At 39.2% G+C, this 72,089-nt stretch overlaps 1 protein-coding gene across 1 annotated transcript; it reads right to left on the reverse strand.

Moving 5' to 3' along the window:
* Window positions 1-1,623: 1,623 nt before the first annotated feature.
* On the reverse strand, window positions 1,624-36,096 carry LOC117428880 (uridine diphosphate glucose pyrophosphatase NUDT14-like). Its single transcript, XM_058991966.1, has 5 exons — window positions 35,913-36,096; window positions 18,700-18,743; window positions 11,643-11,707; window positions 10,033-10,288; window positions 1,624-3,944 (listed from the first exon to the last, which is right to left on the reverse strand). The coding sequence occupies exons 1-5, from the start codon at window positions 35,994-35,996 to the stop codon at window positions 3,695-3,697; spliced, it is 699 nt and encodes a 232-aa protein (XP_058847949.1). The 5' UTR covers window positions 35,997-36,096; the 3' UTR covers window positions 1,624-3,694.
* Between the last annotated feature and the right edge of the window lie 35,993 nt (window positions 36,097-72,089).

A 72,089-nucleotide genomic window follows, 5' to 3' on the forward strand; every position in this document is an offset into this window, starting at 1 on the left:
GCAGGCCGAATGTTGTGGAGGTATGTTTTAATCCTGCTATTCTGAAGTTGAAGGTTGTGCATGTATTACGCACTGAATTTGAATTGTACATGTTTCTACAACCTTAGTTCCATAATAAAGTGTTTCTTTAACATTGCAAACCCCTGATATTAATAAAATGAAGTACATTTTTAAATATAAAAATAAATGTATAAAATTCATCATGTAATTTAAAATAAACTGTTTTTTTTAAATATATTTTAAGGTATTTGTGTCTTTACGACTCCATCTACTAAACCTTTAAATATTGTTTTTGCGTTACCAGAGCTGTAACCAAATGGTTGTGTCTTGTGTATATTAGCTTAATTAGCCAGGCTGGCATTTTGTTTGTCTGTGTTTTTGTTTTCTTTTTACTTAAGGTTCATTGTTATTTTTTTTTTTTACAATGCCCACTACAAAGATTAAAGCGAGGAACCATTTATTTATTTATTTATATTTTACCTCCAGGTCGCAATTCCATGTGTAGTTTTTGGATTCATTACACAAACCACTGCCACAAACCTGCTGACTCTTTCTTTTGACGAACGTGCCACTGGCAAAAACAGGATTCTGTTAAGCATCTCCAGCCGCAAAGCTGTAGATTACTGTTGCTATAGAGAGGAGTGGATAATTATCTTTGGTTAGTTAATGCCTGTTTTCTTTTTCCCTGTTTTTGAATGAACCAAAGATATGTCTAATGATTACCACAAGGCGTAAGCAGCAGCATACAAATATCACCTTGGTGACTTGATGTATCTGATCAAACTCATCAGTCAAGGGACAAACTGAAAGATTTTTTTTCCCCCAAACCTTTATCTATGAGCTGTGAGGCAGATCTGACAAATTAGTGTTTTATTTGTGTACAGAAGACACTGTTCCCAGCTGCTGGGTGAGATTCGGGTTATGGTTTTGTCTTTTGTTTACGAAACTCAATCAGCTGAGGTCCAGTTACAGAACATGGCCTAACATGCACAACTAAAGTGAAGGATATGGGGATCAAATTCAGATAGCTGTAACTATTTCTTAAGAGTGCTTGCATTTCTGTTAAAGATTAAGTAGCTTCAAATGACATTTCCTTCATTTTTATTTCCACGGTTCCCTTGCTGTTTAAAGGTGTTTGCTACTACTCAACTGCTACTACTCAACTGCTAATGCTACTGAATTTTTTGAGAAGCCTTGGGTAAGTTACTTGGACTTTTGAGTTAATAAGCTCTAGTTGCCTGCAATATATCCCCTTCGGTCACAATGTTTTAATGACATTTTTAGACATTTGTAAATAGTTTGTGCGAACTCCATGGAGTTCGAGAAGTTGCCCTGCCAAAACTTTGAAAAAAAAAACAACATATTAATTATAAAATAGATACATAGACAGTTAACTTTATATACATTTAGAACAGATTTTGCAAGTCAGACCATGGATGAGATACATTATGTTGTTTTGGGTTGACTAAAGATCAGGTTCAACAATACCTATTAAGTTATTTTGCCTGAATATTATTTTGTCTATTTAACAAAGAATAGAAGACCTTTCACTTTGGCCATGGCAAGTCTATTTGTGAAAAGGATGAAACCACATTCTTTAAAACAGGTAAACAGACACCTGGATTAACCCTTTTGGGAATTGAACACTTTTATTTACAGATTTACTACAGATGTAATTCACCTAAATGTAGAGCTCATGCAATCACAGTTTAATGATACCCTTTTCTACAAGGCAAAAGGTATGATATGACCAAATAATTACTAAGAGAATTAGAAAATACAATATAGAAAAAATAACACAACAAACAATTGCAAAAAAAAGTTGCTTTACATAATGTCTACTTAAAATAGTTTAAAACAAATTCAAGTGCAAATGTAAACCGTTTTAATGGGGTCCTCTTTTTTTCCAATACTGGCATACAACCTCAATATAAAAACAAGTTATGCAGGTACATTTAACAGAGGCTACAACCAACTGACTGGCCTTTCTGCCTAAATTACTAGATGTCTTTACTTTAAGTGTACAGGTTTTATCTTTACACTGCAAACATACCCTCTCAACAGCCAAGGAAAATCACATGACTACCACAACTCCATTTTTTACAACTTTTTTTTTTTTAGCATAAAAGCAGCTTTGCTGATGTGACCTTCGTACGTGAAAGAACCTGCAACTCCTTGGTTGACATTTGGTGTGAAACATCCATCTGTTTGGATTGAAGGGTGGACTTTACCCTTTGTTTCTGCCCCACTAAATCCAATACACTTATGTCTTTTTATGGCGATACAGGGCCCTATTTTCAAGTGAAGGCAAATGATATTGACTACCCCAGCTTACACCTTAGTTTGTACTTGCTAGTTTTATTCCCCTCTGTGCCTTTGACTTTTGTGTTTCCTCTTAATTGGTGATACAGTATGTAGGAAAATATGAATGTGACCATGTACACCAACTGGACTGTATAAGAGAGTATCTTTGTACTTAACCCGTGAGTGGAAAATAACAATATTTTGCTGACCTACCTATGCTCTTAGTTTTAGTCCATAGAAACTCTTTTTATAAATATCATCGTGTACTGTAACGAAACCTCATTGACCCCCCTAAGAGTACAGCTGCTGCTGCAATGGAAAAATCATATTTGTTTGTGGTGTTAGCTGGATGTTCTTAACCTTATTTATTTCCTTTTCAGCAGTTTGTAGTGTAGATTTAGCGAAGAACACTTAGCGAATTATTTTCCTTAAGACACAATGTTGACGACAGGTCAATAAAGCCTGATCTTTAAAGGGTTAAACTCATGGAACTATGTCATATTAACACATCAATGTCAAGATCTAATGCAGGTGCTCTTAAAGTCGCTCTTGCTGCCCGTAGCGGTTACAGGTATCATGTGGTGTGCAGTAGTGTCAGCGTACCCTTATCCCTATTACAAATAAGCAAGATTCTTTAATAAACAAGGTCGTGTAAGCAAGTGATCCGTAGCCATGATATTCAGCCTTTTATGTTCCATCTAAACGGGATGGCAGGTATCCGAATGGCTCGGGCCACGCATTTCTATCTCTTTAGTCATCCCTTGTATTTTTTTGGTGTGTCTTGCTCATGTTGATTGTTTCTAGCAGTGCACCGTTTAGCTCTTTCAACCATTAAAAGCCATGGTCTCAATATATAAACTGTGAAGATCTAAAGCTAGCTCATTTGATAACGCTGCTACGTGCTGATTTTTGTTTTCATCTCTAAGCTTCAAGTAATTTCTGCTAGATGGCAGAACCTGAGTTGGCTGGGAGTGCTTGAAGGGATCTGTAAAAGGGACCCCTCCCACTAACAACGTCACACCTGATAGCAGCAGACGTGCTTCCAATAAAAAGAGCTTACCGTGCTTATTAAAGTACAAACAAAAAGACAACAAGTATTCCACTTACTGACTGATCTCACGTTGCAAAAATCCAGAAAGCAAATACAATAATGCAAATTATACTTGCGGCAACCCTTGTTTTATTTATTTATTTGTATTATTATTATTTTTTTATTTAATTGATATCAGTCTTATAGGTTCAGGAATGTGTATTTTTTCTCATTAAATGCATCGCCTTGTATATTAGTGTTGTGGGGGGGTCACACGTAACATATATAAAAACACTAAGAATATCTAGACTATTATTTCCAAAATACTAGTCACATCACTATTCACTCTTTCAGCAGCTTTTACACGTTTGTTGAAATTTTGTACTTAGGTGCCATGTTGCTATGGAACCACATAAAGCTGAAGAGGACCCCCATGGTTTTGGGGAGGCTTTCATCAAATGCAAAGTTCATGGATTCCTGTAAAGGGACTTTCACCACTTCGATGAGCTCTCCTTCCTGGGGTTCACCGCCACCTTCCCCAACACAGTTATCATCGGAAACCTCGGCATAGAACATGGTCTGCTTGGATCCAGTGACTCCGACCCCAGACCTAAAAACATTAACATGAACAGGATTAACTCCTTCTAAAAAATAAAGAAACCTTCAGTACCATACACAGGGCTAGAGATTCTCAAAGCTATTTAATACACCAAATTGTCATTAACAAAGGAAAAATGCACCCAAAGTTACTAAACCAGAAATAAATAAAACAAAAAGCTAAACAGGCTCAAGTTGTTTTTTATTCGTTTTAGAATTCTAATAGGTGACAAATCACCCCCAAAAAAGTTTTAAACCCTACCGTCTCTGATTTACACCAAACTTGGTTCTTAGGGTTGTTTCAGGCAAACACGCTCAAATTTACATTTTTAGACTGGCAAGTATAAAAAATACATTTGAAAGAAAACAAAAGGAAGTTACACCTTAACAATGTTTTTGAACCCCCCCCCCAAAAAAAAATACTCAAAAAATGACCAAGAAAAGGCCAAGGTCTCAGCTTCGTCTGTGCAAAATTTCAGGAAGGTAATATTTTTTTGCTTTGAAAAAATCTAAACCTAACCTGTACGTATTGGATGAGTATGATTGAAAATGTCTGAGGAATTTGGGAACTTTTATATCCAATTTATGCACCCTGGTGGGAAATCACAGTAGTACTGCTGGCCAGAGAAGGATGACACATGCTGGGTATCCCATGTCAACATTCTCTGCAGTGTTATTTGCCCTTGTGTCACTTCGTCTTCCCCCAGAGGCTACACCTTTCAGAATCAAGATCTCAAAAAGACTAAAAGGTGCTGACTTTTTTTCCCCCACTGATGATGTGTTATTCATTTACTCATGTCATCTGATTCAAATGAAATGTGTGTTACTTGAAGATTATTCAGGTTTCTTAGAAATGGGGGAAAGCAAACAAAAATATTACCTTCGTGAAATTGTGCACAGACGAAGCCGAGACATTGACCTTTTTATTGTAAATTTACCTGAAACAACCCCAAGAACCAAGTTTGGTGTGTATCGGAGATGGTAGGGGTTAACCAGCTGGATGATTTGTCACAGAATGACCCAGGTGTTTTTTTTATTTTTTTACCATGTGCGAATAAAGATCTGGAGTACATAGCTATGAGTCTATAGCCCATTGGGTGTTACACAAAACATGACCCTCATGAGAAGTCAGAGGAGATATGAGCAGGTCCAAGTGTTTTGTGGATTGATTTGGTCTGGAACTACTGTACTGTTAGGCTAAAGTTCATCTGCTGTGCCTTTTATTTTATTTTATTTTCTGTGAAATTTTCAATAGAAAATGAGAAGGTTGCTCTCCCTATTACACTTAAACAACACTGAAAAGAAATAATATTTGGTAAAATTACATTTTAAATAGAGAAAATGATTGAGAGCTTGGTTCAACATAAAAAACATTCCTTAAACAGTCCTTACATTTTTTTGTGAAAAACTATATGGTTATATGGTTAACAATTAATGGTTAACCATCACTGGTATTTTATTGAATATTATTGCAGTGCTATCTTACATTCATTGGTTCACTGGATACCATTGGAATATTTTCACAAAGGCTGGCACACGATGGTGAAACATTTCCAAGAGTATTACTAAATCCTGCCAAAAAACCAGCTGTCCATTTCAGTAGAAGAAAAAGAAAAATATTCTTTACCTGGGTCGACCACAATGGAAAGATAAATGAACAAATAAAGTCAACCAGACTGTACAGCCAGTAAAGAATTCAGATTCCAAACTTAGACAAAAACATTCAATAGAGAATAGCTGAAAAGATATTAAAATAATTACTTGTTTTTAAAGTAGAAGACAATCTTTTTTTCATGTCTGAACACATAGAAAATATGTGAGGTACCAATTAAACACACACCTTATTGCATTCATATCATTTTTTATTTTTTATTTCAACACTTGGGCAGTCTTAAAGGTGTTTGGCACTGGATGTTGAAAGGGAATCGTGTCAGTAACCCACTCCCTCGGTTATTATACATTTGGCCTGAAAAAATGCAAAAGTTTACTGCAAAGGCCTGTGCCTGCCTGCCTAAGAAGTGCTTAAGTGCAAACATTGAGCATAACTCGTGGACTGTGCCTCTGCTATGACTCGTATGGGCATAGGGGCCAGTTAATGATGCGCACTGTGATGAAGGCTGCTCATCATCAAGCAGCATGCCATTCCGAAATCCTGGCTGTGAAATGAGTTTCCAGCTCATGATGTTTACACACATGGCTTGTTTTTAGCTCATGTAAACCAATGGGTGTAACTCAACCTATTGTGTCAATGACCTATTTTGTTGGAAAGCCCTTATAACATCAAATGATACTAACATTATTTGTCTGCCACATGGAAAAATTTGGCATTTTCTCCCAATGTAGGAGTTACACTTTTTTTTTTCTTTACCTGCATACAACACACTGCATGGCACCATTTGGTTTATGTATCATTAACCACAAATATAGGAAACTCCTCTCAAGAATTTGGGACCAGTTTAGGAAAAAATGCATATTTTAATGGAAAAAGAAAACACGCAAACATACTTGAAAGGATAAAATCACCCTTATTTAATAGCGTAGATCAGGGGTGCACAATTCCGGTCCTGGAGGGCCGGTGTCCCTCCTGGCTTTTGTTCCAACCTTGCCCTAAATTACTTAATTGGACCAATTATTATCAATTATTGGTCTAATTAAGTAATTTAGAACACAGTTGGAACAAAAGCCAGGAGGGATCCGGCCCTCCAGGACCGGAATTGTGCACCCCTGGCGTAGATCAATCTTCTCATGTTTTAAAAACAATTAAAAAGAGATCTATGGTAATTAGGCAACATATGAAGAAAACCTTAGTTCATTAAATTATTATATCTCACTGTATGAAATAAGATAAACTTGCCATCACTGCTGCGCTGATTGAAAATGTACAGCATCGCGGTATGCAGTTGTTTATAGAAAAGTGAAGCGTGCTTGAAAGATCCATCTCACTGATACGATTGTGGGTGTCTTATTAAGGATGGCTTCTGATAACAGGGATGTGGTGTGTTTGGTTTCAGGATACAAACTGATGGCAATCATTACTATAAATGGAAGAAGACACATCAAGACCATTCGAATTGCCATGGTGAGATGTTTAACTGTTAAGTGACACTGTATTTAACAGACAGCAGACAGCCAATATCTCAATATGGCCGTGATGTTACATGTACATCGGGGGTCTAGGTCAAGGCCATCTGCGAACTGTTTGTATAATCCTGCAAATATGAAGTATGTATCTCAAACCGGTTCTGAAATAGTAGGTTTTGAATGACTGTGGCTAATTGTTATTGTACAAAACCATTTATTGACAACCATGCAGCGATCGCCAAAAGTTTTGCATCATCTCGAATTTTAGTATTGAGACATAATTAAAAAGAAAAAATATACTGTATATATATATAAGATTTTTCAATTTTTTTTGTCAGTTTTTCATTAAGTATATGGAAAAAAATTGTTAATTCTAGGGTGACGCAAAATCTTTGGCCATAGTTGTAGAGTACAGTTGTAAACCAATATTTCAAAGTTTTCAGCTCCCTCTGACTACCAAAGCCACATGATATCTTAGTAAGGTGAGATTCATTAAAACGTTCCGAGCTGTTTGGAGTTGACTGTCAGGTTCAAATCCCTGTCTAACTTTACAGAATGTTTACACATACTAAAAAAGAAACTTTAAAAGGGTTAAGGTTTTGTGCATAGAGCCCAATATCTCAATTGTTTCAACTGTTTTCAGACGGTTCTCACCTGCATAGTGCAACCATGTGATACTCAGCACAGACAGCGAATATACCATAATTTGAATGACAAAAGGCCATTTATTTATTCTGTTACCAGCTCTGGAATAGCTAATATTTCATTGTTTAAAATGCTAGCAATTTTTTTTTTTAAAACTGCTATCGAATATTAATATCAATAAAAATGAATTTCTGGATAACAGCTCTACACATTACAGCTAAGGGCAGTGAATATATAACATTATAAATGTTAAACTGAGGAGGACATTTATCTGTGAACTCCAAATTCGGGGACAGCTGAGCAGTCAGCTAGCTGACACTGTTTATACATCATGGCAGTTACACCTGAATTGCACAGTATTTGTATCACATTCTTTGAAATACCTTGTGGGTAAACCATAGCCAACAAAATGAGCATTTTAATCTGTCTTATTCCAGTGCAACACAAAGGTGCTGTATTTATTAAACTACACTTCCACCCAGATACATAATTACACCAACAGACTCCAGTCTGAATTTTTAAGTTGTGAGCAGGCCTATAATTGTGCAATTTCTCATAAATCAATCCATCGTAATATTTGATAATACATGACAGCACTTTCTTGGAATGGTGTTTTATTACTAATCCATGTTTTGCCTTTACTGATCATGTCCTGTGTATTTAAGACTTTACAACCTCAATTGCTGACTTTCTTCCATTTATGGAGTGGTACTGTTCTTAATTTACAAGCAGCAAGCTTTTTGTGGCAGATTGCAGGTCTGATATCAACCATCCAAGGACATCTTTTTTATTATCAAACAGGTATTAACTGTGACGTGGGGATTAGTGTAGCTGAGTTTCAGAGTATCGTTAAATAAAAAGCTGGCAAGGGGCTCCATGACTAAGTGCAAATTGGAATAAAAACAGGAGTTCCAGTCATGCAGCTGTGCCTAGGAGTGCACCGATATGAGAAGCAATGATCGTGTTTGCACATACAGAGCACTTGAACTGCAACTGATAAGCAGAAAAGGAAATGCCATCATTTTTCATTCCATTGCACCATGTCTACATAAGGCAAAAGCAGGTGCAGGGAAATTAAAGTAATATCAATTGAAGGAGGTCATTGTATTATAGCACCTAGCAGCAGGTGCACCAGCAGGTGTTGATGACTAATTACATACTTTTATGATTTTAGAGCTTTTCACAACTGTGATATGCTGATAAGCATGTAGTTTAATGCTTTTGAAATTGAGACCAATACTTCTGGAGAGATTTACGGCATTCAGTTCTCGTATTTACTAACCAGTGAAGGAATGCTTCTGGGAGAGCGTATAACTTTTGGGGGTAACTGTCTCAAGTAAATTATGGATGTTTCCCCACCAAATAAGCAAAAGTGTAAACGCACGTGTGTTGGTTAGGGTTTGGAGTTGTTCTAATAGAGCATGGGTTACACTCAATTGATCCAAACATAACGAATAGAAATACCTCCATTGAGATAATTCAAGTTTAAGTACCAAGGTTATGAAAAATCAAGCTTCTAACAGTGCATGCGAGTGTCTTCAGTGCCCTTCTGTCTGTAAAAACACGTAACATTGCCAGAGAGGGTCCTATTTAGTGATATGCCGCAGTTTATATCTATGAATAGAGCCCTATGTCTTTAATCTTAAAAGAAGCTGACATCGTTAACCCAAACCATTACTTTAAGTGCAGTACAGAAGCCAGGACCAGAACCAGGAGACAGACTTAGGACAGAGGGGAGGAGAACATCCTGAGTGTATGGAGTGGGCTGCCCACTCATGTTGTTGAGGCAGAATCACTTGGATCCTTCAAGACCCAACTTGACAAAGTTCTGAGATCAATCAGCTACTAGGAACCGGGTGAACTTAGGTGGGCTGAATGGCCTCCTTTTCTTCGTAAATCTTCTTATGTGTGTTGCGTTTGGTGCCTGATATTGCAGAGCTTACATTGGTCTCAATGGCACCACTTACCACACAATGGGCTTTATATTTTCCGGGTCCTTTAAATCGGCAGTACATGAAAAGCTGCTTAAATACCTTTATTATGGAATTCCACTGAAGACAGCCATCATTAATATTTGCTTGCGGACATTGAAAGCCACCATATAAACAATATTTTATCATCTAAAAAAATAAACCGGGAGTTGTTTCACAAATACAGCATGCAATAGTTGATAATAAAACAAGATTAAAAAATGACTGATAATTCTGCCCATCCAAGATGGCTAGATAAATTCTCCCCCACATGTCAATATAACTATTCAAAGTGTTATCAGCTATAAAACATGGGGCAGTTGGAGATGTACAAATCCAAACATGGTGTACATAGTATACAAGAATATTACGGTTAAAAGTCTAAATAAATACGGCATCCCTCACCTGTAGGATGTTATTTTTCTGAGCTTCGATACTGGCACGTCATAGCCGCATTCTTCTAGAATCTCCTGCCTGGCTATTTCTTCCAGTGAGAGATCTGGTTTGTCTACTAATCCAGCACAGAGTTCATAAGTGACTCCAGCAGCTGCAGTCGGTGGGTCCCCATGGTTCTCCTCACTCTCCTCCTTTTCCTCTCCTTCTTTTACCTTGTCTTCAGGACTCTGAGGGGTGTGTTTCTCCCACTCACACATGTACACAGCTTTAAAGAGAAGAGGTTTGAAATACAAAGGATTTAAAATATTCAAGAGATATATCTTGAAACACCCTCCAAAGGCAATGTTGCTTTTTACAGATCAATATACAACACCCCCTCCTCCCCCCCTCCAACTGTCACAAATCTAACTATAAATAAGCACAGTGATTGATCAACACTATCACCAGGGTGAGACCAAGCAACAACTGTGCTTGAACAGGTTATTGTTTAAGTATTACATCATTGCTTTAACTATTTAAGGCTTTTGCTGGCCACGTTTTGTTGCTATAGAACATTTCCAGTTTGAACGGAGGGACTTCCTTCCATTATGAACTCAGTAACACATACTCTCCTGGCTCCCGTGCAGGACAATGCCTCTAAAGGCTACCATTACTAAACTATATGAGAAACCAGTAGGGAGGCCCTAGCTACAGGACAGGCCAGCACAAAGAAAAAGGGACGTTTGTACCTGATTCTTGTAATTTAATATTTCAGCACTGGCTCCCACACCCTCACACACACAAGAGGGAACTGGGTGTGTTTTCCTCAGTTTTATCACTGGATTGTTTAATCTAACTAAGGGGAGGGCAGGCATTTTTTGTTGTAATGTAGCTGTGTGCAATACTAAAGGATTTTTGAAAGTTTTAAACAACAAACTCCCTCACAATTGTAAAAATGGGCTTGACCCTTGACTAAATAAGGCTAAGCTTGAGATTAGAGAAAGCAGCAGCTTCGGCGAACAATGATGATATTGCTAAGTAAAAAATCTGCTTAAGATGCTACAATGAAGAGCAGATTAGGGACTTCTTGGGACTATTGCTATTTTTGTATATGTGCAAAAAGAGAGAGGTGGGTAGAAACAGCCTCTGTATCCTGTTTGTAGTCAGTCATTTTTAAACAAATAAAATCTGAGAAAAATCACAGATGAAATTTAAACTATACAAAACATGCACCCTATCTCTCATTGAATTTAGAGCCTTTATTTACTAGGAGGTTTTTCAAGATGACAAAAGACAATTCATAGATTAACAGAGAATTTAAAATACATGGATGACTTCATACCTCTGATCTCAGCCAATAGTTTTATGAACGCTTTTGTTTGAAATGTCTAATTCAACCATGACTGAGACATGCCTGTTCATTAAATGTGTGCAATTTACATTTTGTTCTTAAAACCTCCAACCAAACTCCTACAGCAAATCATTCTCTTTTTTTAAAGGCTGCGGAATTAAGTAGAGGAACAGCATCATGTAACTGGTGTTTCCCACTATTGCCTGCCTGCCTGCCTTTCTGCTGCATTCTTCTAATGGGTAAAACCTCTAAACACAATGGGTATAAAAAGTCAGATAATGCTGATTACCTGGACGAAACTGCTTGACCAGGATAAAGCAATGGGAAGTGGTATTGAAGATCAGGACCGAGACACTGGAAAAGACCGGACAGGACAATGCATGAGTCAGAAGAAAAGCACACAAGCCATTTCTTCAATCTGTTTTCAAAAGACTCCCTTGCCTTACCTTTGCTGCTTGGTGGTAAAGTGTCTTTGCAGCATTTTAATTTGGGCGAGACTGCTTTCTGTTCAGAGACTGCTTTCTGTTCAGTGGACGAGACCTATTGGGATAATGGCTAGATCTGTTGATTGTTTAGTCATGTTAACATGTTCATGGTCCTTGGTCATTCCACTTTTTGAGGGTTAAGAAATGCAAAGTTTTTTTTTTTTTTTTTTTGAGTTTCAATAACGCTCTAGATTCTAAGTTCAAATTCAAACGTAGGCGCGTCTGCATTTCCGTAGAGAGCTGGAATGGAGTGCTGCAGGAACTGAAACTGGCTGCAACTTGATTGGCTTCAAACTTTAATCAAGGCCTGTGTTTGGGCTCCAGCGATGCATAATGTATATTTTTATGATATGGCGAGCATCTAAGCAGTTGCTGCACCTCATTGTGAACCATGTCTTGGTTCTGTATGAGCTGCTGTTCTGAATGTGTGAGATTTCATAAGTTAGAACTGGGCATTTTTGGCTCTATTGGTGAAACCTACACCGTAGTAATGTAGTGAAAATCCTCCACAGTAATGTACTGGAACAGCACTGGGGAGAAATTGGTAATTCAGTGTGCCTCATAAAAGCAAATTACATTTGAATAAATGATGTTTATGACTAAAGTTCAGGAGGAAGGTCAGACACCAATCTCTGCGTCACCAAATGGAATCATTCAATTTACACATTAGCTCATTAAGATTGTTAGCACTATAAATACCCTCTTCACTTACCTCTCAGTTGTGTTTCGATTTCATCGTAACCCATCACCTCCCCATTTCCACCTCTTTTAAAAATGTAGGTTTTATCTATGGGGGGCCTCAGCCTCGTCCAGTCGGCCAGGCAGCGAGCCCTCAAACCAAGCTAGGTTTGATTCCTAATGAATGTGCACATATAACATACTTCTGTGTAATGTTGCATACTCTGCATTATTCCCAATAAATATTTGTACTAAAACATGCTGTGATTGGTGTATGTCCCGAACTACTGAAATGATTAAAAGAAACAAATAGCAGTTCTTACTTCAAAAACATCACATTACATTTATTTATTTATTGAAATTTGTTTAACAGGAAAACTAGAACCGGAATATCTTGTTTACAAGAAGGTGTTTCAGTTTGCTTTCAGAGTTGTGTACTGGTCTTTCTGCTGGGGGACATGAATTCAAATCCCTCCGATGATGATGCTAAGGAACAAACAAACACACATAAAACCCCTAACTAATTTCAAAACTCTGCAAAGAGACCCAGTAACCACCGCAGCCCCTAGCAAACCCAACACTAAGGACAATGTAACAGCCTGACGACTGGGCAAATGAGAAACCAAAATGTGGTTGCTATGCAACCGAATACTCCAATGCAACAACTTTTTGGAAGAAAAATGTATAAAAATAGCTGACCTAATAACCAGGATCCATACCAATTAATGTATGGTGTGTGATTAAGAAATGCAGATACTTTACATTATACCTATTTAATTACAGTGATGAATCCTAGAATGATTGTAAAGCATAATGTACTGCTCTTTCATTAACCACTTAAATGCATACATGTTGTTTGTTCTCACACCCTCTGACATGTAAATACCTTGTTCCAGGGATGTAAAGAGCTGACTTAAACCAGCTAAAAACCACAACCCATCCATTTTCAAACCAGACAGTGTTAATTAGGCAGCAACCTTTGATATTTCCCAAACAGGACTCTGTAACTTACAAAGAGTATGGCAATCCGCCTAAATTAATACCTGAGCAGTTTGGGATCTCCATTACCCTCTTTGAGGACATTTTAAAGAGCTTTTGAAGTGTTTTAAAGGCAACCTTAACGCAGCCCTCCTATTAATAATGGTTGGGCGAAGCGCTGTCCATTATTGAGAGACAGAGGAAGCACAAAACAAAACCACTCTGGGAGTCTGAGTGAACAGGAACAAGAGATAAGGCCGGTCAGGCTGCAGATGATTGGATATCTAAGGGGGGATTTAGATTGTTTTTGTTTTCCAGGCTCTGGAGGGAATTCCTTTAAAAATGTCCATTGAAGAGAGTCGTTATAATAGGATTTCATTACAATCGGACAGGTAGCATGCACAACGCTGCACATATTCAAAGCCTTTTTTTTTTAGTCAGCAGTGCTTCATTTGTAATTAGTGCAAGCTTTTGCAAAGTTACTGTAGCTTGGGCGTTCGCTTCTATTAAACAGCATGTCTTCTAACTGGGGAAAATTTTTAAATGTAATAATATATTTTTATTAAAAGCCGGTGAAGCCCAATGGTTGAACTTTGCAAGGCAGGTTTTGTGAAGAGCTTTGAAGACATGTCTTTTCCTGACTGTCACAATTCACAGGAACAGTCGATTTCTTCCCTACAGCTCCATCAAACAGATCTGGCCCCTGCATGGATGAGTAACAATATCTGGACAGAGCAATACAGCATAAGCATATACAGTGTATAGCAGCTATAAATCCTTCAGTGTATGTACATTTTAATATGCGATCAAGGTGTGGGCATTTGATTTATGAGTTTCGGTTTATAGCATACCAATATCAAAACATAAACAAAAATCATACGGCAAAGAAAGTAAAAAGACAGAAATGGAAGGAAAAAATAAGACACAATAAACACACAGACAGGTAGAGACAGATAAACAAACTGAGCTGAAGAGTGTAACAGGGGCAGTATATTCTTGTAGTTAGACTAAGGGACTTGAAGCCAAGATACCCAGGGTTTGCTCTCAGTGTGACATTGTACAAGTAATTAGCCACTGACCGAGTGTGACCATGCATGAGTAATATTATGTTTTTGTGCACCACTCAATCACTCAATTAAAAAGAACAAAAATAAGAAGTCACTGGAAAAGTAATATTGCTTCTCAGCTGGGCATCTCTGTGGAAAGTACTATATTCTTAAATAAAACCAAAAAAATCTAAATCAAAAATGGTCACTGACATGGGATGTAGGAAGTTCATTTCAAACGTCTCCTGTTTAACTTGTGGATGCAGTGAAAACACTGCCTTGTGTTTTTCAAGTTAACTGGCATGACATCGTGCCCCAATTTAGGGGCAGGTGACTGCAGCATTGGCAGGGTTGAAACTGCTAAGGAAGCAGGAAGCCCAGCCTAGTACACAAGCCCATACTTTCCCATGGTGAAAGAAAGATCTTGGTGGAACAAGCTGCAGATTATTAACAAGTTAAGTTTCATGTTGTGCTATAATTAAAATGTCACCATGCTGGGTGGGAGCCTGTTATCTTTGGGCTGTGATTTTGAATCCAGTTTGTGGTTTGAATCCAGCTGAACTGCTTCCTCACTCCTAGCAGAGCTCAGTGGGGCACATTGAAAAGACAATGTGGGTAGCTGTTATTGTGCCATGGACTGTTCTCTGTCTCAAGATAATGATGCTTTATAGTGTAGTTTGGGGAAGGGCCTACAACTATGTCCTCTTAATTTACTCTCCCAGTTCCTACCTCCCAATTCCTAACCAAACTGTTCTCCTGGCCTGATGAAACTGATCGTATATTTTTGTTTCGATGCATCCAAACTTCGTGATGAGGACAATGGTACTCACCAAGCCTCAATCCAGTCCTGAACACCCCCTGCCATGAAGTGGTGGTTTTGTTATATCTACGATATAGAGCTCTGAGCCACGTTTGACTCAGTGAAAGGCTAGAGAATTAGCTCAGATAGATAGATTTTTCAGTTCTCACCACCTACCATCCAACAACTTTGCAGTCAGTCTCCCACAGATTACCCAGATGTACTGGATCACCAGCCCTCTCCTCTCACCTTCCCTTCCCTAAGGTGCAGGGTTAACAGGCAGATCATGCTTTGTGAATTGGTTAGAGTCCCAAAATGACTTTTGGCAAATTCACAGTGCAACTCACATCGGAGAGTTTTTTTTCCGTTAACTTCGCCATTAACTTTGCGATAAAGGCAGTCCTTGCGATACGGTAAAGTAGAAAACAAATGGTTGTTGGCTTTACGGATGCTGGCTTGGAACAACCCATCCCCCCTGGACCCACCCACATGATTACACTCACACCCGCATGCACTGACAATACTAGGGATGTTTGTTCTTCTCTGAAACAAAGCACTAACCCCCCACCCAAACCGAAACCCTTAGACTGTCTACAAGTTTTAACACCCACTCAGTTGACTGTCAAAAAAAGCAAAAACAATATTTAGGAATGAACTATAGTTTTTAGGATACTGGGGGTAAAAACGACTTTCTTGACGCATTGTTTCAAAGCGTGGTCCACAGGTACGGCAGAGGAGATATTCCTTGTCTGTGTTTTGTAATACTTGATAGGGTGTTCATCCCCCCTGGAATGCTCTTATACAAAAACACCCCGAAGTGCCTTCACTTTGTTATTTCCTTTTCATTGTATATAAAATCTGAACTGGAACGGACAGTACAAAACCACCCGTCACGGGTTAAAAAAACAAAAAAAACAAAAACAGACTTCCTTTTGAAAAAAAAAAAAAAAGCATTTGATTTGATTTGATTTAATAAAAAAACGTTTTGGTATTTTTGTCATTAAAAAAGGCAGCGCTATCTGTAACGTGTTTTTTCATGCCTCATGTTTTTTAATGACGCATAATTTGTTTATTATGTGTAAATAACTTTTACCAGACCGTTTAAACAAATAAACATAGTACGTGTTACTGCAATAGAAAAAAAGTGAAAGGAAACTGTCTGTTTCGTTATTTACCTCTGTTTCTCACTGAAGGATTCCAAGCAAATGATCCACCAGTATGTGCAATGCTTGGATAGCTGGAACAGATTTCAAGTCATGTTCCATTTGACATTAATGCCAGGATCTTTAGTTTTTTTTTTTCATACTATAGTGTCTTTATCTAAAGTGATATGTCCTTAATGGCTCTTTACCATATATTGTGAACTTCTTCAGACATAACATTAAACTGTTAGAAATATATGTAATGAAATTCAAGTGATGTACAGTTCATTGACAATTGATCACAGATTTATAAAATGTAAGAAATGTGTTTGGTGCCCTATATAGGCAACAACTTCCAGTTCGCAGAGCACACATAAAACTACCAATGAGAAAGAGAATCGATTGCAGCACAGATGAGGGAGCGTGCCCATGGGAAACACAGATGAGGAGTGATCTGTTTGCTTTATGGGGTGCACAGTGTGGAAAATACGGTCAGTAGAGCTGACGTCGGAAGTGATCTGACCCCAACTCCACTGGGAAAACAGCATTCGCACAACCAACTCAGAACATGCGTTAAACCAAAGTACATATAATTAACCCTACTGAGAATGATGTTGTTATTGCAATCTTGCCAAAGTCAAAGCCCCTACTTTATACACTTCCCTAACTGAATTAAATTATCCTTCCGATGAAAAAAGGACAAAGATTTAAACAAAACAAATAAAAAACAAACACATTTTCTGAAGTATAAAACTACTGTACTAAGAATAAGCTGAATTAAGCCATTGTTAATAGCAGTTGTGCACCATGGTTCAGCAGACAAACAGAAAAGGAGTCCAGTTTTATTTCCCTCACCCCTTGTCTATGTGAAGCAGCATGGGAGCTAAGAGAGAGAGAGGGGGGGGGGGGGGACAGGCAGAAAGAAAATGCAGGTAAAAGGGAAATGTGAGCCAGAACGGTCCAGATCGTTTTCATGTGAATAGCAGATACAGCACAGGCAAGGTTTTTTTCAATGGTTTCTTAGACCGGTTTCTCAGAAATGGCGCTTGAAATGCTGCGAGCCTGGAGAAGACAGCACTAAGAAGAAGGGCTTTCCCTTCAGAATCTACAGCTGGGTACAGTTGCTCAACAGCAAAGGCCGTTGCAGGCCAAACCTGTGTGGGCTTCTTTTTGTTCAGCCATCAAAGTCTACTATAATAATCTGAGGCTGTACTGACAGGATGTCAAGAGTTGTTCTTTCAGGTTGCTAACTGGTGATGACAAAAAATGTCGACAAGGGTTAAAGGTTAAGTTCTGATCACCAAAATTAAACGCACGGAGTCCGATTTATCAAGGTCTTTTTGCCAAATTAGATTTATTTATTTATTTATTTTTTAAAGAAAACCTGTTTATTTTAACTGTATATATTTCTTTTTTTCCAGTGCATTAGTTATTTCTCATCCTGAGCAAGAACTAGAGTCCCTCTTGGTATTGAGAAAGCATGGGGTACACCCTGAACAGGAAAACGCCTTGATATTGCATTGCTCCTTCAGAGCCAGTCTTAAATACACCTTGTGGAAAGATTTAGTGTACCACCCAGCCAATAACAAGCAGTATATACTGAAGCTGCAGTTACAATCTAATACTGCATGCAAAAATATGAATAGAGTTTCAAGTTTACTGAACCTGACTGACAATAACTGCAGCCACTTCCCTATTGATATTGTGTGTTAAGGTTTTTTTTTGTTTTTTTTTAAATTATAAACCTCACTGATCATGCAAGCCATTCAGGTTAGATGGCTCTAAGAAAACAGGGCTTTAGAGTCCTGGAACTGTAACTGCAGGTCTGTCTGTCATATAGTATTAATACCCTCCACAGCTGCAGAGATAGTCATGAGTCCCATTGCATATCAGTTTAATCCATTCCCGGTTTTACAATGAGTTTAATAAGACACACCTGAGCTAGTTACCTATGCACTCTGGGTAATCCAGCTCTTAATAAAACCTAGAATGGATGACACTGCTATGCAATAGGAGTCTTATTTCCATCCCTGAGTTACCATTTCCTGCTAGACAACTGCCTTTGAGTAAGGATGTCAGCTGTACTTGTGATCAATTATCTAACAATATATGCTGGCTAGGCTGGATATTAATACCAAATATAATGACTACCGCCTATAAATGCAATGCTTGATCAGAAAGGGGACATCAGCAACTCCCTTCACACATCTGTTCTTACCTGTCGTGTGTTCTCATAAAATCCCAGGACTTCTTGGTTCCATTCTGTAAACAAAAGAAAGTATTTTAGTTTAATGAGTGGAAGGGTGTTGATTGTTAGCTGTTTAGTGGTGACATAAATGACATCAGTGTTATGCTTGATTATGGTATTATTTATCCACAATCTTTGCCTCATTTTAAACTTTTCAGTTTCAGCCCACATGGGAACAAACATATATTTGTAATATATTTGTAATATATGGTATTCAGTATATGGGTCATGTATTTAAATGTATAGCTTTACAATACATATAATGCACCTACAGTGCATTTCACATATATTTTATACAGCTTGAAAATCTATTATTCATGTTCTTCTTTTCAAATGGGGACAGGATATGATACGTTTTGTGTAGAACTCGTCAGAGCTGATTAGGGCCATATCTGGACATGAATACAATTAGGATGTTGTCAAGAGGTTTCCTGTTCCTGCACAGCACATTAGGACACAGTCTCAAAGCAGGCCGCTACTCAATTACACGTATCTCCTGGGACTCTTTGCAAATGAGTCACAACTTGCCTGAGGCATCACCTGCTGCAACTCCCTGCCTCGGGGGATCTGCACTTCCGAAATATTTCGCATCCGACAAGTCTAATCAAAGGCACGAATTTCAACACATAGTGAAGTGCACATTTTTCTTCTGCATTTTTAAACCCACATAACCATTTAGTGCATATTTAAACAGATCACCACAGCTTCAAAAGGGCAAAGGAGAGAGTACAGTGTTTTAGGTTTGAGGTTTTAGAAAACACTGAGAAGTTAGCCCAGAAGGCAACAGAATATGTTTTTGTAATATTTATTCCCACACAAAAATGCAAGTGTTTTGTTTAAACATGTAAAGGTAATTTGCATTGTGACATTACCAGAAGGGCTTTTCTTGAACTTTCACCTAATGCTTCCTTTGCATTGTTAATGTTGAATTGCTGAGGTAATACATACATCTACTATAAGGATCGGGCCACTCGTCAGACATGCAGTACATTGTAAAGGTGTGCTTACAAAGGTGTGTTACAATCCATACCGTGCATCTTATTTGCACTAGTAATATTATAACAGGTCCCCTAAGGCAACGCTATAGATGAGCAGTTAAATAACCGTGAACTGCTAAATAATCCCTCCTTGTGTTGTAATTCAAACTAGCTGCAACCACACCATGTCACCTGCAATAAAGAAAACGTACCAGGATGCAGCAATTCATGTACAGCTGTGTAGTTAAAAAACAGCTTATCAGCACAATTACAGGGGAACAGTTATAATGTTAATAAAGATTTTAAAGAAGCAGTACTTTAAATGTAATTTTTTCTTTCAAATTACTGTAGACTGATTCTACAATGAGCAATATAGGCACATTTGCAACATTACATCTGAACCACCCACTGCCTTATCAATATCTCTCACTCTACAGAATGAGTCTGCCTGTGTGTATTACACAGTCTTAGAATATGCCTATTCTGTAAGCACAAGAACTAACATGTGTGGATACATTTCCTTTATTTGCATTTACTGTAAAAATTTTACCTGATCACTCACTTATCTAAAGACAATAACGCAGTAATTATCAACACACAGTACAGCCTATCTGCACCTGCTTAGATAAATATTTAAACAAACACACACAGCATTCCAGCACACTATTTTGTTGAAATACAAAAAATAAGATCTGATTCTGAGTGGCAGTCTGTTCTTTGCGACTACATGAAATGTAATCTAAGGTAAGATTAATCCAGGTTTTCTTTGGCTGGGGTTCGTTCTGTTTGTTTTGTGACTAACACTAGAGTTGGTAATTATTAATTGTACTGTAAACAGTTGCCAACGGTCTCTATAGTAGTTAGGGACCTACTGAGAGAGGGTCAACAAGCGTGTTCTTCCCCCCCTTCCACCGCCAAGCAGCGATTGCCCCCTCAGGCTGAGCCACACTGTTTTAATGCAAGCACAATCGCAAATAACAACTTGTATTTAAAAAGGAAAAAGAGAATACAAAGGGTCTTGAGAACTGGAGAAGTGGTTCTCCAGATAAATGATGAAATGTAAGAGTGACAGCTCGTTACCTTTGTGTCTGCAGCCTGTTACACCATGTCTCTCCACATGATGCTTCTGCGTAGCTTATCAATTTACACAGCTTGATGAACAAGATGGGCCGAATGGCCTCTTCTCGTTTGTAAACTTTCTTATGTTCTTATCAGGCTTTCAATAGCAACAATAGAAGTAGCCAACGCTCTTCTGCATAAGACATGAGACATACTTGTACCAGCCCTAAAAATCAACATATTACTGTAAATGTATTAAAATCAATTTCCAACTAGGATTCAAGCATTCAACTACAGTTATAAAGCTACACCCAAATATATAAAGTACATGCTTTGAGCTGACATCATAATTTATACATTTATTTAATAGTGCCACTGAAAAAGTGTCAGGATACCTCCAAGAACAGCCCCATCGATCAACAGCATTTCACTCAATTGAGAGGCCCATACTGTACAGTACACTGTGTGCTAGCAGAGAAGGTAAATATCCATCAATGCAGAAACATCATGTCATCTTGTAAGTAATTTAAACAGCAGCTATGGGAGTTGTATGTGTCTAGCTATCAAAACACCACTGAGCAGCATAACAGCGCTTCATAATAGCAGGAACCTGTTATATCCTGTTATAATCACAGTCTGTCAGAAATGGCAAAGGTATGTTTTCTCAAAAGTGTGGACTTTTGAAGTACTTTCACTGATGTAGGAAAACCGAAAGAAATGGAGGATGAGAAATCCCTGCTTTTTTTTTTTTTCTCCTCACATGGCGGACGCGATTGGAACAGAATTCTCACGTCAATAGAAGGAATTTGAAGTGGCACACAAGGGAAATGACCAAGGCTTTTGCACATCATGGTTCAGTTTTTCTTTTTCCTCAAGCACCCGCGCTCACTGGAGACATGACCTCTACTTTCTTAGGTTACCTCTGCTGTTTTATCCTTTGTGCCTTCGACAGCTCTTCTTAACTCAAACTTCCTGAGCACTGCGTCGGCCGTGATTAACTTCAAAGCCTGGGTCCTGCTCACACACATCACTCTCCTCTGGCAGAAACCAGGCTCTCAAAATGTCCAATAAAATGCAACCTTTTCATTGTTAACATATCCTTCTATCATTAAACTAATTGAAGCCAATCAATTTGAAGTGACAAAACTTTTTTTTTTTCTCTATCTTGGGATGGAAAAAAAGCAGCTACTGTTTTAACACTATCTTCACAAATATGTACAGTTTGACCACCTTGAACAAAATACAAAACAGCTACTAATATTGTAGAAATGCCAGTAATTTCAGTAACTGCCTAAATTAATAATTTACCTGCTAAAACATTTTAAAATCTTTGATTTACTTAATAAAGACCTGTACATCATATAGTATAACATGGTAAACACACACACGAGAAACTAGTTATGTACTGAAACTAGTTGATATACAGTTTACTGTAAACTGACCACACTGTGCAGTTTCTTCATGGTGCCACTCCTACACTTGACACAAGTCAGCAAACCTGTATTTGCTTTAATAGATAGCCTAAAAATACATTTCAACATTTGCAGGTACAGTACAATGAAATCTGTGGTCTGTTAAATACAACATTTTTCTCAATCAATTTAACATTTTAAATGGAATACATATAGTGGCTTTGGTTTCCAGGTGAGTGCATTTAAAAGCTTCCATGAATTCAGTGCGTAACTTTGTTTTTCAGCTATGTTAATTAAAAACGAAGCCTTCGTCTCAACATAACAAAAGCTTTACCTTTAAAAAGCCTGTGACTGCATTTCATCACTTCATGACCTTGCATGCATTTGATCTGTTGTAACCACAAAGAACAGGGTTGTTATTACAGTATTGATGTATGATGGTTTGCCGTGCACAATAGTGTTTAACTGGGCACAGACGTAGTAAACTAGTTGGATGGCAACTCAACTTTACAAATCTTTTTTTTTTTTTTAAGATGCAGTTTACTCTCGAATTCTACTTGTTGAATTCAATGTGGACACAATGGGCTGTAATCATAAAGCATTAGTGTGCCAGGAAGTGTATTGCTGTTAAACACACAGAAATCCTTTATGAACACTTTATAAAATACAAAAGGAAACTCAGTTATGATACAAAGAGAATTCAAGTCTATAAAATGTTTGCGGCAGTAATTTCATTATGGCTGCATTCTCCTCCAGTGATTTCCCTAGGAGACAATAGTTTAGCTTACCTGAATAGCGCTGCCATTCTTTCACTGCTACAGTATATAGCTCTATAAAATACCAGGGCTTTGATAGTATTGTTGTGGTGTTTGTAAATTATCTATCTGCTCTGCTCTGTAAACTGAAACTGTACAACGATTGTCTGAGTTTGTTATAAAGACCTTGGGTCATGTTTGCCTTTAGTTATATCTGCAAGAGAGCTAGCGTGTCTGTTTTTAGCTCAAAATACTGGTTGCTTTGGAGGGAAGCTGTGTTGAAAGGTATTATCTGTGTACTATGTGTTCAAAGGTCCCCTCTCAACTGTAAGGAGGTGGTAAAGCAAACATGAATGAGCACACAACTGCGAAGAAATACTAAAACCAATTACGCTGTCTGGCAGCCTCCGTATCAAAGTAAGTGTCTGTATTGAATAAAGATGACTTTAACCAGCTCCTACATGCCTGCAGACAGTGGCCTAAAGGGGATTTCTTCAATCAGCATTATTATTATTATTATTATTATTTGTTTTAAACAAGTTTATTTCATATACCCCTGCCAAATCAGTTTTTTTTTTATTCTACATACACATAGCTAACCTTTCCAGAGCAACAAGGGTTTAATGCCATACTTCAAATAAAATGAAAACACGCGGTTTGTATCCAGAGAGAACCATGAAAACGTACACAGGTAAAAACATTCACAAAAAAGAGGGCTGTTTCCTGTCTCGATATTTCTTAATTTCTTAATTTAATTGACAGCAACTTTGAAGGGAACGCTACTGTAATGAAGGCTTGAAGTGTGATAAGAAAGCCTTGCACCGCACTCCTTGGTGGAAAGTGTCATTGATTGGTGTGCATGCGTGCAAGTTTGGGGGGTGGGCTGGGAATTGGAATAGTGGGTTAGTACTTTACTTGAGAAAAAAAAAAAAAAACTATTTGCACTTTTGTTCTTTTTCCTTCCCCCTTAGAAACTTCACTCCCCCTACGTCAGCAAGAAATGATCTCAAAAGCACTTCTCTGTACTGTTCCAAAGAAAAGCACAGATTTAACCTTTCCAGGTATGAGATTGCTGTAAGCAAAAGAAAAAAAAATTATCTGCAGTTTAGTAACAGCAGAGTCAGCAAAAGCTGTCAATGAGAGCTGCTTTGTGGAACTGTCAGCAGTTGATTGAAAGGATATCAAAACTAATAGGCTGCACTGCTTGGTAAAGAAATGAAACACCTACAATGGTCTTTCTAAAACTTTGCTTCAGGGACAACACACCCCAACCTTTCCGTGAAGGGCTCGCTAAGCCTGTGATTCATCAATGAGGCTGAATGAGATCAAAAACTGAAAGAGATCTACTGTGCTCTGCACAGAATGAATGCATCATTTTTATATGCATTACCCACATGTTATTTTCTGAGGGTGGCGATTTCTTCGCCTAATCGTATTGCTTAACTGTAACATGCATGGCCTTGTTCAGTGCAATGAACAGCATTTGAGGTAGGTGGTTTCGGAAAAACAAACTGGCATGTGAAAGTGTTGGAAGTGGATGCCAGGAACAACAGAGGAAATCTACAGCAAGCCTGTTGTTGACCACAACTGTTACTATGAGAAAGACAGGATCATTTAGACTACTAGCGTGTGGATACAGTAAAAAAAAAAAAAAAAAAATACTGTATGTACCACTAAACCCAAGTATTTCTTTCAGTTTGAAAAAAGAAATGATTGAAATTTACTTTAGAAAATGAAGCTATACAATTCAAACAAGTCTCAACTAAACTATAAACTGTCCTTCCCCTTATACTAGTTTACCATAGTAAAAGCATGGCAAAGCCTTGGTGAGCATTATAAAGACCAGCGAGGTATGGTAAAGCATATTAATAAACATGGCAAACCAGTGTAAACTATAGTAAATGCATTAATAAAGTTAAACCTGTTCACTACATTTTCCTACCAGCAACATTATTGTAGTTCTTGGCTTGTTTTTATACTCTGACTTGAATACAAACACTCTGAAGACAGGCTATGTTACCTTCAGCACAGGAAGTGCACAGACACCAGGAGGTAACAGTAAATGTGTTTTTAAAAAACAAAAATTAAAATGAAACAATTAAAAAAATCATTCGATTTTCAACTCAAAGAAAAGGTGGCCACTCATGAGGCTGTTCACACTATTAAGTATGTTTTAAATCATGGGTTATTCATCCTTTAAGGAGTTTGAAAGGCTTTTCATCATTACTGTTTTGAAATAACACATAAACATATCATTACCACTAAATGTTGGAGCAGTGATCTTGGTTTCTCAAGCAATGCTAATGTAACTGTATGATTTGGAGTTCTGAAGCAGTCTTTAAAAAGCTCGGGCCGATCAGTTTCTTCATGGTCATCCTGCCTCAGAATAACCTGGAAATGCATCATTAATCAATCCCTGAACTTTATCGGTCTGTGATTTGTGAAACTGGGGTCCCAGTGGACTGAAGAAGATCCCACAGCCCTTGTTAGTGGAGCAAAAGGGAAAACAATCCAGATAAATGTCTTCCCTGAATCTTCACTTTCCCATCTCAAGATAGGGATACAGTCCTTGGGGAAATAACTCATACTCAAAGTATCTCCATTACATAAACCTGGGACCTGGGACACAATAGGACAAACATACAGACAGCAGAGCAGTTCACAATGCAATACAACTTTTTTTTACAACAACATTACAGAACTATACCAAACATCTTCAAAGTAAATGGCCTTTTGTCAATACTGAGCGTGTCACTCTCAACTCATATAATATACAAGTTTACCCTGGCAAATGATCGTGCTTCTGCAATGCATTAGGCATGTTTTAGCATGGTTAGTCATACATGTCTTTACCATGCTTTCACAATGGCTTACTACACTTTGCTATGCCTGTGTGTGTAGTATCTGTTACTGGCCTGACGTCACCACTCTCAGCTGTCCTCTCACAGGGCCATTCTGATTACACAATTTCACAAAGTAATGCATTTTTTTCTGTACAAATGATGCAATTTTATTCAAATTAAAAATGCAATATTCTGTTCCAAGTCTATTCTTACTACTTTTATTAATAAAAAAATTAAAACACTGAGATACATTTTCCGTCTAAGTGAGTTTCTCAAGAGTTTTTACCCATTGTTCTATTTCTACTGAAATGATCAGTCGCTGATAACGACATATAATAGACCTACATTTCCCTGCATTGAAAAAGGAAAGAGGCAATGCAGATCGCTCTGGTTATTTTATTCGATTACATAATTTTAATAACAAAGGCAGTGATTTTGAATGGTATGTTCTTTAAGAATCACCTCTCCTCCTGTTTCTCCCCTAGAGGTTTCAATTTAATGGTAGCTTGAACTCATCTCTAGGAGTGACCACAGATGGTCGGGGCTCTCATTAGCAAGGCCACTTGCTGGGTCAAAGTGAATAGCCTGCTGGGACATTGAGAAACACTGCGTATACAGATTAGTATACAGATTATAAAGAGCAGGACATTGAAGTAAATGTGCTCCTGAGCCTAAAGTGCAATAAAGACCTAAAAAAAAAACAACCCTGTTCTGAGGTGCTTAAAGTCTAATTATCATCTAGTATCTGCTTCACGCTTTAACAGACAGGGTAAGCAGCTGTGAAAATACATTCTCTGTCATGCTGTCATTTACAATCAGTTATTAATGCCCAGTAAGCAATATTTAATATATTGATTGGTTAATACAAAGATAATGCACACTCGTTTCGATGTACATACTTTACAGAAGGTATTTTCATATGCCCTTTTTATGAATAAAATATGTTCATGCTTTCTGTTTAATTGCAAGCTCTCAGAACAAAAAGACTATACATTTCATGCATCAATACCGTTTTCGGATGAACTCTTGCAGTTCACTGTGGTTTTATACTTTTGTTGTGCGTTTCAGTTACACATTAAATAACGCAATAGAAAAATACGGTTGAGGTTACAGAAAGGTTTATTTTGTTTTCTGTCTCCAAATTCCTGCACAGATAAAAACTTCACTGCATATAACATAAGCTTTATCATAACAGTGTCCAGATATATTTCAAACTTTTAAATAATAATAAAATAAAAACCTTCAGACTGCACAACAAGATAGCAGAAATAGAAAAAATGGAAAAGAAAATCTCTTAGACAGCACGTCAATTATCAGCAATTACCAAAAAAAAAAAAAAATGCAGAATTTATTCAGTTTTATGAAAAATGGATGAAAAATTTACAAATTACTGTCAGGTATTTGTCAAAATTCCCAAATATCACCCCTTGCATAAAACATATGGCATATAGTTCTATTTGTTTTATTTTTGTAATGTATCATGAGTACAGTCTTTGTTTGTCTTGTTTATAAGAAGTTAGTATGTTGTGTGTGTGTAGGTAGGTAGGTAGGTGTCCCTTATTATACAAGAAATCATTTTGCACAGTTTGAGCAGCTTTGTTTTGCAATCCTCTCGCCCAAACTGCACAAGATGACGTCTCTTAATGGAAATGTGTAAGAGGATCCTCGAATGAAAACACAAAAGAAAGGCAGCTATCTCCTCATCCCTTGTTAGGCCCTGGTCTCCATAACACAACATGTGGTGGTCATGGAGAAGCACATGCAGCTGCATGGACAGCTGTCAACTGAGGTCTGCATTCTCATACATCAATGACCACAATAAAAAACTGCACAAGTGGAATGGGACTACCGAAGCACGAACAACGTTGTCCATTTTAGGTTATGGGATAATGCTGACATTATATTAAACATTATTCTTATCTAATGGAGGTTTTAGACTTTTTCTACATTTAAGTTATGGTTTCCCCCTAACAAAGTTAAAGTGCATCCGTATTAAATATCCGCAGTGGATGACCAGCTACGCATCAGTTCCTAAGGATGGAGGGTTTAGTACATTTCCTTCCACTGTGTGTTAAATTAGACCATGAACTTGAAATAGAGCAGGAAATTGATGCTAGCTCACATCCTTCCATGTCTTTGACTACAAACTGAAGGCCTTTGATTTGCGTTGGGAGGACATCTATCTTTAACTTAAAGACCTAAGACTTTAAATCAGTCTGTGAGTACAAGTAACTAGCTAGGAAAGTGCTCTTCATTGTTCAGTATAATCAGTATACAGCCAGCAGTGACATTTAGAATGCCTGCAAAGACACAACACTTGCAATAAAGAATATAACTAAAATGATTATAGAGCATAATGGCTGTATGTATTTGACCAAATGATGTAGCAGATTGGTACGAATTTGTACTTTTATCTTTTAATACAGACAATCCCAAACTGTATTTGTCTTTCAAAAGACCATCTGGCTATAAAAGGACTTAATTTCTGTAGGTGTACATAAAAAAAAACTTTATTGGTGACCCACGAAAAAAAAGCTACACAGTGCATTAGAACACCCTGGGCTTGTCCTGTCACCACTGCTTATTTTCTATCTATCTTCAATCATCCTTCAGTATCAGGTTTATAGATCACTCAACAATCAAAATATTATGACATGCCAAAAATATAATCCGATTTCTCAGTCTGCAGAACTGGGAGATAAGGGTGATCTTGTGGAAACAACTACTACACCTTTCTCTGGAAAGATTACTAGTTTTGTTTTGTTCCAATGCTTTGTGAAAGAACATGGTAAAAAGGACAATGTAGGGCACTGACGAAAGCCTGTTTGCTAATACTTTTTTTGTTTTTCTATACTGGTCCAAGGAGATCCTCGTTTCCCGGGGATCCTCTCCTCCCCAGCCCCACCCCCCTACAGTAAATCAGAATGCTGGGAGACACTAATGTAGCACTTTTTCCAGCTCACAAACTTCTGTCCTTCAGCTAATTTCCTCAACTGTCCCACACTCCTATTATCTTCAGGCCATTAGGCTAGGGCAGAGTACAACTCTACCCAACGACTCTGTAAACAGCCTTGCAAGTTAGTGTATGAATGGAAGTATAAGTTTAGCCTGTACATTTATACAGCACAGCTGCTTAAGCTCCATTATTGTGATACAAGTAGTTATTATTAAGAAATACAAGTTCTGGTTTAACTATAAACCTATAAACAGTGGCCTTTGGCCTTTTAAAGACCTGAATTAGTTTAGAATGAGATGTTGTCAGTGTGGTGCCTTTATGTATGTCCCATTATTTATTAAGCATTTTTCTACCAAATCAATATTTAATAAATACTTAAAAAATCTATTGTGTGGAATTTTAAGAACTATGACACACTTGAAAACAGTTTTAGAAGCAAACATTTAACTAACTCATTACTGATGATATAAATGATTTATGAGCGTTAGAAAATGCATTGTTGAAACATTCTCCATAATTCACAAGACTACAGGGAAATGACATATAGATATAGGACACGCATGGACAACAATCAATTGTGAATTCACTGAGAGAAAAAAAGGAGAGCCGCTTTAGAAGCATTTGGAAAATATTAAACATTCTCTGTGCTGTCTCACGGGGATAAGCAAATCTAAAAAAAATGTGTAGATGCAAAAAAATATTTATTCAGAATCTGGGTGGCCTATATCATTATGGATGGTTCATTATTGTTTTCTGAATTATGTATTTTCCTAATCCTGTAAATCCTTCTGTATCCCTTCTGGGAAATCCTTGCTTCACACCCACTGGGTGTGGCTGCAATTGAGTTGCTACAGAATGCTCTACTACTACAGGCAGCCATTGGCTGCCACTGCCAGGTCCTAATCTGCAGCCACTAGTCGTCTTTGTGGTGCAGAATCGCTGCTGAACTCTGTATTTCTCTCTCGGTCACGAAGGGTTGCATCTATTACCCTATGCTTGAGAAGGGGAGACCCCCTGCCGGTACAGATCACACCCAGTAACCTTCAGTGCCTCCAATAAGCCTGGACCGACAGACAAGAGATGAGCTTCAAAGTCACGACCTTCCGATGCCAAGGGTCAACACACAACTGAACCAAGGAACCCGGGGCAGCTGATCCCTTTTTTGAAATGCGTTGACCACCTGTCTATTGCACTTGTGGTATTAAATCTAGCTGAGCCATTCAGCCTTTAGTCGTTGATAGATTTGCAAAAAGAATAATTTCATGTGCATTAGGCTATATGTCAGCATTATCTCCCCTAAAAGAAATACAGAGGAAAATCGAATGATGGCCACCCACTCCATTCTACCACGTGCCACATGCTACAAGAAAAAAAAAAAAAAACTTTTCACACAGGATTCCTGTCCCCTCCGAGCAAGCTATTGACTTTGTAAATCAAAGTTTCATGGGAAGCACATTCTGCCCACCTTTGTGAACATCTTGCTCTTTCGCCTCTAATGTATTCATCACCTCTCATCACATCTGTCCCAGCAAATCCCATTTCCTGTCCTATTCATGAGGCTCGACAACCTGGTGCTTCAGTGATTGCTGCCACACTTTTCCCATGGCCTCCTCACCTCTGATCCCCCTCTAAGTTCTCAGCTCCCATTGTTTCTCATCTGTTCTCCCCTGCTGCAAACTGCTGTCAGTTGCTTGCTTACCCCTAATCTCCCCCCTTGCCTTTGATATTGCATCTAATCCAGCAGCCTGTCAACTGGAGCATCGGCCCATGTCCTTCCCAGCTGCTCCAGCACAAGCTCTGAATGGCGGCTGCTTCACATGAGAAATTTAAAGGATTTGGCCGCGGCAAGCTCGTCTCACGAATCAACTCATTAATTATGTCTTGATCCATGAATCGTGGGGATTCACTTTGATGATTAGCTGTGTAACAAATGCAAACTATTTTTAGCAGGAGTAACACCACATACTGTAGAACGAAATAGTGATAAATAATGACCTAGATGTACTGTTATATTTCAAACAACTTGACGATTTTGATGTTTCTCAGCTATTAGTACTATTTCTAAAAATCCTATCACATTTTCTACCATCTACTGCTTGTTACGACTTTAACTACATATACTAGGTGTTTTATACCCTTTAAAACCAGAGGTAAAGCACAATGGTTATTACTTTAACAAATAACAACTTTAGCAAGCTACAGTATAATGATGCTGTTGTGATCAATGGTGTTAACCAATTACCTTATCAGAAATAAACAATTATGTACATTTTATCACCTATGGCAACAGAGGAGCAATTGGACTGTTTTCTGTTTCTTGATTAAATAACACAATCAGTACTTGTACAGCAAGTACTTGATTTCGATTGCTTTTGCACGGCACATTCACAGACATTTCGGACCACAAACATGCAGGTTCGGTTACTTTAAGGAAACAAACATGTGCTATTTAGTAGCCTTTCAAAAGGGCACATTGTGAACAAAAACAAAGCATCCCCTGTGGTACAAAGGTGCAAAGACGCGCTGCACCACTCAGCACCCTTACAGACATATCCAACATCCGTTTTCCTTGTTTTGTCACAAAGCGGATTTCATATGTAAAAGGGGGGAAAAAAAACTAAGAAAGCTGCCATTTACTGTATCCAGTTTTCATCTTCAACACACATTATGACAGGTTGCAGTCTTTGAGATATCAGTATAACCTAGGCTATTCATGAAAGCACCCCTTACAGGGTGTACTTATATAAAGAAAATGGTAAAGATAAAGAAAATAGAGATTTTAAGAGCTTTGAACAATCCAGGTAAATCCACTTTTATTTGATTAGTTTGATTTATAGCATGCAGTATGAGGCGAATCACCAACATATTTTTGATGGAAGAGGTAAGTAAACAGTATGTGTGCCGCACCCCCGTCAAAGCCCTCAAAATGAGTGTAGGTGGAAGAAATGCACAAATGCCTTTTATCATTCAGTTACAACTGGGGCATTCCTTGGCCGATGAAAAGACAAAGACTGAACATGTACTGTAATGTTTTCTTTTCAAACACTGCTCTGAACTGGAAAACCTATATTTCATATGTATCATTCATCAAATTACCGACAATAACTGTTTAAATGACACTTCTATTCAGACACGTTTCTTTAAGCAACTGCTGAAAAAACCGCAATTGACGTACTGTGAAACGCGTAAAAAAAAAAAATACATAATTACGTTTGTGAGCATCTAAAAACGTCAAGCCCTCTGGATAGACAGACCAGTGAATGTCTCACTAAGTAAAGTCAACACAGTAATTATCAAAGCAATGGTAATACGCAGCTTTACACAGTACCTGGCTTTGTGTAAGTAAAACGTTCACAAAGGCAGAAGTTAAGTCTCTAGGTGGTTCAATTTAAAAATTCCAAACAATGATTCACATTTTTTTTTTGCTCAGCCCTTCAATTCATATATAAAACAGGACCTAGTAGTATAGTAAGTGGAATTCCTTTGGCTAGTGAACAATCAACTTTAAAGACCATTAAGAGTGTTTACTGAGTTAGGCTATGCATAATAACTGTTTGTTGTCTTTAAGATTGTTTGCATTTGTAGGATGGTTTACAATGAAGTTAACCTGTCGGGACAGGAGTTGTTGTAGCTCATTCAGAAACGTATATTTCTATAATACAGTTAGGCCTATTTGATCATTTCTCATTTGTAACCAAACCCTCAATATCTGAAGGTAGCTCCACAAGAGGCCTAACAGACTAAGCTGCTATCCATGCCTGGATTGTGAAGTTTCCCTGCGTGGCAGAGCAGGAGCCCTGCACATGAAGAAGGGGTTTTTTTTGTGTAAATGTTTAGTGCAAATAGTGTGTATTTATTGTAATTAATGAATTCAGTACCTGACGCTCCTGGGAGAGCCTGCCTGCTGTGTGTGATTGCCAGGTGTGGAATCCTAATCAGCAGGTAGGTGTGTTCCAGTGGCGTCAGGTCCTTCATTCAATATTTACAATAACCACATTTTTACATAATACTATTAACCGTATAGACACACAAAACACACTCTTCATGTGCATGGCTTCTGCCCTGCCACAGCCTGCAAGACATTTTCCCAGGTCACAAATAGCTTGGCATCCATGAAATCTACAAAGCCCAAAGACGTTTGCTTTTAATCCCATGTGGCACACGGCAGTAAAGGATAAAGGCATCAAACTTTGTGCTGGGAGCATTGCCTGATAAGTCTTCTTTTTTTGTTCACCAGGGCGGATCATGTAATTAATTGATGTACTGGTTCATAGGCAGGTGCTGCCTTCTCAATATGAACATACCGAATTCAATCTGAATTATTTTTACAGACTTTTTACTTTCAAAAGGTCCAAACAAAGTGAATCAGTTTTAAGGTTGGGAGGAGTGTGCATCACCTCTCACACCTCATGCTGATTTGGTCAGACTAGGTGCACTGCTTAGACAGGAGGTGAAGGACACCTGTTTATTTTTTGTTTGGTTTTTGATTTTCTTCTTCTGATGCAGGCTAGAAGCAGCACTTCAGGGTAATTCGGAACTCGCTCCTTTAGTCAACATGGCTTTGTGTGCCTCCACCAGAGGTGTTTCTGGCTGACAGGGCATGGATCACTGCTAACAGATTCTCTGCCCTGATGAAAGTGAATACACTGCTTAGACACAGCTGCAACACTGATCAGGGAACACTGCCTGCAGTGTTAACAGCGGTAGATGTCACCACTTTGGAAGTCTTTCAGTACCAAAGATTCTACGATAATGTTTCAGTATAATGCTGGCTTACACAAGCCGTGATGGTGCTCACCACGACAGGGAAACCAGCAAGAAGAAAGTGAGTAAATATCGAAGGCTGCAAAAACAAAACTTTGCACCCTTGTTAATGTGGAGCTGTCCTACAGTTATTTGGCATCCTTTGTTCTGTAGTTAATTCAGGCCTACACAACGTATTCTTTTCTCCTGGGATATTTTTCTATTTTAACGTGTTTCATAGTGTAACGTCTTGCTGTAAAATAAAGGCACACACACAGGGGCCACGCCCCCCTGCCCCTGCCTGCGTTCTGAGCAATATAATGGGTTTTATTACTATTTGAAAACGAACGAATAAATTATGAGTGAATATCCGAGCATGAAAATCCTGTGTTCTTCCCAGCACTACTAAATATGTTATTCATTTCAACACAATAAATTCTGTATAAGGGAAAAATGCATTGAATATAATTATTATCTGGAGCAGCACCTTATAAGAGACATTGTATAAGATGTGGTATTAATATATTGCATAGCAGTTTGATCCATTCCTGGTTTTACTATGAGTTTAATAAGACACACCTCAGCTTGTGACCTATATACTGTGGCTAATAAAGCTGCTATGCAATAAGTGTCTATATATAATTCAAAGCATTCTAAAACAATAGTAAATAACCTTAAACAACTGACACGCTTCTATGTTAATGACCTTCCAATGGATTTACTGTATCAGCACTTTTTTTTTGTTTTAATGACTACTGATAACACATTATACAATGTGTTGATTGATTTTGTACTGTAGCAATGCTTCAGAATGCAACTGATAGTGCCTTGTGGAAGTTTTGACACTTTTTGACAAATCTATTAAAATACATAAAAATATGTATAAATCAATTATAATTATACATGGACAACACTGTTCCTTTCCTATCTAGTGTGATGCTTCCAATTCCAGCTGAAGGAAAGGGTCAGGAATGTACACTGTAATTAATGCCACCATTGTTTAGGAAAATGAAGAGGAGCAAGCTTTACTGGTAAAGCATGTTCTTGTGCAGAGTTGTCATCAATGCAGTACCTAAAACAAATACTGTCCTGACAACTATTTATAACAATAAAAGTATGCACTTCTTAGGTATTACAGTATTTAACATATTGTACTAGCGATTGATTGATAGGTTTGAAAAACCTTTGGCATGTTTTTTTTTTTTTTTTTTTAAATAGATGTGACATATCTCAGAATTAATTTACTGTAGGTGTGCCTTAGTATAATAATAATAATAATAATAATAATAATAATAATAATAATAATACACATTTAACAGTGAATTATGTCTCAGTAGTTCTCATTAGATAAATCAAGACAGGAGTTTAGCTGCTATGTTATAAGCAAGACTCTTCCAATTTCTCTGCAGTCTAATTGCGAGGCTTACTTATGAGGAAGGATTTTTAGAAACCACTGCTACAGACAGATGTTTGTTATTCTAATCTACTCCCATGCTGAACTCCAGAACCTGTTCAGCTAAAGCCCCATTTGCAAGCTTTATGCAGTGTGTGCATATAGGCATCACGAGATCATCAGTAAAGCAGCAATCCCATCTTTAAGAAAACTCAAAAATTAAAGTGCTGCATCTGGTTGTTTTTTTTAAGTGCACTTGATTCAGTTGTCCCTATTTTTTGGTACAAAATAAAACAATCCAGCCACAGAAATGGTTTGCAGCCTGGATGAAGAAGGATGCAGAATAAATGCTGTACAACAGGCTGTAAAAGAATATGGGGTACCAATTTACTGTGTACAGCAACATTATATATATATATATATATATATATATATATATATATATATATATATATATATATATATATATATATACATATTTCGGAATTTTAGATATATAAATGAATCGACGCGACTTTCTGTTTTCAGAATTGTATGCCTCCTTAATCGATTCAATACCCATATACAAGTCAAAAGACTCACTTTAATTTACAATCAATCAATCAATCAATCAATAAATAAATAAATAAATAAAAAGTGTACCGTGTGTTGAATCTTTAGAATGTATATAATCAAAGGAATCCAATGTTTTGGATTTAAATAGCTGAGTCCCAGCTTCATTGGCAATACAATATAGATTGTGTAAATATGTTTGGTAGCCCCGAAATGTACTGTAGTCTGTAGGCTGTGTGTACATTTATCTATGAACCAGCATTCGGACATCCTGCTGCCAGCGAGTCACGTTACAGTAAGGGGGAGCCTGTGTTAAAATAAGCAGTGATGGTTTAGATGAACGACGTTACATTCATTTTGATCATTATGAATGCAATCATGGGTAGTTTCTAATTAGGCATTAACGGGGGTTGGGTTCATAACGATGCTCGGTTCACACAGATGATTCACGGACAATGACTGGTTCACTTCAAGTGAGCTTATATCGACTCACCTGGCTGTAGTGGACCCTGAACGGTTTCAGGTAATTGGAGCTGCTGCAAGGAACAACCTGGATGTTACTAATCTGATCCATCATTTGTAAAGGTTTGTGCACAACCGGTATTTCTGACAAATAACAGCAGGTGAAAGGGAAACAGGAAGAGAGCGCATCTATGGGTCACCATACGGGACAAAATAGAAATCGCAAACCGTCTATCCATACTATTAGTCACCGATGTAAAAGAATATCTGCTTCGCGCATTTGGAACTTGCTTTGTTAAAGCAAACCACCTTCTCGTTTTCTTATCTGGTTCCCAAAATATTTCCTTTGACGGTTTGTTCTGTATGATATAAATAAAGCACCTTTACAATTATTATAAAGTTGTTGGTACAAGGAAAACATGCCATCCTGTATGTTTCCTTTATATGGGTACATGATGGTATACAGTTTAATAAAATTTAAGCACCATAAATACATTATTATGAATAGGCCTGCTATTATTATTATTATTATTATTATTATTATTATTATTAGTAGTAGTAGTAGTAGTAGTAGTAGTAGTAGTAGTATTAATAATAATAATAATAATAATAATAATAATAATAATAATAATAATAATACATCTCTACATACTGCACTTCAGAATTAACATATATAATGTGTTATAAAGGTATATTTAATATTATACATAGTACACAAATTAAACAAATAACACATCAATATTGTGCTTGCTTCTTTTTCATTAAGGTTTAAACACTGGAGTATTACAGTCGAGAATTGTCTACAGATGTGTATTGGGATGTACTACACAAAAAAAGTTGGAAGTTTGCATTTGCCACTCACAATAGTTGTTTACCTATGACATCACTTTAGAGGTGCAGACATTCTGGGGATCTGAACAGCAAACAGAAGAACTGTAGCTTTCATACACAAACACTCTTACTGTGGAAGTACGTTCAAAAACAGAAGGCCACCTCACTGATAAGAGTGACGTTGTCAATTACAATATTTATTATAATTTAGTGTGGTCTGAAATCTGAAATCTTGAAAAAGCAGAACGGAGGTGGTGACAGATGATGTGTGTATGAAACGAACACATCCAAAAGACTGGAAGAAGAACAGTAAGTGTTAATTGGAAACAGGAGAGCTCTCCCTGGGCCTTGCCTCCTAATCCAAAGGGCTGGCACCTGATGTTTTCCTTATCCAGAACATGAAGAAGTTATCAGTAAGACATGTCTCTGGAGGAAGGATTCAGGGCAGGAAGCAATAAAAAGGCACTTGAAGCGCCATGTGGTAGCACGCTCCTATGTGAATAGATTTGGCAATTCATTCTCTAAACGTGTTTGTTGTTGGTGCATCATGCAGAAGAGGAAAAGGCAGAAAGTTTGGATTTGCTTTTGCCTTTAAGATGCACGGCTCCTTTATAACCATTAGACACCCGGGGCACTGTGGGCTATGCACACCCATTAGAACAAATATAAAACAATGTTAAAATCCATAATGTACACTTCAAATGAAAGTTCGTCAGCCTGAAAATAAGACATTACCTTTTACTGTCATAGCTGTGTAACAGGGGGGAGGCAGGGTGAAAACCGGCGACCCTGTGCACTGCAAGCAAGCGTCTTGACCACAATGCAAAAGAGCCGGGCCCGTCTGCATTCATGGTTTTAGAGCTTTTAACCTCATCTCATCTCACCGACGGGGGACAGGACAGAATCTGTAACGGCAGTGTATCACACAACCCTGCCCGTTACAGCTGCAAACATTTACTTGTTTAGAATCACATAGGCGCCATGTTAAGCATGGTGTGTCTTTCATGCAGGAAAATGTGAGACTTACATTATGGCAATGGATTAATGGCAAGATTCATATTTAGTGCCTTTTAAAGACTGGCCTTTGTAACACACATTTTGGTTGAATTATTGAAACAATAAGCTATATCATAAAGACTGTTAAGTGGTAATTTTTTGACAGACATTATAATACAAAAAAAAAACTAGGACAGCATATAAGCCAGTGAATACAGCTTATAGCACCCGTAGCAAATTAACATCCAAACTGATTGGAATCGGTTAGTGGCAGACAGTGCACATTGGAAGCCATGCCATTCCCTTCTGGACACTCATGTTAAACTGGGCATCTGTCAGGAAGGAAATGTAATTAGCTGTTTTAGCTAAATCCCATCAAACAGCACACTGCAGCATCAAAATTGGCACTCTGCTCAAAGTAAACCCTGATTTGAATTAGCATGGTGAATCACTACCCTTTCAGAAAAAAAGGTGGTTCCTCGCCACATTTCTGGCTGCTTTTATTCATTTTCAAGTTCTTCTAAATAGCCAAACACTCTCTTCACTCAATAGAAGCAGGAATTAGCCAAGTAGAAAAATATATAACATCGTTTTTAAAGCACGTTTATACAAGTTTACCCACATTCCAGCATGTGGCATTACCTTTTATTCCTTAACCATGTCAGTCATCCAAATCCCTGTTTGAAATGATTGGGAACTCATCAAATTTAGAACGTGTTTGTTCCATCTACACATCCCCTAATTCTGATCACCCAGTCCAAGCTGTCGATTTTAGACTCTCCTGGCCTCAGTATAAGGTTTAAACAAACAAACTCATCGTTTAAAAGCACGACAGCTTCTGTTCTAGTATGATCAATGTGTTGGCATCTTTTGAAGCTGTAACATTGGTACAGTATCTGATGTCCATTACAGTGTACTTCTGGAGTGTAGTGTTATTATACTCTGTGAGACTACCCTGAATTAAACTAGCCTCACAAATGTGTAACTGGGAAAAACCATGAACCTGTTATTGCATGGAGCTATAGTATTTTGCATGCAGTCACAAAAAATGGAAAGAAAATCAAGATCAACATTTTGCTAAAAATTCCACTAGCAATAACTGAACCCCCCCCCCCCCCCCCCCGCCTTTATGAAGTTACAGTGGTTTGATTATTTTTTTCTTTGAGGGGGGGTCACGCACATCCCCTTATTTATTTATTTATTTGTTCATGCCTTTAGGGGAATGTGACATTTGCACACAGTAGACCTATAGCACAAGAGTTCATAAAAGTTATGAAGTTTTACCTTGTTTTTAAACAATTTCACAGCGAGACTGTGAGTTCAGTTAAACATTATCATGTTTAGTAAACGGAGGCCATAAAATAATGAAAAGGTTTGGTATACATTTGAGAACACATTCCTTTGAACTGCAATGTTTTGGAACGCATTGTTTATCACAAAGGCTTTGCACCACTGCCAAATTAAAAGAAAAAAAACAAAACAAAGGAAGTAACGGCTTTGAATAATAAAAGAGAAAACACTAAAGCAACGCCCAAACTTCCTCAGGGTTCATGTAAAAACTGTGTTCTGTTTTGTAAATGCAAAAGATACGCATCACCTTAGCAGTAATTCATTGTAAAAGGAACATACATCTAAAATACTGATCGCCAGAAAGCCATGCATTAATTTATTTAACACGCTTTTCATACAGGAAAAAAATATATATCATTTTTATTGTGTACTGCAAAATTTTAGAAATATTATACACCGAGTTTGGACACCCTGTCAACAGCGTGTTGGGCCACCTCAGTTATTACTACCTGTGAGAAGAAATCTTCAGTGAAATCTCTACAGTCCATATAATCAACATTCCTGATTAAACTTAAGAGAACCTGCTACAAACATAACAGCATAGATAAGCATTCATGTGACGAACAACCGTTTATGCTACAGTGCGTACTACATATTGCAAGTGTTTCTCATTTTTGTCTAATCCCTGTATATTCAGTTTATAGAATTTGTTTTTGTTTTTGTAAAATTGCTATACATGTGTGCAGTTATTTTCAACAGTAAACCATTGGGGGAAAAACTAAGACATTATGGCAAACTGCGACTTTACCATGGTAAGCATCTGTATTGAATGTCTTGGTCTGGGGTGGGAATAGAATAGTGGTAGCCGTACACACATCTTATAGCTGCAAGACCATAAATGTCTTGCTTTTTCAGTCTGTCCACTTGCCCCTATATAAACAAACTGCACGATGGTTTTGTACCTTTGTACCGAGTGTTTTCTTATCTGGAAGTGTTCCTTTCCCTTTAGTCTTACTTATCCTTTAGTTATCTAGATCTTATCTGAAAAGTAAACTACTCTCTGTTATCAGCCAATCCGGGCTACAGGTCATACTGGTTTAATGTTATTTATAGAAGATCACTATGGAAAAAAATAAAAATAAAAAAAAAAAGTAATTCAGGGTTCAGGTGTTTACCAGTTATTTACCCTAAGATAAAATGGTATTGATGTTATGTGTCTAGCCTTTAAAAACGTTTTAGATGTCTGGTGGTAAACAATCAACCATGGTATGGAAAACACAAATTAAATCTTTATGTAGGTAAGGTAATGTGAAAGATTTCACTTGCATTAAAGGTTCAGTAGCCCTTTTGAAGCAGACCCTGAGTGAGAAAGTGACGTTTTTAAGCACGTTTTGAAGCAGACCCAGTGAGAAAGTTACGTTTTTAAGCACGTTTTGAAGCAGACCCCGAGTGAGAAAGTGAAGTTTGTAAACACTTTCGTGCCGTTTTTATTATCGCAGAAATAAAAGAAAAATGAAAACAAAGACCTAACTCCTGCATGGAGTACTAACTAAACTTTGGGTGAATTCTTTTTAACTAGGCACCTTGGACAGCCAAGCTGTTTATCAGTCACAAAACACTTTATATTCAGGTTACAAAACAAACACAAACAATTTGGTTTACACACTACCTTTTTAAAAATAAAATAAAAAAAAACACACAGGTCTCTTCACAGTGACAGCCTCTCCCTTCACACAGGCTGGAGACTGGAGACTGCCCCCAACAAACATTTGATCCTGTTTTAAATACCCGCTGCAGGTATGTGACAATTAACTTTAAATAAAAATCATTACATTTGTGGCACAGTTAGTAAACATACAGCACAACTCAACATGCCACGTGAATGAAACTCAAAAAGACTACACCAACGCGCTATAAGTTAATTTTTTGGCTCCCTCGTAGCCCAGCCAGGGCATGTGCGTGCTTAGTTCTAACACAACGCACAGCTCACCTCACCTTTGGCATGTTTCCCGCGCGCGACTGGCGCGAGACATGATCCCGTGCTTCTGCCACTGCAGCCGCACCTTCCCGCTAACCTTTGCAGCGCACAGCAGTTTACATACCTGTGTGCACGGCTGTTTACTGAATACACCTACTTTTAATCGTCTGTCCGGCGGGCTTCAAGCATGGGTGATTTCGGCATGAGCGTACGTTTGTTTAGCACTGTTTACTCAATAACTTATTAGTTATTAAGTGCACCAGGTCACACATCGAGTTAAAATGAATGTCTGCCTGCATTGCATGTAATAAACACCTTACTTCACTATAAGGACTTTGCAAAACTCTGTAAATACTTTATGCTGTCTGACAGAAGAGTGTTTCCATTCCCAGACTGGTGCTGAATATCTTACCTTTTAAACGCATATACCTTTAACTGCAACTGTGTTTGCATTTTGCAACATATTATTAGCAGTGGTCTCAAATCATAGTTAAGAAGTCCATGCTATGTTTGGTATAAATGAGTTGATTAAGCTCATTTTTATGCAGACTTGTATTTGTTTTTTGCCACACCACCCTATCATTTTATTTAGTATTTATTATAACATGTTTCTGTAATACATTTCCATTGACCTTTCCTTTCCCACAGCTATAAGACTCCTCCCAGACCCCGGTAATCAATACCTCAGATATTGAACCATCTTTTAAAGGGTGCAAATAAAATGACTGCCTGATAGAAGACAGTTCACATGGACATCAACTGGACTAAAATCTAAGTGGTACATACCTTTTTTTTCTTATGTCTTTAGAATTTAGGTGACTTACCCACTGAGTACATCAAAGTAATGTACCTACTTTTCTAGCTTAATGCAAGTAAGGATATGCGTCTATAAGATTTTATAACAGCCTGGAGGGATAAAGGCTTTAGAGGTCATGTATAGTGGCTTGTGGCTTCCCATAAAAAAGCAGGGATCACGCTAGGATCAAGCAAGGCATGCAAGTACATAAAATGCTTAAAAGGATAAGGCAGAAATTCTGCGAGGATGATGCAAGGATAAGGAAGGATTTCATGCATGTCATGCATAATTTTTTTTTTTTTTTTTAAATGTTTCTCCAAGTTCTTTTTAGGAAACTTGCATCATCCAATCATAAACCTTGCATTTTCTGTAACAGGCATGCATGAAATCTTTGCACAGTTATTGCTTTAAGTTTGCATTTTTTGTACTTGCACTTTATTGGTATGGGGCTTACTGTGACAGTGAGTAAGCTGTGCAGGATAATAGAAAATAGTTGCCTAGTTGTTAAACAAGAAAGCATGTAAGGTAATTGTCCTTTTCATTTGGTGGGATTTGTTCAGACAGAACAGCGACATACGTTTTTAAAGAGAAGTGGCTTGAAGTTTTGCAGCTGCTGAACAAAAACATTTTTAGCAAATGTATGTGGAAGTAGTGAAAGGCATTTCCTACATAGTTTTACATGGTTACCGTATTTACATAAATATTGTTGTACAGAGTAGCTTCCTACACATAGTTGTTTGTTTAAAGCTTCATTTTGTACCTCCAAAGGAACATGTTTAAAAAGTCATGTGACTATTTCAACAATGCAGCTAGGCTTGTACTGAGGACACAGTTCCATACAATGTTGCATTATGAGATTATCTGTTTTTACCAGTATAATCTTTTTTTTTTTTTTTACTTACTTCTATTGAGTGTTTTTTTCTCTCTGCTGTTTTTATGCAAATTCACTAACTACTACTAAAACATACCCGCCAGGAAACACTATCTCATTGTCGATATTCTGTTCATTCCGTTTCAGTACGTTCAAAAGTTCCTACTAGTTTTTATATAAAGAACACCTTTAGCAACTCTTATTAGTTTACTTTAAACATTGTACTTAGTTTCATGTTCAGTTGTTATCAACAAATGTTATTTAAAGTGTCTAATTATTTTAACTTCTACCCCTTGCTTAACCATTTAAATGTAACCTATAAATGTTACATCTAGATTTATTATCACTTAAAATGTTATGAAACACCACAACTACAACTGTTGATATTTTAACTTCTTCTTGCCTTCACTGAGTCAGGAAAGATAACTTATTTTTCAGGACACTGTCTTAACTGTGAGAGCATGTTTGCTCTACGTTCCTGCTTAATTAGGCAACGTAAACTCCTATTCTGAGGACATAATGGCCCCTGATCTACAATCTAAGGCTGCTTAGGTCTTCTTTCAAACAGAGGCACTCTGCAAGCAGATTCTATCGGCACTCTGCAAGCATTCCCCAAGGTTCTCCACTGATCTGCCCACAAGCAGATGTTGATAGTGATTCATATTCAAATGTAAGCATGATAATCATTGCAACTCTAATTAGATGGCAGATGCTCCATGGTCACAGGAAAAGACACTTGAATTGTATTAGTTGTTTTAAAAAGATCAAATAAAATATGCTTGCTAATTATTAATAATAAAATACATACAAAATGTCTTGGGTTTAATTTTTAAATTGTAAACAAATTGTCTTTCTAATTAGTATTTGTTTTGTTAGAGACAAATGTGGTTTGATATTATTTTGGTTCTGTTGTCCGAGTAACAAACCAAACTGTTGCTGTTGTCTGTGTCTGTTTTACGCTCAGTGGGGGAATTTCCCAGGAGTGGTAGATGCGAGCCGTCTCAAGGACCGCTACATTCACAGTAGAGCAAAAAACAGACCAAAGGAGCAGACCACTTTTAGGACAGCTGGACCTGGGCTGGACCTAGGACGACTGCGTTTACAGTACAAAAAAAAGACCTAAGCCGCCTCAAACCTGGCTTGCAAGTGGCTACTGTATATGGGACAAATTCACTGCACTTTACTCCTGTGCTGTGTTTGCTCCACTTTATTTCTAAATGCAAAAAACAGATTTTTTGATATGATAGTGTTAGAGGGTAGTGGGAGTTGTCTTTGGGAGGACCAGAAAGGACGTCACACACACAGGAGACTTGTGGGCAAACCTCAGCGCCAACTAGCAACTGAGTAGAAGTTTATTAAAAAAACAGCAGGGCCAAAACCACAGTCGGTACCCAGGCAGAGTACCAGGTATTCCAAAACAAACACAACAACCCCCGGTAGTACCAACTATGGTAAAACCGGGTTAAAAATAAAAAGAGTAAATAAACCAGTCCCACACAATAATTAAGTAGTGCTCCAAAGGAGAGTAGTTGCCGTTCTCTAGACGGCCACGTTAGTGGTGGTGGCGCTGTGTCTGCCGTTGGCTCCTTCCCACACTAGCTGCAGCGTACTTCAGCACTCAGAATTAGACTTCCGGATACTTCCCAACATACGCTCCAGGAAGGAAGAAGGTAGTCGGGACGCAGGCAGCCGCCTGTTCAGGGGTCTGGAATATGAGCAGAGGTAAGTAGCAACACACACGCAGCAGCCCAGCGAACTCCTGTTGCTAGCCCAGGACAGAGAGCCCGAATGCAGAAACCGCGCAGCCTAAATACTGCCCAACCCCGCCTCCGCAATCAGCTAATGCCCCCGCCTCAGCCAACCGGCGAACACAGCACAGCTGATTGCAGAAAGTGAGCCCGGCGACCGAGCGGTTCCGCGTCAGGGCAAAACGACCCACCACACCAGAACTCCCAGTATGATCGTTTTCAGGTCGTTCGCCCCGACTTCGGGCTGCCCTATGCAACGCCACACGAGATCGGGAGGGCGGATTACAGCGGGACCCTATTACATCCCCGTCACATATCCCCCCCCTCAGAGTGGAGCCGTAGGCCCACTCGGCCTCTTCTAACTTCCCCAATTGGCCCCCCTCCCTCAAGAAAAAGTCAGCATTTTGGTGTTCCTTACCCGCACGATGTTTAACAGTGAAGTTAAAGGGTTGCAGCGCCAGACTCCACCGAGTAATCCGGGCGTTCGTGTCCCTCATCGTGCTTAGCCACTTAAGAGGAGCGTGATCTGTGACAAGGGTAAACGGTCGTCCCAGGAGATAATAGCGAAGCGAGTTCATGGCCCATTTAATGGCCAAGCACTCCTTCTCTATGACAGAGTAGTTACGCTCACGTGGAGCCATTTTCTTACTAAGGTATAGCACCGGATGCTCCACTCCGTCTATCTCCTGGGACAAAACAGCCCCCAGACCCACATCAGAAGCGTCAGTCTGGAGGATGAATTCCCGGCTGAAATCCGGAGCTATCAACACAGGGGCCTGGGACAGAATCTCCTTAATCCTATCAAACGCTCCCTGACACTGCCCTGACCACTGCACAGAATTTGAGGCGCCCTTCTTGGTGAGGTCGATCAAAGGACTAACAATGGTGGAATACTCGGGGATGAAACGGCGGTAATAGCCTGCCAGTCCTAAAAGCGATCTCACCTGGGCCTTGGTCCGAGGAACCGGTGTGTCCACCAACGCCTGGACCTTGGAGGCTACCGGCTTCACCCTACCATTACCCATAATGAAGCCAAGATATTGAGTCTCGGTTTTGCCAAACGCGCATTTCCCCAGATTAGCTGTTAGACCCGCTTCTCTCAGAGACTGAAGGACAGCCGTGAGTCTTACCAAATGCTCCCTCCAGGTGGAGCTAAACACTACCACGTCATCAATATACGCTGCCGCATACTGACGATGTGGGGCCAACACCTTGTCCATCATTCTCTGGAAAGTCGCCGGGGCTCCATGCAACCCAAAAGGCATGGTCTGGAAATGAAACAAGCCCCCTGGGGTCGCAAATGCGGTTTTCTCCCTAGAGCTGGATGTTAATGGGATCTGCCAATATCCCTTTGTCAAGTCCAGAGTTGACAGGTACCTCGCGTCTCCCAGGCGATCAAGGAGTTCATCCACCCGGGGCATGGGGTACGCATCGAACTTAGAGACTGCGTTGACCTTCCGAAAATCTACACAGAAACGGGTGGTGCCGTCCTTCTTAGGTACCATTACCACTGGACTGCACCACTCGCTCTGGGAAGGTTGCACAACTCCAAGTTCAAGCATACTATCCACCTCCCGTTGCATGACCCCCCGTTGACTTTCCGGGATCCGGTACGGCCGCTGCCGAACAGTGACACCTGGAGGAGTGATAATAGCATGTTCGATGACGTTAGTCCTACCGGGCACCTTAGAAAAAACATCATCGAATTCCTCAATCAATGACCTCAGCTCTACCTTCTGCCGGGGAAGCAACTGTTCCCCCATCGTAATCGAAACGGTCTGACCCAGTGGCCCCACTTCGGGACCAAAATCCTCGCCGGGGCTATCGTGGGTAATAAACAAGGCCTCTCTCTCTCTCCACGGCTTTAACAAATTTATATGGTAAATTTGGAGGGGTCTACGGTGGTCGGGCTGCCTAATCTCATAATTAACTTTTCCTACTGCCCGCACCACCTCATATGGGCCTTGCCACTTAGCAAACAGTTTCGATTCCGAGGTCGGAAGAAGCAACAGTACCTTGTCTCCGGGTCGAAAAGTCCGAATTCTAGCTTTTTTATTGTACTGTTGCTGTTGCAATTGCTGAGCGTTACGTAGGTTCTCTTGAGCCAATCGACCGACCAATTCCAGGCGGTCTCGGAGCAGTAGCACATATTTCACTACATTTTTTGAAGAAGTTGTTTGCTCCTCCCAGCCCTCACGCACCAGATCGAGGATGCCTCGGGGTTGTCTCCCGTACAGCAGCTCAAACGGGGAGAACCCCGTTGAGCTCTGTGGCACTTCTCTCACGGCGAACATAAGGAAAGGAAGGAGCCGCGCCCAATGCTTCTGTTCCTGATCTACAAATCGCTTCAACATCTGCTTTAAAGTCTGATTAAAGCGCTCCACCAGTCCATCGGTCTGAGGATGGTACACCGATGTCCTAATGGGGCGAATTTTTAGAATTTGATACACCTTTTTCAAGGTGGCTGACATAAAGTTGGTTCCCTGGTCCGTCAGAATCTCTTTGGGAATCCCTACCCTGGACATAATCTGTACTAGTTCTTTTGCTATAGCGACGGCACTAGTGGACCGGAGCGGCACCGCCTCTGGATATCGCGTAGCATAATCCACCACTACTAGAATGTGCGTATATCCCGAGTCGGCGGGTTGCACCGGCCCCACTATGTCTACCGCTATTCGTTCGAAGGGGGTTCCCACAAGGGGCAGTGGGACCAGCGGAGCCGGGCGAACTCGAGCCGGCGCCACCCTCTGGCAATCGGGACACCCCGCCACGTATCTCCTCACATCATCGTGCAGTCCCATCCAATAAAACCGGGCCAATATCCGTTCCAGGGTCTTTTCCCGGCCCAGATGGCCTGAAAATGGAATGTCATGTGCTAGTCGCATGACCTCTTGGCGAAAAGACCCCGGAACCAATAATTGTGTTACGGGCTGTCCCGTGCCCGGGGCCTGGGATACCCTATACAGTAGGCGCCCAGCCACGACAAAGTGAGGAAATGTGGGCGGCCCGCAACCGTCAACTTCCTTCCCCTCGACAGACCGGACCCGCCCCCGGATGTGCACCAGAGTGGGGTCGTTAGCTTGCTCCCACTCTAGGTCCACATCCCGGTCCCAGACTCGCGGCATGTCGAGCGGAGGTTCGGTAGCTTCCGCCCTGGGCTCCTCAGTAGCCAGTTCCCGCCGGTCACACTGAACACCCACCCCCTTCAGTTTCCGTTTGGTAAGCTGAGGAGACTCTCCCACAAGCCCCCAGCCTTGCCTTGATACTGCCCACTCCAGTTTCTCGGCCCTCCGCTCTCGTTTAGTTTTACGGGGCCGGAACTTAGCAGTAAACATATCGGCTTTCAGCGGAAAGATCCGGCCAATTGAATCACCCGCTGAGACCACCCCTTCTCCAGTCGGTGGCCGGGTCGTCCTAACCTTAAGTTCTGAGTAATAAGGCCAGTCTCGACCCAAAATTATAGGGTACGGAACCCACTTCGCGACGGCCACGACTACCTGGCACGTCCGACCATCTATTGTCAATCTAACTTTAGTGGTTGGGTATGGCTTGGTGTCTCCGTGGATACACGAAATTGCCACAGATCCCTGCGGCCGCCCAGCCACCCCCTCCATGAGAGCTTCACGAATTATAGTGTGGTTGCACCCCGAGTCCACTAAAGCGTGGGTGTTCACTTTCCCAATAACCACAGACACAATGCAAGGCCCCTCCCGTCCCTTTCCCCGGTACTCACCCTCCGGTGCAGCTGGATAGCGAGAGGCCACATCACATTCCATGGCAGCGGGACACATCCTGGCAATATGTCCAGCCTCGTGACACCGGAAGCAGATGAGAGGGGGTGGCGCTACCGACGCCGGCTGCTTGTTCCCTACCCCACCACTTGGTGGGTTCCAGGGAGTGGATCTGGCCCAGCTGGGGGCTAACCTCATTCTCCACTTTGGAGGCGAGGCGCCCGATGGGTCGATGGAAGCCACCGGCTTCGGTGGGAAACGAGGGGCTGGAGTCGGGGCCTTCGGTTTCACGGGAGCTGGGCTGGGGTCCTGTCGAAGGGCTGCATCTTCATACGCCTCCGCCAGTTCCACTGCTCGCTCCATGGTGTTTGGGGTGTTCCTGGCCACCCAGTCCCGGGTCCCTGGATCTAGCACAGACAAGAACTGGTCGACAGCCACCGACTCCATCAACTGTTGTTTGGTACGATCCCCTGGTTGCAGCCAGCGAGTAAGGTGGTCCCAGAGCTGTTGAGCGACGATGCGTGGGCGGGCTCCCTTCGGCCGGACATAGTGTCGAAATTTACGGCAGTGCGACTCAGGGGTGATATTCAGCCGTTGTAATATGGCCACCTTCACTTGCTGATAATCCCTGGCGGCTTCATTGCTTAGGGCCCGGTAGGCTGCCTGTGCTTCTCCCGACAGACATGGGGCAAGCTGCGCCGCCCAACACTCGACCGGCCAGGAGGATGCTTCGGCGACCCGTTCGAACGTCGTGAGGAACGCTTCTGGGTCGTCCTCCGACGTCATCTTTTGAAGCCGGATCTTAGGCGGCGGCTGCCCTGTTGGTGGTGCTGCCGCGGGCGCCTGAGTCCGCGCTAGTACCAGAGACTGCACCGCTTGGCACATCGCCGCCATCTTCTCTGTGATCTCCAACATGTGGGCCGTCCTCTCGACATCCCGCTGCGCATCTCGCTCCTCTCGTCGCCGCTCCACACCGTCCCGGTGTCGCTCTTGGTCCTGTAAGAGGACCTGCAGGGTGTGCTGGTCCAGAGACATCCCACTTCTGACACCACGTGTTAGAGGGTAGTGGGAGTTGTCTTTGGGAGGACCAGAAAGGACGTCACACACACAGGAGACTTGTGGGCAAACCTCAGCGCCAACTAGCAACTGAGTAGAAGTTTATTAAAAAAACAGCAGGGCCAAAACCACAGTCGGTACCCAGGCAGAGTACCAGGTATTCCAAAACAAACACAACAACCCCCGGTAGTACCAACTATGGTAAAACCGGGTTAAAAATAAAAAGAGTAAATAAACCAGTCCCACACAATAATTAAGTAGTGCTCCAAAGGAGAGTAGTTGCCGTTCTCTAGACGGCCACGTTAGTGGTGGTGGCGCTGTGTCTGCCGTTGGCTCCTTCCCACACTAGCTGCAGCGTACTTCAGCACTCAGAATTAGACTTCCGGATACTTCCCAACATACGCTCCAGGAAGGAAGAAGGTAGTCGGGACGCAGGCAGCCGCCTGTTCAGGGGTCTGGAATATGAGCAGAGGTAAGTAGCAACACACACGCAGCAGCCCAGCGAACTCCTGTTGCTAGCCCAGGACAGAGAGCCCGAATGCAGAAACCGCGCAGCCTAAATACTGCCCAACCCCGCCTCCGCAATCAGCTAATGCCCCCGCCTCAGCCAACCGGCGAACACAGCACAGCTGATTGCAGAAAGTGAGCCCGGCGACCGAGCGGTTCCGCGTCAGGGCAAAACGACCCACCACACCAGAACTCCCAGTATGATCGTTTTCAGGTCGTTCGCCCCGACTTCGGGCTGCCCTATGCAACGCCACACGAGATCGGGAGGGCGGATTACAGCGGGACCCTATTACATCCCCGTCACAGATAGGTTTTTGATATGATAGGTTTTTGATATATCTCCAGAGCCATCGGACCATGGTGATAATAAGCATGCTGACTTGGTCTTAGTGTTCGGACACTAATGTAATGCAATTTGTTATTGACCATTGGTCACAGAAGTCCTAGAATATATGCATGATGTAATTCACAGTGGACCAGCTCAGACCCTGAAGTGATTACATATGAGGCAGTCTTTGACTGAATAGGTAATGCATTTATCTACAAGTATTTCCACAAAGTGTCTTTCTCCATCCTGCCAGAATGCTTTACTTTATTTACGCGTCTGTGTGTCAGTGGCTTTGTTTGTGTTTGGGTCCACAGTCGTCGAGGCACCTTCGTCAGCATTTTTACACCAGCGGTGCTGTGTATACAAAAAAGGACTGGAACAGCGTTCTGCATGTTCTGGCTCGAATACACCACTGCTTCAAAGACATTTTTTCCCCAGCCCTTCTACTCTAAGCTATAAGACAAAGGAAACCTTGATGAATGTGAACATGAAGATGCTAAACAAAACACATTTCCAGTCAATCATTTTGACACGTGCTGAAATGGTATAAGACTGATGGCCAGCTCACAAGGAGTTGTAAATTAAGGTGTGTGGTGCATGCCAGAAGGGGTCACGTTTAAAGCTGATACAATAACACACACTGAAGTAAAACAAACAAGAAAAAAATACATGCCATCAGATAAGGCCGACAGAAAGGGTGGGTTTTATGATTTCATTAGGACCGCGTGAATCCTGTGATTAATAGACCTGTTCTGCTGAAAGCTAAACAAATGTTGTATGTAAGTGTATGTTTCAGAGCCCTTGACAGTGGGTTAGCTTGAGCATGCCTAGGGTTATTTGAGACATGATGACCTACAGGATGTGAGCATGTTGTCAGATGCTAGTATAAGATATACAGGCCTACTGCCCTACCAGCAACAATCGTGAACAACAACCACGAATACCAAGATTATGAAATGCACTGTAATGTGTGAAATGGAATTTGATTTAATAATAATGTATCGAGATAATATAATCCACAATATGCAGTCCTTACCAAATAATCACTTTTATAATTGTATTAGTGAAGTGAAAAGTTATCAATATATAATGAATAAATACTGCCATGTACTGCAGTCTTCAGCAGTAAGTATATCAGTATACTGTACCAAAAAAAAAAGAAACCAGAATGTTCTAACCAGCTTGAAGTAATTGTAACTCCTGCTTTCTTATCACACCAGCACATGAGTTCTAAATGCACTCCAGATTTAGTGGATTACATTAATCTGTGAATCTGCACTTTATCTCACCCTTGCTAGATCTTTGAAAATCAATCTAAAGTGATACAGTATCGGGTACACGCTTTGATGTGCCAGAAGGCTACAAAGGTTAAATCATGAGTTTCATCCTTTTCCCCCTGTTTAAAAGTGTCTGTTTTAGTCTGAGAGTCATACTCCAACTTCCGGTCTTCATTGGTTTCACAGAGAAAATCCTGCTGTAAGGGGTAAACTTAAATTTATGCTGGTCCAAAATTGTCACTAGTTTGACCGTATTTCATCTGATTTGCACACTCCACTTTTTTCTGCATATGAGGATGACTTGTAATAAGACTTGTTCAATTTGCTATCATATTTTTAGTAGCTTGCTGTGGTCTGAGAGAACCTCTATTGATGCAGTGGCATACAGGATAGTGGTAATGCACTCAGTAGCAGTCCTCCTGCTTACCATCCGCTTGCACAAAATATATTAGGTTCCTCACACATTACTGGAGACGGCCCTGCTGAAGAAACTGACCTATTTATTCTCACTTGGAATATGGGAGAACAAAGCTAGAAAACACATTTTGAGGCTGAAATTTGAGGACCCACTTACTGTACTGTAGTACCATATGTTTCCGTCTATGTCTTTGGAAACCCGGATGTTGAAGGAATTCCCTTTCCCCTGGAAGTGTGTTAGCCACACTACCTTACTCAGGAGACATCAGGATGAAGAGAGTGGGTCTTAACGTGATTCATGTTTTATGGAACACATTGTGTCTTTGAGACAGTGTAGAAGACCCTTTGAAAAAGAACAAGACTTTTAAAATTGCTTCACCGTTCAATAATCATCTCATCGCCATTGTAATATTTTTACTTTGCATACGTAGCAATAGTACATAAAAAAAAAACACAATGTGATTTTGCTTTGAAGAAGTGTGGCAATGTGGCCACGCCCTTGTGCGTAGTTTGTGTTGTATGTTGCGTGTGCTGTGTTAATGTTGGTGTATTGTAGTTGGTACACGGGATATAAATGGGTGTGTGCAGCACGAGTATTTAAAAATGTAGATTTGTATTTAGGCACAAGGATGGCACAAATCACTTCACGTGCTGGTTAAAATGTGTATAATGTGTGTCACGGGAAAGTGCACTTTAATTAATTCACGTGCAGTTGTACCGAGATTCCAATTGAATGATTGACTAGCAATCGAGTCTCGGTACAACTGATTAAAAGCAGCATGTTTTCACTCACTCGGGGTTGGGTGTTCGGTGAGTGGAGAATGAGTGTGGAGAAGGAGGTAAATAGAAGAAGAAGAAGAAGAAGAAGAAGAAGAAGAAGAAGAAGAAGAAGAAAAGAAGTGTCTCACTCACCACTACTGTCTGTCTGTGTTTCTTCCGGGTCTGACGTGTCACCACTCAGCCAGCCTTGTGACAAGAAGGCAGCAGTGTTTTTTGACATCTGAGCAATTAATTATATTTTTATTACAAGCGCTTCCTGTAGTTCTCTTCAGTCATGATTGTCTGTTAGTAAGCATATGATAAAGTTACAGATGTTACATTTGTGGCCTAAAGGGAAGTTTGTTTGGAATTTCCTTCCTGAGCAAAACAGATCCTACTCTATAAGAAAACTAAAAATACTGTAGCAGTTCATTTTATATTCAGTGCAATGATACCGTTTTGGTAACATAGAAAAAGAACAGTATTGATTAAACTAGGTAACAAGTCAATCGGCTCCATCTTAAAACGTTTGCTAACACATACTTTTATTAATGACTCATCTCTGTAGATTTTTGTCTGCATTTATTTATTATCAAAGCATGTTTCTGAACTTGTTTCTGAAGTATTTTTGTTCTCTCTTTCCAAATACAGAAATCCGCCACCTTGGCAGTAGTGAGCGTTAGTGATAATTGATTTTTTTAGGTGTCTATGCAGTACATTAAATATGCAGCTGCTCAAAGGATGACATCATTCTTTGCTGGCAAATCCCCTTCTTCGCATATCTCAGAGTTCCAATCTCTTCTTACCAGCTTCCTGTCAAGTTCAAACTTTATGTATCGACAGGATATAACACTTTTACTGCTGACTGACTTCTAAATAAACACTGCCAGACAAAACAATGTGTTATTGAAAATTAATGTTAGCTTTTTCTGGTTTATATTGAATGATTACTGCAGCTGCTAAAGCTGATAACTACCTGCCCCACATCAGAGGATGCTGACTGGCCAAGCGCCTCATTGTTCTTACAAATTCTTGCCCACAATATGTTTAACAAATCATTAAAAATCTATATCCTTCTGGAGAAATTACTCCAAGGGTCAACAGTTTTGCTTGTGTCCTGCTGTGATATTATAAAATAACTGGAAAACAGTACTGATATTAAACAGTTCGACGGACTGCTGTTCTAAAAATAAGGTCACTGCAAAAGAGAAACTGATAATATTAATCTTGGTAAGAAAGCACAACACATTGAGGATTCCAATGAAGTAATCATTTTCTACAATACATCTTCATTGCTGATCTTAATCTGTATTCATTGTGTGTCTTGACTAACGCAACAGGCCCATTTTTCATTTTTTTTTTTTTTACTACTCCAGTCTGCAATACAGTTATATATATAAATACAGATATATATATATATATATATATATATATATATATATATATATATATATATATATATATATATATTATTTTCTTTTAATAATGTTATTAATATGGTTCATTTTCCCATTTCAGAAACAAATGGGGACAAGCTTGGGCCCTTTAAAACAGATAAGAACTGGCGCTGCAGTCCATCACAAAAACCAACGGTGGTGCGTAGGAAACCCTGCAACTCACATAGAAAAAAAGAATGGTTAGAAAAACCTGTGACAGGACAGCAGCGGGAAAGAGACTCAGAGGCACAGAAGCTGCAGTTTAAGTGCTAACACGCACTTTAATAAACAAAAATAATAGAAATCAAAAGGCACAAGGGCCAAAACAAAAGGTTTAAACAAAATACACTCAAAAACAGGCTGGGCATTTGGCTTCACTGAACAGATTATTGATTGATTTATTTATTTATTTAAACAAACAACCAGCACCACACAGAACAAAAACTCACCAAACTCCCTCCTCCTTAATGGTGCTCCTATTAAGGAGCAGCCACATTCTCACACATTTTTGGCAGAGACAGGAATTAACCCCCATTATTATTTATTTCTTAGCAGACGCCCTTATCCAGGGCGACTTACAATTGTTACAAGATATCACATTATACATTTATTTTGCCAACCACCACCGAAACACACCGAAACAACACAGTATTCACAGGCAGAGCTCTTGCTCTGCCACAAAACCATTAAAAAACACTCATTTCACCTTCATCAGGCTCGGGCCCCACATGTTCCCCATGCTTTCTCTTCCAGCCTCTTCCTTTATTCAAGTTATAACTTGACGTTTGCTGATATTCATCAGACACTGGGAGCATTCCTTCTGTCTCGCAGACTAAGTACTGGGTTCCTGTTTATAATTTAGCCCTAGGTATCAATGAAGTGCTAATCCAGCACCCAAGCAGATGCCCTTGGGATAGCTTCTTACTGCAGTCCTCTTGCTGTGTAACATGACATTCTGCTATCAGCCGTAACTAATAGAAACATGTCTATCACTGCAAATTAGCCCATATTTAACTGGCAATCTACAGACACAAAAAAGTTTGTATATGGGATAAAACGAGAAGACACCAATCTGGAACGATGGTAAAAAAGTTATATTGTGCTCTTGCATCTTTGGAAACTATGATCTGCAACAGAGAATAGGGTCAATCAGGGCATGTCACAGTGCACTCTGGACATTCCTGCCCAATTCGATTATATTACAAGCACAAATGCTACCATGACTACAAGGTTGAAAGGTACTCGTTTTAGTAACATTTAGTACTGTTTGTGTTTGTTTTGCTTTTTGCCAATGCAACCTTTTCTTTGTGTTGTGTAACCATGTTTGTTTTATTATTTAATAAACATACGAGTGCAGCAGCTCTGTTTTGGCCCGTACGTTTTGTTTGTGTGCTGCTTCCTGGACGCTGACGTCACCCACGCCCCTCAAAGCCATCTTTGCCACAATTACTTACTATATATTATTTTCTAAGATGCATCTTATCATAAGATTAGGCATTGAAGGAGAATGAGATGTTCTGTGATGTTTCGTGGTTGGTTTCACAGACCCCAATTAGCACTCAGAAATAGGAAGTTTATGGAACATTTCTTTATTTAATCTTTAGATAAAAAAAACTAATTTTATATTATTTTACAGCAGGAGTGCTAGGATGTGTAAGCCATGTGATTGGAGTTTCCTGGAGGATTGTGGATTAACACTATTTAAAGCCCCCTGTGTCATGTTGATTGTGACCCATTGAGACACTTTCAAGTAGGCACTTCACACAGCAAACTGTTTTTGAGATATGACCCCGTGTGTGTCTGATGTTGGGGGCTGCATATCGTTCCAGAGCAAACCATGTATTTTTGACAGTCAAGAAGACAAGTCAAACTTGGTGGGGGTGGGCGAACGGATCTGAAAATATTTTTGTAAAATAAAAAAATAAAAGATTCTGAAGAAAATTCCTTGGATAATTGTAATCTTTAAAGAAGGGTGTTTCCCATCTCTGCAGTGTATGATTGTTTATGGTCTCCAGTAACTGGTATTAACCCTGCCAGCAATTATCTCTGCAATGCAGCGTGCTACTGTACTTTCATGAGCAGGATTTAAAAACATCCTGTAATATCAAGTCAACTTATGATACTCTCCACCCTTTGGCTATTTATCAATTAATGGTTTATTGTTATTACAAATAACATTTCTAAATGATAAGGAGGCCAGAAAAAAAAACATTGATGTTCATTCAAAATTGCCACTGGGGTGTAATTTCCCTGTTTTAATTTCACATAAAAAAGAACAGGCATCCAGGTTTAAATACCCAGGATTCTGTACCTCCTCTGTCTTTAATGAAGCTAATGGAAGTAATCTGAGACAGAGTTGCGTCAATATAATGAATTAAACAGACAGTTCTCCTGGGATTAGTCTGTGACACAGCATGTATATCCTCAATGACAATCCAGTACAAGAATGGCTACTAACTGTCTCTTCAAACGAGCCCCTGGCATCTTTTTCTTTTTTCTTCAGGTACACTCTAGATAAAGGATATCTGATCTCCAGAGAACATTGTCTTGTGAATAGTTTTCAAAGCACCTGCTCTCCTGCCCACTGCAGGCCTTTGTAATAGAAGCCTCCACTGTTATTTAGCTCTTTTATTTTTAGGCAAGGCTATTATTGTTCTCATACCCCTTTAGCTTTGTTGTCATGACAAGGTCATTCTCTAGCTTTCGTGCTCCGACATAGCCATGAAAAGAAAAAAAGGGAGGGCTCTCATTAAAATTTCGGGTTTCAGTCGGATAGGAAGCACCGTATGTGAAAGTAGCGTTGCACATTCACGAATGTTTCTGCTCTGTGCAGTGCCTTTCAAATTGTGTAAACTGCGTGGACACCCGCTATTATCCGGTGCTAAGGGGCTGCAGGCGCATGCTGCAGTCAGCCAAGATTGCAGCCCTGCTTCGATAGAACTGCATGAAGCTGATCTCTACTGAAACCTAAATCTTGTTGGTTTATCTTGTAGATGGTGCCGTTATCTGCTTCTGTCCATCCTAACTGGTGATTTTAAGATGTCACTGACAGTTTATTTATATAAAGTATTTCATTTGAACTTATATATATATAAAAAAAAATATCGGTTAAAACAGAAAAGATTGGGTCCCCGAGTGGCTCACCTGGTAGAAACGCAGCCGCATGGTGTGCAGGGTGAGTCATACAGCGCAGGTTCACTGTAGGCCGTTCTTCGCTCATTAGTTCTGGCGCTCCCATGGGTTAGGAAGGTAAAACCGACAGGGACTGTTTCTCCTCATCGCTCTACAGCGAACCCTGCTGGCCAGGCGCCAGGCTCGCTGACATCCGCTCTCGAGTTCCTGGGTGGAAGAGGAAGCTGGCTTGGTCGTGGGATCGGAGGACGCCCACTGAACCTTCGGGTCTCCTGAGCCATGTGGGGATTTTTTGTGGTGAGGGGAAAAGCGATTGGGCATTCCAAACTGGGAGATAATCAGGGAAAAAATATAATTGGACATACTAAATAAAAAAAAAAATAAAAAAAAAAAAAAAGATTACACCTGAACAGTATACAAATACGTCTATCGATTATTCGGCTCATAATTGAGTACCAATCAATGGCAATTAACTATAGTGTTAAAAAGCCGATTGAAAGTGAATTTTTCTCTCATCCTGGCCTTGACATTTTTACTGCCCTACTGCCATACTGAGGCCATAAACAGACAATGAAAATATGTTGGGAAAACTAGCAAATCCAGCATATTCATTACATAAACATCATCTTTACTGGAAACTGGGATATGTATTTCAGAGTTTAATCAGAGATAAGACCTTGCCCAGGCCTACAATCCCACAAGTCACTGCAGAGGAAACTCACTTCTAAGGAAATTAAGGAAAGTGAAAGAAAATGTTTTTCATATCAAAAGGATAAAAGAAAGGCAAGTTTTAGTTAGTTTGTTGTTCAGATTGTTTTTGAGTGATACTCAATAGTTGTGTAAACAAGGGAAACCGAGGGGCTGCATTGTTTTGTGTTGAGTAATTAACAAGTTTTATTCCATTTAATTAATACCTAAGAACTTCAAGTTCTTAAAGGCAATTACTCTGAAAATATAAGCCTCGGCACACCCCTAGTCTAAAGTAAGCACACCACCCATCAAGATACTGCCCTCAGGCCAGGGAGGCAAAAACTCCTAGGGTTACAAAAGATGATGGATAAATATGTCAAAGTACCGGTAATAGCGTCCAGGTGATAGTTCATCTTTTGTTGGATTTGTTGTTTTGCTAGTACTATTATGAAGACAGATTTTCTAATGCACTTCATTCCATAGCTATCAATATTAAATGGGTCTGCACCAGTCGCACTGCACGGGTGTGAAGACCATTGCTTTAGGTGGTGCCCTTATTCTCATTCTGCAGGTTATAGGACAAACTCTTTTACAATTTCCTCTAAAATATGCAGCTTTATTTCCCACAAGCCAACCAGATGTAGACTCCTGCTTAAGCAGAAGCTTCATAATTAGAACAATCATGTTGAAAATATGGAAATATGCACAGTGTTTTTTAGAACAGTGTGCAGCTTTCTTCAATAAATAGTTTTTGAAAAACACACACCTTGTTTTATTTTGCAGGCTGCACCCTGATATAGCACCTTATATAAACTGTCCATTTTATTATAACCACATATCAACAAGCAAGCCTTTGTTGCTGTTTTGTTTGCTTTCTTTAAAGTACAAAAGACATCCCAAGAGGAATTACGTAGATGATCCTTATCCTGCCCTTAGGCTATTTACTTTCATTAGCTGTCTGTCAGAAAGGTGGCCGGGGGCTTCCAAGTGGCGCATCCAGTAAAGGCGCTCCGTGTGGAGTGCAGGATGCACCCCATAGCCTGGAGATCACAGGTTCGAATCCAGGCTACGTTATTGCCGACCGTGACCGGGGGGTTGCTGGGGAGAGGGGTGCACAATTGGCCGATCTATATCCTACAGTGCAGGTGAGTATGAACTGTATTTATAATTGGTGCCTGTGCTTGTACAGTATTGGTAACTTGTGAATATGATACAACACACACCTCCAGCCACCTGTCAGTGCACCTGATAAAATAATCTCATTTTATGAAGAAGCTGACTGGGATAATTAAGTGTTGACATTCATTATAAGCTTATTTTCCTTCCATCACTAACACCGGCAATTCACTGCTGCTCGGAAAACAAGTGGCAGTGTGATTATACACAATCACTGGCTGTGAGAACGAATGTGTGCCTCTGCTTCTGGTTCATCCACAGGCAGGGCGTTGCTAACAACAATCAAACTGAAGCTTCTTTTTTTATTAAATTAATTAAATTAATACGTTTTTGAGCAGTCAGCGTGCTATATGGAAATGTAATGAATGCTAAACTACGCATAGTGTCTGAATGGGTTATAATCAACATGGCTGTAAATACAAAATTGGATATTTGTGTCTCTAGAGATATGTATAAATGGATGTGTAGCGTACAGCAAATGCAGCCTACAATGAGTGTAAGCGTGGGTAAGTTTGCTTCAGACAATTTACTTTTCATTCAATCACTCCCTGAGCCATCAGTCTGTACTTAAAAGCTAACAATAGTTCTCTTATTTCGTAATCTTTATTGCTTTATTGTTTTGAAAGTATCAAATTACTTTTAACAACATGTAAATGATTACCTTTTGCATTGTAATAATTTTCTTTTACAGTGATCCTATCAAAATGTTAACGCAGTATTAAATATGTGCGTGCAACTTTGTACATTGGGATATAGAAAACTTTGCCTAAAGGATGGGCTTTGCACTTCAAACCAGGACAGATTTCAATTAAAAATAAAAGCATGTCTGTTAACAGGCCATGAATAGTGTATGCACTTGAATGCAGATGGAATAAACCAAGTGGATACCTTTCCCCAGATACAGTTACCTTGCCTGTTAAATTGCATTTTTAATGAATGATAAATAAAGAACCTGTTCACTTGTAAGTAGTTTGTTTTGTGCAACCAAACAGCAGCAGTGTTTTTGAGTGACAGCCTAGACGTATCTGATTGGACATTACAGACATATCGGTTCTAGTCACGAAACACATTCTGCAATATCCTTCATTAATGCTCATGCATATGGGGCAAAACCAGTTAAGGTCAAGTGTAAACGAATGGCTCAGATGAGTAGAATCTTTTAATAGGATCAATCCTGAGCCGGCTCAGGTCCGAGTTGTAAGTATAAAATGCACCTCATGAGAAACCCCCAAAAACAGGAAAAATATTCCCAGGTCAACCACCATAATATTTTATTTGACTTACAGCACATTCAAACAAAATCTTTGAAAACTTTGGGAGGCACGAAGACCCCATAAAAGTCTTGGACAGTGTGATGTAGCTTAGTGAAGGCATGGTAACGCATATCAAAAACTACAGTATAGTAAATGTGTAATATAGACATGGTAAAAGCATGGCAAGAAATAAGTATTTTACAGTTCATAAAAGTAAAATTATATTGTTAGCATTTTACCACTAATAAAATATACTAACACAATTGACAGTTATTGCACTTATTCTCTTCCATTTTACATTATTAACTGCATGTAAAAAAAAAATAATAAAAGGCAAATTCCTCTGAGTGTTGTGGGCGTTGCTGTCAGCGCCATTTGGTGCCACACTTTTTTCCCTTTTCCGGCATGACTAACCTGAGAAACGATCCTATTCTGCATGGATGAAGAATGAGGCCATTGTATTGAATTACAATCATCCCTTCCTCCTTGAAATATTTACAGCCGTTTATGTTATGTTTAACAAAAGTTGTCGCTTTATCTAAATCAAACTTCACATTTCTAGCTGACAAATTATTATTGTTGATTCCTCTGATAAAACCTGCTTTACCTTCAAAATAACACATTACATTGAAGACAATTCAAAACTACAATCCCACAAAAGCTTCATAAAATTAATCACCAGTGTTCATTATTCACAGTCGACACACATTTTTAAAAAGAAAATGTTGGGTGATAAAGTACATTGGTGGTTTCAGATCTTGCATGTCATGAGCATGAGGTTTGGTGAAAATTGGAAGGCAGTTCCTTGGACAGAAGAGATGCATGTTTTTTTGCTTAAACAGATGGTACTAGACAAGTAGGAAGATCTTTTTTTTTTTTTGTATGATATTTTTTTTTAAAAAGATGCTTTAAAATGTTTTTAGACCCCGTGATAAAAGGAAGAAGAAGGTTTTGATGGTTTCTAGAGGAATTTTGTAAAAATGGAATGCTAATAAAAAGTTGATGTGTCTTATAATATCTCTATAGCTTGAACAGCACTGTTATTACAATTGAACTCTTTATCCTGAACATGTTTTAATTATAAATCATTGTTCCCACAAAAATAGTATAACATTGTTTCCTTGTGTATGCTTGTCTTGCATTCCTCCAGGTAAAACATTAATGATATTTCATGTGAGCTCAGTTCATTTAAGCATCACAGCTTTGTTTGCTCTTTTGATGTATGAAGTTCATTGATGTTCATTGTGTTTACATACCAAGAGCAGCTTACTCATAAAAGCATATTGAATGTGTGGCCACCTTATTTTTTTTTTTTTTACTTAATGTTTGTCCGAAATATAAACAGAAAGCAAAGCAATATTATTTTTAGCATTCAAACGCTACTGTGGTGTTAACAGATGCTTGACTTTGGCCAGGAGATGAATCACACAGCCAGGGGTCCAGTATCACCGCAGATCTCCGAAGTACACCACTCCAATTAAAAGACTGGATTAGGGAATTCACATAGGATCACCTGGTCATATTTGGACACCATCACACACTGAGAAGGCTTTTGATTAGGCAGCAAAACCAAGCTGGTTTCCTTTGATATTCATTTAGAAAAAAACATGGATGCAGCTTCACAAATCTGGTTCTTTTCCTGTGGGGTTGCCAATATGATTTTAGTAAGGGGAAGTGATCCTCTTTTATTGGAACCAGTTTTCGGTTAACAGGTTATCAATGAACATGTGTGGTATAAAACCCCAAATGTCTTGGAGATACCCTGGAGTGTTTGAATGTGGCTCTGCTCAAGGGTAAAATTCATTTCCTCAGTCTTGCCCTACAGAGGCATGGCATGTTCCAGTATTTATCAAACACCTCAAAAGCACCTCAGCGACAAGGGCTTCATTGAAATTGAAAATAAGTGGTCGATTTATCCATTTCACTCTAGAATCATTAAATGCTTCATATACCAACAATCTCCAGTAGGAGGCCTTATTACTGCATTACCTCTGATGATGCAAGATCAAGAATTCCGCAATGTAACGATTTGTGTTTATAGCATAGATCACCTCATAAGAAGAACATAGAATGGTCACTAAGAGGAATGCAAAGTACATTTGCTACAAAAAAGCCATAAACCCATGATGTACTGTATAGCATGGGATATAGAAAAAATCAAGTGTCTAATTACGAATTTGAAATAAGCATGTGGCGACCCAAATACACCATGGTGTGTGTAGTTGCCTGCGCTTTACCATGTGTTTACTATGCTTTACTAGACCTAACTATGCTTTTACCACACCATTATTTAAAAGATTTAATTAAAATTATGATTCACCTAATTTATTCAATGAAGGCTTGCTAGTGGAGTCTCAGACGAACTTTTAGACACACTTTAATCTTTGAGGGTGCTGTGAAATAACACCACTTGTTAACTTACAGTGTCTTATTTTATTATTATTATTTATTTCTTAACAGATCCCCTTATCCAGGGCGACTTACAATTGTTACAAGATATCACATTGTTTTTTACATACAATTACCCATTTATACAGTTGGGTTTTTTACTGGAGCAATCTAGGTAAAGTACCTTGCTCAAGGGTACACACCAGCAGTGCCCCCCACTGGGGATTGAACCCACGACCCTCCAGTCAAGAGTCCAGAGCCCTAACCACTACTCCACACTGCTGCCCCGTATTTTGAGTGTATTGTCCCTGGAGACAGCATTGAGGGAGACTTGTAGGCGAGGGGGGGAGTGAGCTTGGCAGGTTACAACATTTTTTCTGCAGGTCAACATGCACTTGTATGCTGTGCTTACAGAACACAGTTAAAAACCATAGAGCGTAAAAGTTCAACAATTTAAAAAAAAAATCCCTTGGATTGAAAATATATCCCATATGATGTTATGGTAATAAGCAATAGAAGACGTTGATGGTGAGAGTTGATGATGTCACATGCAACATGAGAGACTGTGGGTTATTCTTGGAAATTCAATAAAATGCATACCAAAATATGTTTACTTAAGTAAAATATTGGAATTTCTCCATTCAAAAACATGTCAAGGGCATTTTCTGTGGTTTTCAGAGGACAATGCATTTAAAATCAATTGGTACATAAAACCTTTTTTTTTTCCCTGGCTGCACGCATGACATTTCTTGACAAGAAACTTCTGGTATCACTTCTGGTCGACATTAAACTGCACGACTGACATAATATGTTGAATTACCCTTTTTTTCATGGGAGGCTTTAATTATACAGCTAACATTTAGAAGTGTGAAGAATTGCCATGTATACAGGTCCAGCTGTTCTTTGTAAAGGATAATAAATGACTGGGAGTCCATTATAAGAGAATAATAAAAAAAAAGCAAGAGGATCCAGAATCTATAGCCACTTGAAACTCCAAGCTGCTTTTATAATAATCTTACTAATGGACGACACAGGTCATCTATTATCATTTGTAATACTCCTTTGAAAATCAGAACTGATAATGATTATTCTGGCTGTTCAATAGCTGGTAGAAAATTTGTGGAAATTTTATAACCTAAAAAAATAACATAACGCTAGTACAAAATTAGCTTATGCTTTACATACATGCATTTTTTAATCTAGTCAGTAACATAGCTGAATTTGGGATCCTGGACTTAATTTTGCAATAGAAAACATATTTCGAGCTTTAACAGCAATGCCTCAAAGAGGAAAATAACAACGTTTAATAGAGAGAGCTGTTTTAATAGATGCATGTTCTAACAAGAATCTCACATTCCTGATGCACTTTGAATTAAATCGTCTGAATTATTCTATGGTGAATAACCTATCCAAGTTTCCTGAGGAACACTGGCAGCTGTAAGTCCAGGAATGCATACTGAAAACACACACTTAAGAGAAATGGAGCTTTGTAGTTGTGTAATTTTCTGAAAGTAAAGAATTGAAATGTATAGTGCCTTTCAGTTTGTGTGGTACTTCATTAAGTACCACAGTTGCACCACAAATAAAGGGATACCTTAGATCAGCTCCATTTGATTAATGTTTCATATATTATCTTTTTAATATACTACTACGTGTGTTCTGTGTGATTTTCTGTTATTGCTTCTGCTTTGAATAATGTATTTTATATGAAGTTTTATGCTTAATGCTGATTGGCCCTGTAGTGTTTCTGGTGTATGATTTAGGATGACCTCTGAACTTTGCAATAGTTAAATATGTACAGTAACTAATATGACAGAGTGGAGCACTGAAAAAATGAAAAGTCAAATAAAGGCCAGAATCCCTAAGCATTCTAAACACAATGTAAAGGAAGTGTCCGCATTTTATATAAACAATCAGAACAAGTTACCTCGGCTCTAAACACTTTGCCTATGAATAATAATTTCCTGTTGCTTTTAAAAGGTTTCTGAAGATATTGTTCTTCTGTTCTAGACTTGTCTGCTGAGAAGCTGGAATGTTGCTGATTGGGGCACGTACTGTACCACTAAACATTATTATTTTCTTAAGAATGTTATGTCAGTCATTGTAGGGAAGAATTGCCTTTACACCAACGCCTGGTTACGTGTGGGTGGTAGGGAAGGGATAGATATGTTCTCATGCAATACCCATAGAATATGTTTTTCCAAGGTTCTGAAATGGGAGCTCAGCACGAAGGCTTGGATTTGCATTGCCTATATCTTGGAACTGAGTAAAAAAAATCTTGTTAAGCTGCAAACTTCAGGTCATTCTTTGTGTCTAAGCGTTTTGGACTCCATTATATTCATCTCATGCAAAACTTTCAACATTCTGTGCAATTCTCAAGCAAGGGCCACTGCAGTAAATTAGAGCTGAACAAAGAGGGAGGCTTATGAAAGAAGTAAAAGATAACAAATGCTGGTAGATGAATGACACAGTTTGTTGTAGAGGAGTGGCAAATATGGACCAAACACAGACGCAAGCTGAAACAAAATGCCTTGAGGGGGGAAAAAATAGCCAAATGTGGAGTGAGAAAATATTACGTTAGATCAAATGTAAAATCAGGAGCTGTGTGCTCTAGTTCTATTGCTTGTACAGGTACTGTATGAGAACGATACATTGTGTATTTGCAGTATACTGTAAAACATTTTTTTTTTACCCTTGCTTCTGTTTTTTGTGTGGCGTGTGGCAGACAGCACGTGGCACAATGAGTGACAATCATCATTATTATTGGGTGTAATACTTAAATATGTAAGGTGCTATTATCTCCCGGAGTTGTGCAACAAGTCTTATGTTAGCATAACCTGAAGGCTAGGCAGAGCATGCCATGGAATTTCACTCTCCTCACCTTGATCAATAAGGGAGCTATAATTCCACAACTAGTTGTGAACAATGTCAACAATTTCGGAATATTCATTTCCCCCAAACAAATCAAACTGAACGAAACATTTTTTTGTGTAAGTGATATATCCCCTTAATCCTCTCACTATGTCAAATGTGGTTTGCAAACATTAAAGCTATTACACATGTTTTAAAGTACTGTGTAATTGAAAAACCTTTTCATCTTATATATAGCTTAATATGTCAAATAGCAAATGCCCAGTAGCATGGGGCTCCAAAATGAGACAGTTTTGAGTTCCTGGCTGCGACTGATACTTCCCTCCTGAACACCTGGCTTCAAACATTATCTTCTACCGGGGGATTGAATGCAGTCTGTCTGGGTACGAGGTTAAAGGGCATTCTTTGCATTGATGTTGCTACCTATTAGCCTTCACTCTTTCTATGTTATCTGAGCTCAGCAACATGCCCAGCGTTATTTGTAACTAATCAATGCAGAACACAGAGCCTCTCTAATCTGAGTACAGTACACACAGGTGAGGCACTAAATAAGGACTGTGTGTGCGGTGGGGGGGTCTTTAGATATACCCTCCCCCACTTTACAGCCATAGCGGGGGGGGGGGGGACGGGGGGGGACTTTCCTCCCAAAGGGGTCCGTTTCGAAAGGTGTTCATTGCTCAATGGCATGAAAAGAAAAACGCTGCTGAAGTTATGAGCCGCTGCCAGTTGCAAAGATAATTCAGCATCGCAGGGGTAAATAAAAAATAACCCCGATGGTTAGCCAAAGACGGAATGCAATGTGCTTTGTACTGAATGACTTTACTGTACAGAGGGGTGATTTATGCGTGGTGTCTGTTGTCGCCTAGAGGTTTATGGTGTCCCAAGGACTAAATAAAACTTAATAGAGCAGTGATGCTTAATGTATTAAAAACAAAATCTAATCGATAAGAGGGATATGGAAGAACAGTCCATTGAGTAAGGTTAAAGCCTCAGTTATGCTTCCCTCTTTAATAAGTAAAAGACTTGTTGTTGCTTTAATATGTAAACACCTCACCAAGAAGGACTGGTAAACAGCCAGATCTCTATGGAGAGAAAAAAGCAGCGCATTTAAAATGCCTTTGTTAACACTAGTAACCTATTGTTTTCTGTTTGTAAAAAGCTCCCAGCAGACTATACAATTACACAGGATCACAGGAGAGCTGTAGATAACCCAGCAGTATTTCGTATTGTGATATCAAGTTTTCCAGTGTACTCTTAAGTCCATGTAGGGTCTGTAACTTTGAACATGTTGGGTGTTCTCAAAATTAGCAGGGGTTTAGTATGTGTAGTTGAAACTGTATATATATATATATATATATATATATATATATATATATATATATTATGACTTATTATGGGAAAACTTTTGTTGGGTTTAGAAGTACTGATACATGTTATTGAGAAGGCTATGTATCAGTACTTTGTAAACCACTGCAAAAGTTTTCCCATAATAGGTATATCATCTTGGCTTCAAACTACAATTTCATCCTTTCCCTATGCAATTAGAGCAGGAACTACAATAATCCAGGGAAATCACAATTTGAAACACTGAGCAAAACTTTTCTGGAACCAGGCCATTTTTCATATACAAGCAGTGTTGAGTTTCTTTTACGAATGGAAACGCTTAAACAGTAAATGAAAATAAAAGGCCTAAATGCCATGTCATTATAATGAAACTGGCATTTTTTTATAAGGATCTTTCATGGATTTTTTCCCTTTTTTCCCCAAAAAGTTTCCCCTCCATACCTTCAAAAAATAAACCCGAGTATGATGTTCTGCATGCGGTATAATGGTACACACTGTTCCATGTGTCTGTATATCTTGCACATTAATAAACATTTAGGTTTTTCAGAGTTCCCCCTCTGTTCCCTCAAAAAGTAAACCCCAGTGTGCTATAATTTAGATGTTGTGTATGCTGTATAATGGTATACACTCTTCCATGTGTCTTTATAGCGTACAGATTTCATAATGTGGATGTTGTGCAAATAGTCTGTTACTAGATCTCTAAAATGTCTACATCAGTTCAGATACCACCACAGAATACGGCATTGTTTTTCCGTGTAAGGACCTGCTTCTCCTGAGATACCAGTAGGTGGGTACTGTACTTTATAAGTGCATGCAACACAGGATTAATATAATAATCCTTTAAAGTTAAATTGCATGCAAACGTGTGTACCGCAACATATCTATAAGATCATTGGTTTAATTCATGTTTTGTCTTTTTTATGGTCACATCAAGCACTATGATATTTTGTTTTGTAAACTATTGAGTAGAAATCGTTTTTTGCTACTTGCGCCCTCTTCTGGTGGTAAAGTTACACACACTACAAAGTTCATGGTAATTTAATTAGTTTAAGTGAGAGTTTTTTCACTAAAGGATGTCCCTGTGAGGTGCTTGCATCTCAGTGGATTAGTCCAGAATAAATAACTTTATATAAATAAATACATAAATATAATTTGTTTTTGCAATGTCAGATAAGATCAGCCCACTTAAAGGGGAGCCAATCAAAAAGTGGTACATTTTATAATTTTACACTATATGAGACCATGCGAGTACCTGCACAAATTATGTCAAAAACAAATGATTTACAGCAAGCCTAGGGATGAGGATTGTATTGCCCATTTTTCCTCACTCCTACCCTTTACTAAAATATGTTGGTATCCCTGAATAGATAACCATCTCCTCCGCAAAATAAGCTAAATATTTTAATAAGCAAGACAACTCAAAGGAAAGCATCACAACTGGGGGTGGGGAGTTTGTTGCCGGATGACTTCACTCAGACTACATGCTCACTAAACATCTTGATATCCCTGAACAGATCAATGTCTCCTAAGGATTTTAATGAGCAATCTGTCTCACAAGTTCAGTGGTACCCTAAATGTGATTCATTTACTAACATTGCAAGACACTGCTTGCAAAGTTCCACATTCTGAAAAGCTTACAAATGTAGGAGCAGCGCTCCATCTGTTGGCCGCAATTCTTACTGCATGTTTCAACAGCAGGGTCAGTTGTGCAAGTTTTACGTCTGTCAGAACTACGTGTGGTTGCATCGTGCATATGTCTGTATTTTATTATATATATATATATATTTTGTATTAATTTGCTATGAATGTATTGCCGTATCATCAGTTGATTTTATGATTGAATGTTATGCAACAGAAACAGTTTTTCTCGTCGTCACTCCGGCTGTCTTAAGGCCGAGTGCACCCTTCTCTGCTTAACACGAGGGAATTTAAGAAACCTCCACCTGCTCACAGTGCAATGTAAATTCTCCTGCTGGGCAGGAAGCAGGTACTGACTCAGAGGTGGAAACAATTGCTTTCAATTGTGGGATCAAGTAGAATGGTGCTAGGCAACTACAGGTTGAGCAACACAGGGTATTGAGCAACACCAGGTATTGAGCACACATCAGCCATTGAGCAACAACGGGTATTGGTAAAGCAGCGTTAATGCCCTCCTGTAGAGACCACCATCACCTGATTATTTCTGTTGCAACACAGACTAACCCCCCCCATCCCCTTCCCTGTCATATTATTGGCATATCCATAACTTGTAGGGTTGCCACCTGTTCAGGTTTTGCCTGGATTGTTCTCTTTTTGAGGCAGCTGTCCTGGGAAATCTGTAGGACTTCCCAGGACATTAAATGTCACAGTATATGATTGATTGATTGATTGATTGATTGATTGATTTTTGTATGAAATGACCCTGGTGTCCTGGTTTTTTGTAAGTAAGAGGTGGGAACCCTAATAACTTGTGGAATAAAGTTGCATGCAATATTTTTATTTATTTATTTATTTATTTATTTATTTATTTATTTATTTATTTATGTATTTATGTATTTATGTATGTATGTATGTATTTATGTAACCAGCAGATTTACCCACTGAGACTGAGGCCTCATTTACAAGGGGGTCCTGGCAAACAAGAAGAAGACCATTACAGTTGCATGCAATACATCACACTTAGTGTGTTGCATGAGAATGATCTCATAGTACGGGGTGGTCTAAGTCTACAGCAGTAAAATACCACATTTCAGTGACACTTATTAAAGATGGCAGTTACATCATGACGAATTTCTGTATTGGTGTTCTCAGATGATTTAAAATAAATTAAACACACATGCTGACATGATTATTACAGTATAACCAGTTAAACTGAGTGTTACTCATTCCTGCCTAATGTCTGGAAACTGCGTACTCTCATAATGACTTTCTGAATAAGAAGATGTCCTGTCTGTATGTCAAGGTTCACAGTATTGAGCTGCAGTGCTCAATTGGCAGAGCAACGAGCGCAAAAGACAAACAGGAAATTCTTCATTAAAGATTTAAGGATTAAATTAGGAAAATTGGGTTATTATTTAGATGAAATACTGAAGTAACTCAAATTGCCCAGTCAGATTCCTTTGATCTAATAGTGTCACAATTGTAATGGGAATAATATGTCTGGAAACTTTCCCCAACCATTTAGTTGTATTTGATATATTTTTCTATGAAATCAGTCCCAGTTGGTAAATATGAATGTGATCAAGTTAACTTGGTATTGGAGTGTATTTTAATGATTTTAACAGTGTTGCATCATAATACTGCCACCCTGAACTCCCAAATCTGCTGCACCATAGAACATTTTCTGCTCTGTTTTTTAGTGTATATCGATGGTCTTCCAGTTTTTCCATGCAGAGGCACATTTCCCCTTTAATTTCTCTCATCATGCAAAAATAGAACATATTTAAATATCTTTTAATAAAGTATTTTCCAAATCAGGAGGCACAGAGGCGTCAAACATTCTAACCAGTCTAACATTGCAAGCACAACAAATAAGACATATCTTTATGCAAAAAGGCTGCAACTGTGTGGTGGCTTTGTGATGTTCACTTATGTCCACCTGTGAGCACTACTTTACTTTAATTCTTTTTAGATGAGTGATTGATTGATTTGTAATTGATCTCCTCCTAGCGGCTGGTGAGTTAATAATGCTTATATCAGCATAAGACCCATACGTACCTGAAGGTTAGCACCCTAATCCTGCAGTGGAAGTTTCTATGCCAGCTGTTGTACTTCATAAATCTTTGATATACTTGTACTCTGTCTGGCGCTTCATTTGGTATGCAGCAAGCCAGTGACACTTATGGATATGAACAGGTACATTTTCAGCCGGGGATCAATTTCATCCTGCAAAGCTAAAGCAGCAGAGGCCATGATGATTAGATTTATCCGGCAGCCCAGCTCCAGATTTGTCATGCTCTGTCACAACTGCAACAGCCTCCATGAAAAGTCATTCTGTTACAAGTGCGGGCAATGAATGCACATATTTGATGTTGATGAATAACCTGATGGAACAGAACCCTATAGATTTTTATTATATATCTACCAGCGAGCCACAGTCCCTCTAAGAAACCGCATTGATAAAACTGCTTAAACCATTTTTGAAATGCTAACTGAGTTCACACCTTGCCGCCAGTGAAAACCAAAATGGATTTTAATATAATATTAGATTCATATATCACTGACCACAGCGTGAATAACAACTACTGAAACTACTGAGGCTTCACATATTTAATGGAAGTGCTCAACTATTTTGAGATTTCTTTTTAAAGTGGGGGGAGGGTATGAATTAATTGGTGTTGAGCATTATTCATAAAATGTTATATTTTTCTTAAAACACTTTTAACAAATTGACAGCTGAGCAATGCAATCCATTTTTAATTTACTTCAAAATGCATATTTTGTTGTATATGGTAATATCGGTGGTGTGAGCTGCACATATTTGGAAATGCATAATAATATGCAATGCAGTTATTTTCCTTCCTATTCCTTGGTTCTGCTGGATGACAGATTAATAGGGAGGCGTAGAGTGCTGTATTGGTTTACAGCTTTATCACTTGCTTGACGGTTTTAAGGTTGGCTTGGCAGAAACCAGCTTGCACAGATCACATCTGCTAGCAAAAGCCACTTTCAATGCCAGGAAAAAAATTGAACTGGCATATGTTTCACTGCTGTTGTACTGTGTGTTGCAAATATGCCCAGTTCCCCAGTTCACTGGCAGTGAAAGAGTGTGGGGGATTATAAAAGACAGACTGCAGGGAAATTCCAGACATTCACTCAAACCCCAAAGGTGGTTAATTTGATAGCGCACCTTCTTGTTTGATCATGCACAGTATCCGTCAGATGGACAGGCCCAACACGTTCACAAGTCCATGTAGAATGAAACAGGCCTCGCCATCAGTCCAGCCTCTTCTCTTCGACCTCCAATCAAGCAAGAAACTGCTACGAAACTGTCTTGTCTTGTGGATTACTCGTGATAATCTGAGATTCTGCTTGGGTACACAACCAGAACAGTTTGCATTACCCTTTGCATAGTCTCCTGTGGTACACTAGTGTGGCACATTCAACACCTTACAGGATCCTTCACACTGCCAGTGCAATCAGACTTTATGATGAGCTGCCAGACTGCATTTATTACCATAGTAAAGACTACTTAAAGCAATTGACAACATGAGGAATAATGTTCAGGGTCGTTTGTCAGCTGTGTTTGCTGTCAATCTGCTATTTATTTAGCAGACGCCTTTATCCAAGGAGACTTACAGAGTCTAGGGTGTGTGAACTATGCATCAGCTGCAGAGTCACTTACAACTACATCT

Source organism: Acipenser ruthenus, chromosome 18, assembly GCF_902713425.1.
Source record: "Acipenser ruthenus chromosome 18, fAciRut3.2 maternal haplotype, whole genome shotgun sequence".
Lineage (NCBI taxonomy): Eukaryota > Metazoa > Chordata > Actinopteri > Acipenseriformes > Acipenseridae > Acipenser > Acipenser ruthenus.

Excerpts from the sequence above, each read along its gene's own strand:
- LOC117428880 (XM_058991966.1), bottom strand. The coding sequence starts at position 35,996 with ATGATGGATCAGATTAGTAACATCCAGGTTGTTCCTTGCAGCAGCTCC. Across the intron at positions 18,744-35,912 it reads TCAGGGTCCACTACAGCCAG|AATGGAACCAAGAAGTCCTG; the intron begins GTGAGTCGATAT and ends TTTTGTTTACAG. Across the intron at positions 10,289-11,642 it reads GGTCAAGCAGTTTCGTCCAG|CTGTGTACATGTGTGAGTGG; the intron begins GTAATCAGCATT and ends TTCTCTTTAAAG.